Genomic DNA, 72089 nt, shown 5'->3' with positions numbered 1-72089 from the left:
ATCTTGCAGGTAATGTCTTCAGGCTCTGATGATGGACACTTGTTGCTCTCTGATGTGGCAAGATTTTCTTTTTGTTGAGTTACAAAGATGGAATTTCATGGAACATCAGGACTAGGAAACATAAGTGGGGTCAAGAAATCTAACGAGATGTAATCTTACATTCTTAGTCACAATCTCCTGACAGCCCTCGAGATTAGGATTGTGGCAGCAATGACCTTGAACAAAAACTGGTGAAATTCTATTATATCTTAACAGCCTCCTTTTTCTCTTCTTTTTTGAGAAGTTATTTAGAAATATACTTTCTGTAGACCCACTCTTAAATGTGTATTGTTCTGTCAGATAATAAGCACACAACCTCTTCAAACGACATTAAAAAGAGAGCCAAATGTAATAGATGACCATAACAGAGAATTGAAGAGGCGAACGGTCAAATGATCAGTCACAATGTAAGAGTCATTTCCTGTCTGCACTCCTTTATGAATATTTTGAAATGCAAGATGCTAATATGATCCTGAACACAAATACAGAATAAACAACCATGGGTTCATGGTTAGCACCTGAAAATGTGAATTTTGTCATCCTTTCCAAGTCACAGAGATTGATCTTGCAGAACTTTAATGTATACTTGAAGAATCTAATCCAAACTATAACTTACAGTGTACTGGCTCTTTGTCACATTATCTGAATGGGGAACCAGTAGAAGCTGATCAAGCATGGAAATCAAATGTTCAGCATGTCCACGAAAAATGTATTGAACAGTATGTTCCTGTTAACTGTCATGATATTTCTGAACAAACATGTACTTTCTATTTTCATAGCTGGATTTTTGCTATACCTGATTGTGCCTTCTGACGGCACCTTTTCTCCTAATTCCCTAGACCATCTTCCGATACATAGCTCTGTATTTTACCTTTTGACTGAAATCTCTTATTATCTATATTTATGATAAATCACATGACAGATTCATTTCTTCTCTTCCTTCCACAAGGTCGTTTAGATCAATATTTATATAAGGATATTACATTTTGACATATACACATATATGTCAGGTGAGTCATCCTGCTTTATACTTCTAACCACTACATTGTGACATTATATACACGTCAGGTGAGTCATGTCATATACTTCTAGCCACTAATCTTTCAATCTCAATTGTTATTGTGTTTATGAATTCAAATTTCGCTCTCAGCTTCTAGGGGATTAACTCCGAGGAGGGTGTGGTGGGTGCAGCAAAGCCGCACCGGTGTTTTAAAGAAAGGAATTGTTTCCAAATGTTCAATTGTGGCAACTCTTTCTATGGTTAACTATTGTACAAGAGATGGCTCAACGGAAGAGAATTTGAAATGAAGATGCGCTGTAAATTTTCTAAAACAATGGCTCAAGGAGAGAAAATTCCCATGTTCCAAAACAATGCTTATTTTTTATCTTCCATTGTTTCTTTAGGTTATTTGTCTGCACATAAAAGCTTTTGCACCCCTCAGGATTTTAGACGCGGAACATAAAACTTAGGACGTTGTGCTTCTACTAACATCATCTGTCTATTCTTACATGCCAGTTTATATACCTATTTATTATATGGTCAATGACATCCAAATCGGATCGTGAGATACAAAAGGCAACCTTTTACACCCCACATCATCACTGGCCATGGCATGGCAACGCTGCGCCCTGCTTTCTAGTAGGTCGGATATCGATAGTCAAAAGAAAACTTCAAAATACTTTCAAAATATTAATTGACGGACTCTCAAAATGAATATGAATTAATCATATACACAACTTTAAAATTTGCAGCTAATAAAAAATTATATAATACACCATCATTCATATTAATAAAAAACTAATATAATTGCCCATTTTAAAATTAATGTCGTCTACTTCTTTCATCCTCAAATATAACATATTCAAGTAATTTTAGGACCAAATAAGAAAGACAAACTTGCTCCTCACTAATTAGCTAGTTCTGTCGTTAACTTGCTTAATTTTCTAGTACTCTCTTCATCTTAAAATAATATTTTTTTTAAAAACTTTCAAACATATTAAGAACGCTGGCAAAAGGTGTATGTACCCTCATCTCTTGGATTTTATAGTTATCGTTTACATGCACCTATGATTATTAGCTTCTACATTAGGAGGTGGTGTCCTATATTTTTTGTAAGTTGTTAGTTTTTTAGACAAATTTTAAACATTGGAAAATAATTTTATTTTAAGATGGAGGGATTAAAACATAGTTTACAAAGGCATATATGCATGTCATTGATTTTGGTTACCAATTACATGTCATTTTAGGCAAGATGATGATTAAAGGTATGGATAGATGGGGTTTAAGAGGCAATCACATATGGATACAGTTGAGCAATCCAGAGTACCTTATAATTGAGGATAAATTTTGAACCTTCGATGTCTTGTGTTTTAGGACCGAAGTGGGTAGTCGCGTTTCTTCCATATTTTTTACTTCCCAAGCTGCTCTTTTTTTTCATCTCCCTTTTTATATTTCCTAAATCGCCCTTATGCCTTCAGATCATGGATGTGATCATGATTCATGACCTGTGTTTATATGGGTTAAAACAATTTTATGTGCAGCGATGATATAGAGTCCCGGTTACAACACATGTTGGTCCCGTGCAACTTACAAACATGTTTTAAACCCTCCCAGCCGTGTGGATGTGGCTCCCCTTTGGACTCGCACGTTCTGGTCACCCCAGCCAAAAACCCTCCGCCTCCAGGCAGCTGGACTCCAGCTCCAGGTACGCGGGCCGCGGGCGCACAGTAGCTCGCTCGGCAGTGAGCAGTGAGCAGTGAGCAGTGAGCAGTGAGCAGTGAGCAGTGAGCAGTGAGCAGTGAGCAGCAGTGAGCAGTGAGCAGTGAGCAGTGAGCAGTGAGCAGTGAGCACACCAGCTTCTTGCTTCCGTCCAGTCCATTTCTCGGACTCGACGAGAAGGCCAGGCCAGGCCCGGGTCGCGGTCGCGAATCGCGCTGGCTACCCCAAGCAAAACACGATATTCCCCTTGTTCTCTTCGGCGAAAGGCGCCTTACACGCGCGGCCGTGTGCCCGTGTCTGCCCGCGCGCCTCGCTCGTCCTCGTCCGTAGTCCGCCTGTCGCGCGCGCGCGCGGGTTACCTGTCAGCAACAGGCCGTCGCCGTCGCCGTCGTGCGCGGGAGGTTACGGGACACCGGACACGGCGGGATGGGAGCTGCTGCCGCGCGCGGTGCATCGGCATGTGTCGTCGGGGTCATGGGTTTGTCGAAGCCCCGGCGTCCGGACATGGGCGCATGGAATTTCGATCTGCTGACGCGCGCGGGCGGCAAGGACACGGACGACTGTGCAGGAGCCAGGATGCCGGAAAGGCGAGTGACGCGTGACTGTGGTCATCAAATGCTGTGGGGTGACGAGGTGTCCTCAGCCCCTTTACTCTGAGGAAATTGATAGCACGCCACGGCCGCAAAGAGTGCCTCATGCGTTCTGAACTGAAACATTAGGGGTGATCAATTCAAATTAGTGGATGCACATTGCAATTTTGGCTATATATATATATATATATATATATATATATATATATGGGAGAGGCTATTCAGTAGCCGGCTACAAAATAAGTTATTCTGTAGCCACCTCCATTTACTATAATTTTATATACTAATTTACCATAATGTCAATACATATTTACGATAGTTGGGTTACTATAACACATGGGGATATTTACCATAACGTTATATTAAACCACTTAGTAAGGAGTTACTATAATCTCGTAAATTAACATAGTAATTATCATAACTCAAAGTGGCTACAGAATAAGTTATTCTGTAGCCAGCTACAGGATAGTAGTTCTATATATATATATATATATATATATATATATATATATATATATATATATATATATATATATATATATATATATATATCTCAACGGGGCGTACATGTCGGCTGTCGCGTCACCGGGTGTTGATCGCATCACGACTTACCATGGAAATTTCCATTTGGTCCAAGAACCGTAGCAACTGCTACAAGCAAACAAACCGCCCATGCGTCCCGGCCGGTCGCATGCGCCGGCGAGCCAATGACGTCCGTGGCACTGCACGTTTTCACCACACCACACCAGCCACGCTCGGCTCGGCGCTTCCCCATCCCCATCCCCATCATCAGTGGACCGGTCGAGCGACCCTGCCGATCGACAGACAGACACACGAGACAAGGAAGCCGTTGCCGTCCCACGCCACCTGTAAGGCTGTAACGCTCCGATCGAGCGGCTTGCCAGCCGACGGGACGGAGACGCGCGCTGTGCCGTCGGGGTCGGGGTTTTTGTCCAAATCCGCGCGTTTGGAGGCGGGCGCCGGCAAATTCCGCGGGGAGAAAGGCGCCGCGCCCCGGCCTGAGATAGTGCAGTACGTCAGTACCAGTAGCTTGGTCGACGGCGAGAGACGAGCTCGTGATAAAAGCAGCTCAAGAATGAGAAACCTTATGTGATGTGATGATGCGCTTGTTTTCTTTTTCCTTGACTTGTACTTGGACAGGTAAGTGTCCTAACGAAAAGTGGTTTGGGGTACGGCCGAGTGTGGACCGCTGGGGCCGTGAGGAAATCTCCCTTCATCTTCTGCTAACATGGACGGCACGGCCGCCCCTAAGTCCAGTCTCAAAGTCTCGACGAAGATTTCATTAAAGTTTTATTATAGTGACACGGCTCAGGCGTCCATCCTGTGACTTTCCGTCCAAACGTGGCTCATCCTCATCCACTCGCCCACGTTGCTCACGCCGCTCTGTGTTGTGCACCCCCCGCTCACGGTCGCATGACAGATTCTGCCCGTGCCGCTCGTTGGTGCCACCCCCGCCCGAGCACACCCCCCCACCCCGCCCGTTCGCGTCTCCTGTCGCGACTGCGCCCCATCCACCTGTCGCTGGTAGAGAACAGAGCTTTACTCCCGGTGGGGAACCCCCTCTAGTCCCGGTTCCCTACCCGGGAGCAAGCATCCGGGACTAAAGGGGGTCCTTTAGTCCTGAGTCAGAAACTGGGACTAAAGGAGGACCTTTAGTCCCGGTGGGTAACACCAACCGGGACTAAAGGTGCCTCCTGACATGCCATGATGGCCGGCACCTCTAGTCCCGGTTGGTAATACGAACCGGGACTAAATGTTTTTTTTCTTTTTTCTTTTCTTTTCATTTTTTTGTTTTCTTTTCAAAATAGGTTTTCGAAGTCGTATTGTACGCTGCTAATTATACATTTATACGTGTGTATAGTATATTTCGGTTCAAGCACAATGAACGTCTTAAATCACACAATTCAAGCATATATATATATATATATATATATATATATATATATATATATATATATATATATATATATATATATATATATATATATTTACATGCATGCATGCATATGTGTATTTTACATTATATTATTTCATGTGCATATATTACAAAAAGATTGCATTACAGTTGTTGTGATATAATAAGTTTCCTCTCATCCTCTAGCTTGGCTTTCATGGCAGTGTTGGGTCGAAGTAGAACTCGTCCTTGGAATCGATGACCTGCTCATTAAAAAATTCGGCTGTAGACTCCTGAATTGCTTTGATTTGGTCTTCCCGTATGACCTTTTCCTCCAACCATCGAGTCTACAGGTTTGAATTAAAGGAAAATAAATTAATATATGTACATATATATATATATAAAGACATAGTAACACAATCAATAATAATAATTAAATGAATATATAGTGTATTTTTAACGTACTTTGAGTCTCTCTGTAGGAGTTCTTTGAGAGACCACCTTGATAAACTTGCAAACATAGTAACCACAGTAGTTGTTCCCTGTTCCTGCCTCAGACACCACTTTACGAGAAAAAGATTTGTCATCCAATCTGGTGATCCGGTGAAAGCTATATGTTTAATTAATAAAGATGATGCGATTTAGGGGACTTACTTTCAAAGGAATTACATTCAGTGGCGCTTTACATTTTCCCATGTGTTGCTTCTCAATAAAGATTTTCCAAACACTGCCCAATAAAAAATTTGCCACGTCATCAGATATAGTTAATCATCATATTTGTGTGTATATATAGTTGCTAGAGATACCGAAATTACCTCTGGATAATATCTATCATATCTTGGTAGTCTTGTTGTGGTTTTCTCATCGAGTCATAGATTATCAAGTGACTTTTCACCAGATCGATGTCTATCAATATCCAGTGATTACTGCATATGTTTATAGGATATAACGCATAACACTCATTAATTAACTAGAATCAACATATGAGCCATTAAGGATGATCGACATTATTAACACTCACTTGAAGTTGTAGGGAAAGAGTATATCCTTCTTGTGGCGTTGGTTCACTAAGAAGTTCATGAGGTTACTCTCTGACTCAGACTTCCAATTAGTCATTGGAGTAACTGGGTCTTTGAATACTATATGGGGATCAACAAAACAAATTTCATTGCAGCCTTCCTTTCTGAGCTATGTCATTGTAAATCTGCATATATATAGTACTTGTTAGGATAATTTATATGCATATACACACATATGATGAGTTTAATAATAGATCGAAAGAATTATTACTTACAGACAATAGCAGCTAATGATAACTTTATCCAGAGAGGTCAGGTGGTATAGTTGATGAAATTCTATAAAGTCAACATACATAATATCATCACCACGGAACCAATGTTCGTTTCTAATTCTGACACCAACGCAGAAATCTCCACCGGTAGACGCCTGCATGTACCACTTGTTTAGTAGGTACATTTGTGTCCCCAGATCAGATAAGGCTTGAGGGTTGTATAGACTCTGACCTAGTACAAATTTTTTCTTCCAAATATCAACCTCCAGCGCACTCTCAATGTTTCCATCACCAAACATCTGGTAAAGGTCGAGACCAGTCTCATCAATAAATTCACCAAGGTGATCCAAATCGACATCCGAAGGTATGTTTGCCTGATGCATTAATCCTAAATTCGAACCATATTCATTACCAACAACTAGTGGGGGGACTAATTGGTGCAATTGTTGTCTGAGTTGGGCAACTCCTTTCCCTACCCGCTTCTTTTTCTGTGCCACCTCAATTGACTTGGTGAGAGTGCGGTCATAGTTCGTTAACGTTGATTTGGACGGCTTACGAGATTTCTGCTGTTGTTGCTGGTAAGAAGTCACCCTTTTTCTTAGAATATCTGGAGCTATGAAGAAGTACGGTTTCTCCGGATTTCTCCTTGCTTCTTGATTCTTTTTAAGTTTGTCATAGAATCTAGACATATCTTTTTATATGCATTAGTTCCTTCTTCCTTCTCTTCAGATATTATTTTGGGAATAGCCCTTAGTTTCACAGTGGCTTTCTTTGCCGGCGGGGACTGGTTCTTTGTTTGCGGGGCTGGCCTCTTGCTAGGCTTCTTGGTAGACGGGGGCGGGGGAGGCGTTGGAGACCTCCTTGGAGGTGTTGGCAGCGGCGTTGGAGACCTCCTTGGAGGTGGCGGCTATGGTGTTGGAGACCTCCTTGGAGGCGCTATAGAATGAATGTCTTCTCTGCTTCTCCTAGAGTCTTCTCGCCATCACCTCCAGGAATGTCAAGAGGCAAATCACTAAAACCTTTTTCAGCTTTATCTACCGAGATGGTAGCATATCCTTCTTAGATTATATTCCCATGAATCCTTGGTGTCTTGGTTCGGTCGATAGGATTAACAAGACCGATAGCCACCTTGATTGTGGAATTCCTCTTCGGAATGTGTAGCTCACACGATGTACAAGGTTTAGTGACGTCTTCCATAGGGAAGCGCAATCCTGTGTCCCCTTGATTTGGTATCTCCGTGGAAGCGCAACTGCTTTTCAACTGAATAGATTGGCTAATGTTGATTCCTGGCTCTGATGCCTGCTTGCTTGCACTCACTGCTATTTACACTTGCCTTCTGATTTCCTCCTGCATTCTCGCTTCAAGGTTTTTTTCCTGCTCCTGTGCTTCACACACCACTTCCTTCAACCTTTGGAGCCGCTGTGCCTCTTCTTCCTTCTTTCTCTGGCGGCTTCTGCAGGAAGGTCTGTCCTGAGGGAATCCATGCTCCCATAAGACACTTCCTTTGCCTCTAGTTCGGCCACCATATTCAATAGTCCCAATGGCGTATGTCAGCTCATCCTTCTCTCTGTTGGGCCTGAATGCACCACTAGCAGTAGCTCTCTGAGCATAAAACAATCTTTCTGTTGCTTCTTGCAGTCTTGCGCCATAAACGCACTTCCCTGTCTCCTGGTCCAGTGTTCCCCTATGAGCAAAAAACCAATTCTTTGCACGCTCTCCCCACTCGAGTGATTCCGGTGTGATACCCTTGGCAAGAAGGTCTGCTTCTATTTTATTCCACTTTTTAATGGCAGTCGGGTAGCCACCTGATCCCAAGTTATGGTGGTATGTCTTCTGTTGGGCATTACGTTGGTTCTTTATCACCCGACTCACACCCTCTTCCGAAGTCTTGTACTGTACAAACTCATCCCAATAGGGCCTCTGCTTTGAGATCGGGCCTGGGACAGTAAAATCTGGTGCTATGTTCTTCTTGGCATACATCGTGTATAGGTGTTTCTTCCAAGTCTGAAACTGGGTGACCATCTTCTTCATTGCCCAATCCCTAACTCGCTCCTTCAATTCATCACCATCTATTATATCATCATAACTATCTGTTTGGAGCGTGAAATATACCAAGACATCTTTCCAAATTAACGTCTTGTCACGATCGGAGATAAAACTGATATGAGGAGCATTGGTCTTCTTCTTCCATTCGTGGGTACTGATCGGGAGCTGGTCCCATACAAGGTAACCACAGTGGTGCACGAATTTCATTTTATTTGACCCCCCCGGTTCGCCTATATCCACATTGAACTCCGAGATGATGAAGCGGCCCTCCTATGGCTTTTTGGGACCTCGAACATTTTTACTCTTCGTTGTAGTTGTTGATGTCGATCCAGAGGGCTACAAAACATAAACATTATTTTTAATGTCATGAGCGCACATAAGACATATGATAATATATATAGCTAATAATAAAAAATATATACTTGGCCAATATGTTGTTGCTCATTTTGTTCAAGAACTAAGTACTGACTCCCGTCATCTGCATCCTCTTGCACGTTATTTTTAGCACCATCATTGCCGGCAACTTGAGTGCCAGTGTTGATCAAATTCATCATCAACTCCTCCTCATCCATGTTTCTCGGGTCGGCCATCTAGCTTCAAAAAACAAAACCAATATATAGTACGTCAAATCTTTGCTTACATGCGTAAAATCTTCCGCCGTATAAACCCTAAACCCTAAACGAGTAGGTTTTGATGGGTGAAGGTTGATTTGTATGATAAGAAGAATCAGGAAGCGAGTAGGTTTTGGTGGCGGTCCCGCATGAAACAAAAGGGGGGCGTTGCTACGCATTAGGTTTTATTAAACGAAAAATAGCGAGCCTCGCCTGAAAGAAAGGGGGCATCGCTGCCCGTCAAGTTTTTGAGAACAATAAACGATGAGCCTCGCCTAAAAGAAAAGGGGGGCGTTGCTGCAAACCAAAGTGACAACAAAATCGCACTGCATCCTGACTCATCGAGTAAACAGCTCCAAATAATGTTTACAATGATTGGAACCCTCGAAGAGGTTCACAACAACACGCCAAATTTACAACAAATACAACAACACACGTTACATCGATAAAAAATAGACATCAAGTCGACCCTTGGCGTTGGAACTCCTAAACATCGGGAGCATCCTCTTCAAAATACACCTCGTATGCCATATCATCCACAACCACCTGCAAACCAACCTTCACCCACCAAAAATGATCGAACGAGGGCGGCGTAACCCTAAACCCTAGGGCAAACGAGGGCGGCGGTGCTCCGCCATATAAACCCTAAACCCTAGGGCGAACGAGGTCGGCGGTGCTCCGCCGTGTAAACCCTAGGGCGAACGAGGGTGGCGGTGCTCTGCCGTATACATAGAAACGTATGGTGCTTATACATAGAAACGCATGGCGCTTAAAGATGGCGCGTATACACTGGAATTTTTTTCTGTTCCTTTGGCGCTTTCTTTCTTATAATAGTTAGCGTGACAGAGAATAATGCCCGTCTGAACGCCATGTGCGACGTGCCATGAAAATTAGTTAAGTATACGTTTGGGTTTGTGATCGATACACACATTTGTTGACGTACGTACATATGCAAGTGACAACCAAAGTTTCAGTAGCTACTGTATCAAAGCATGCATGTAGGAAAAGAAAACGTGAACAACATGTACGTACGGTTACCATGATCGTGAACTTGCCTAAAACATGTGTTTCATGCATGGAGATGGAATAGGATCGGAGCAAGCACAGCGTACCTCGGGGTAGCCGGTGGTGTGGCCGCGCGTCTGGCCGGGGCGAGGGTACCGGCGGTGTGGCCGCGCGTCTAGCCGGGATGGCCGGGTAGCAGCTGGCGTCGCGAGGTCATCGGCGCGCAGGGTGGTGTGGGGACCGCGGACGCGCGCGAGGCGGTGGCGACGACCGACGTCGGGTGGGGTGGCGGCAGCGTCCTTGGTGTGGCGAGCCAAGTGGCGTGGGCGCAGGGGGAGAGGAATCAGCGAAGAACGCAAGGAAGAATATGGCACTGGTATATATATGCCATGCCCCTTTACTCCCGGTGCCATCCCCCCACCGGGAGTAAAGGTCCTTTATACCTTTACTCCCGGTTGGTAACACGCACCGGGAGTAAAGGTTACTCCCGGTTGGTAATAAGCACCGGGAGTAAAGGTTTTTTTGGCGGGCCACGAAACTGCAGGCCACCTTTACTCCCGGGTGGGCTTCCAACCCGGGAGTAAAGGTGGGCTACAGTTTCATTTCCCGTGTGTTTTAAGCAATAGTCTTATTAAATACAATAGAAATGCAATAGTTTTTGTTAAATACATAGTAAATTAAATAAAAGGCATAAAATTATTTTGTTAAAAATATGGATTTTCTTTTTCTTTATTGCACATAGGAAAAATCTATAACCTAACTTTTTTTATTTTTGTTACAATTATAAAACATAATGTAACTAATATTTATTATTTCGTTAATGCAAAAATGTAGTGTTTAATTAAAATTATTAAAACTATTGGTTTTGGACAGGAAATTTGTTTTCACATCATTTTAACGTTAATATTTTAATTTTTCATCACTCAATATCCTAATTTACCTTTTTGAGAGAGAAATCCCACCAAATCAAACATTGATTTAATTTGAAACAAGACATAATAAATATCTGAATTCACAATTATTACATAATATCTCAAACACACACTACATTAAATCACTATATCATCAAGTGGGCACAACAGTGAACTTCTTCTTTACGTATGTCCCTTGGTTATGATCGCGTCGTAACCATGGAGTGTCCTCATCATTTACCAAGATGCTAGGGTCTTTGTTCACTTTGAAGGGCAGAATTCGGTCATCCTTTTCATAATCTTCTGACATGTCCGACTTGTCCTCAATTCCCACAATGACTCTTTTCCCTAAAAGAACTATGTGGCGCTTTGGCTCTTTGGTTGAGTCATTATCGTTTTTTCCTCTTTTTGGTTTGGTAGACATATCATTGACATAGAACACCTGATTCACATCCTTGGCAAGGACGAATGGTTCGTCTTTGTACACAATATTACTAAGGTCTACTGTTGTCATTCCATACTCATTGTCTACTGTTACCCCGCCTCCGGTCACCTTGACCCATTGGCACTTGAACAATGGGATCTTCAAAGTAGGTGCATATTCTAGTTCCCATATTTCATCTATGCGTCTATAATATGTCTGCTTATTCTCATTCGGGTCTGTGGCATCTATGCGGACACCACTGTTTTGGTTGGTACTCCTTTTATCTTGGGCTACTGTGTAGAATGTGTTCCCATTTATCTCATACCATTTGTATGTGACGATATGCCATGATGGTTGCATAGCCAATAAATACAGTTGCTCATGGATGCTCTCATCACCTTGACATTTTTTTCGCAACCAACCGCCGAAAGTTTCCATATGCTTACGCGTAATCCAAGCTTTAGTCTTCCCTGGAAACTCAGATCGTAAGAGATCCTTGTGTGTCTCAATATATGGATCTACCAAAGAGGAGTTCTGTAGAACTGTGTAGTGCGCTTTATTGAAATAATCATCATCCGTACCAATATATGTTTTCCTCCCTAGTGTCCCCTTTCCGCTTAGTCTCCCCTCATGTCTCGATTCAGGAACACCAATCGAGTCAAGGTCGGGAATAAAGTCAACACAGAACTCAATGACCTCTTCTGTTCCATAGCCCTTGGCGATGCTTCCTTCTGGGCGAGCACGGTTGTGAACATATTTCTTCAGGACTTCCATGAATCTCTCTAAGGGGAACATGTTGTGTAGGAACACAGGACCGAGAATGAAAATCTCCTTGACTAGGTGAACTAGGAGGTGTGTCATGGTATCAAAGAAGGAAGGAGGGAACACCAACTCAAAGCTGACGAGACATTGAACCACATCATTCTGTAGTTTAGCTAGATCAGTTGGATCAATTGCCTTCTAAGAAATTGTATTGAGAAATGCACATAGCTTCATGATGGCTAGACGTATATTTGGAGGTAGAATTCCTCTTAATGTAACTGGAAGTAATTACGTCATGAGAACGTGACAGTTATGGGACTTTAAGTTACAGAATTTCTTCTCTGACACATTTATAATACCCTTTATATTCAAGGAGAATCCAAATGATACCTTGATGTTGTTTAAGCATTCAAACATGATTTCCTTCTCCTCTTTGCTTAGAGTGTAGCTGGCAGGACGTAAGTAATGGCGTCCATCATCTGTCTTCTCTGGATGCAGGTTGTCTCTTTCTCTCAAATAATGCAGGTCCTATCGTGCTTCAAATGTGTCCTTAGGCTTTCCATACACACCCATGAAGCCTAGCAGGTTCACACAAAGATTCTTCGTCAAGTGCATCACGTCGATCGAGCTATGAACCTCTAGGACTTGCCAATAGGGTAGGTCCCAAAATATGGACTTCTTCTTCCATATGGGTGCGTGACCATTAGCATTGTTCGGAACAGGTTGGCTACCATGTCCTTTTCCAAAGATGACTTTCACATCATTGACCATATCGAGTACATCCTCACCGGTTCGGTTGCGAGGCTTGGTCAGGTGGTCTACCTTTCCTTTAAAATGCTTGCCTTTCTTTCTTATGGGGTGATTTATAGGAAGAAATCGACGATGGCCAAGGTACACGACCTTTCGACATTTTTTCAAGAATACACCTCTAATATCACCGAAGCAGTGTGTGCATGCATTATATCCCTTGTTTGACTGTCCTGAAAGATTACTTAGAGTAGGCCAATCATTGATTGTTACGAACAACAATGCTCGTAGATCAAAGTGTTCTTGTTTGTACTCATCCCACACACGTACACCTTCTTTATTCCACAAAATGAGAAGTTCGTCAATAAGTGGTCTCAGGTACACATCGATGTCATTGCTAGGTTGCTTCGGGCCTTGGATGAGCACAGGCATCATAATGAACTTCCGCTTCATGCATAACCAAGGAGGAATGTTGTAGATACTTAGAGTAATAGGCCAAGTGCTATGACTACTGTTCTGCTCTCCAAAATGATTGATACCATCTGTACTTAAAGCAAACCTTAAGTTTTTTGCGTCATTTGCAAACTCCAGGAATTCTCTGTCGATTGCTCTCCACTGGGACCCATCAGCAGGGTGTCTCAATATATTGTCTACCTTACGGTCTTCTTTGTGCTATCGCAACAATTTTTCATGTTCTTTGTTTCTAAACAGACGTTTCAAGCGTGGTATTATAGGAGCATACCACATAACCTTGGCAGGGATTTTCTTCCGCGGACATTCACCCTCAACATCACTAGGGTCATCTCGCCTAATCTTATACCGCGATGCATGGCATACCGGGCATGCATCCAATTTCTCGTACTCTTTGCCATGGTACAGGATGCAGTCATTAGGACATGCATTTATCTTCTCGATTTCTAGCCCTATAGGACAGACAACTTGTTTTGCTTCGTAGGTAGTGGCAGGCAATTCATTGTCCTTCGGAAGCATCTTCTTTTGGATTTTTAGTAACTCTCCAAATCCCTTGTCAGATACACCATTCTTTGCCTTCCATTGCAGCAATTCTAGTATGGTTCTCAACTTTTTCTGCCCTGCATCACAAGTTGGGTACAACAATTTCTTGTGATCTTCTAGCATCCACTCGAACTTGATCTTCTCCTTTTCACTTTCACATTCTCTTTGTGCGTCACGAATGACCTGACAAAGATCATCAGCCGGATCATCTTTTGTAGCTACCTCTTCTTCAGCTTCTCCCATTGCAGTATCATTGAAGCACGCACCATCGGGAATAATATCATTGGCGTCCCATTGTTCTTCTTCACCTTCTTCCATTACAACACCAGTTTCTCTGTGCTTCGTCCAACAAATATAGTTTGGCATGAAACCCGACTTAAACAAGTGTGAATGAAGAGTCTTTGAGCAAGGATATTCCACCGTATTTTTACATATGGCACATGGGCAGCACATAAAACCGTCGCGTTTGTTTGCCTCGGCCACACGTAACAAAGAATGCACGCCGTCAATGAACTCTTGGGAGTGGCGATCAGTATTGTACATCCAATGCCGGCTCATCTGCATTACATGACATAAATACCATATTAAAACCTAGATCATAATTAATTATTTATACAACATGCGTGCCACCACAAAAGGTATAAATTTATGAAAGCATCGCTACAATGTAGACAATCCCAACTACCACTAAAAGAACTAAAGCTAAAATACATTTTAGGACCACAAGGATTTCGCGACCAATCTCAACTAAAACAGACAGATCCTCCGATTGTGCAACATCTTTGGGCTTCTTCGGCTGGATCACTGCCTCATTAGCCGCCGTATCTGCCTGTTGTGCAAGATATTTTTACACGAGTTCAACATACTCTTCCTCCCAGTAGAAGCCTGAATATCGTCCACTGTCATCCCACTGAAATTAAAACAAAAAATTAGAACTTTAATCACAACCATCATGAAAATAGGTATAAACTAACCATAATAATTAAATATGATAAAATAACTCACATTGTGATCCAGACACTTGTAGAAGATACGATCCATGTTGGGACCCTCCTTCTTCACTTGGTACTCCATCACAATCTTCGTCTCATCACGACACTTGCTGCATGGAATGAGAGGGAGGCCGGGCCTAAGTCGCTTTGGAAACCCATGAGAGGCCGAGGACCCAGAAGCAGTTGCCATCTACTCTCTATACTCATTTTTTAATACACTATAAATTTCTCATTTTATAAACAAATAAAATTAAGAAACTATAAAATTATCTATATCTCTAAACAATGAAGCAGTTGCCATCTACTCTCCATACTCATTTTTTAATACACTATAAATTTCTCATTTTATAAACAAATAAAATTAAGAAACTATACAATTATCTATATCTCTATACTCATTTTTTAATACACTATAGCTCAAAAACATGTTTTAATAAATAACCATCCGTACTAGTTGACCTTGCTTACGTGATCATCTCGGCGAGCATTTCTCCACCGGACGGCACCGTACTTGGTCAAGGAAGAGCTCCGATTCTACGAGGAAGGGAACACGGTCTTCCACGACCGTTGTCGCTCTCCCTCGTAGAATCAAAGCTCCTCCTTGATGCCCGTTACCGCTCGACAGAGAACATGCTCGCCGAGCTAAACACGGTCCACAAGTTCAACTAGTACGGATTTTCTATAATTTTCTAACTATTTTCTAAGTTTTTCATTTCATAAAAAGTTAAAATAAAAAGTACGGTGATTGACAGACTACTGCGACGATATCGGGATATGTGAATAAATAACCATCCATACTAGTTGAACTTGCTTACGTGATCGTCTCGGCGAGCATTTCTCCACCGGACGGCACCGTACTTGGTCAAGAAAGAGCTCCGATTCTAAGAGGAAGGGAACACGGTCTTCCACGACCATTGTCGCTCTCCCTCATAGAATCAAAGCTCCTCCTTGATGTCCGTTACCGCTCGATAGAGAACATGCTCACCGAGCTGAACACGGTCCGCAAGTTCAACTAGTACGGATTTTCTATAATTTTCTAACTATTTTCTAAGTTTTTTATTTCATAAAAAGTTAAAATAAAAAGTACGGTGATTGACAGACTACTGCGACGATATCGGGACATGTGAATAAATAACCATCTGTACTAGTTGAACTTGCTTACGTGATCATCTCGGCGAGCATTTCTCCACCGGACGGCACTGTACTTGGTCAAGGAAGAGCTCCGATTCTACGAGGAAGGGAACACGGTCTTCCACGACCGTTGTCGCTCTCCCTCGTAGAATCAAAGCTCCTCCTTGATGTCCGTTACCGCTCGACAGAGAACATGCTCGTCGAGCTGAACACGGTCCGTAAGTTCAACTAGTTTGGATTTTCTATAATTTTCTAACTATTTTCTAAGTTTTTCATTTCATAAAAAGTTAAAATAAAAAGTACGGTGATTGACAGACTACTGCGACGATATCGGGACATGTGAATAAATAACCATCCGTACTAGTTGAACTTGCTTACGTAATCATCTCGGCGAGCATTTCTCCACCGGACAGCACCGTACTTGGCCACAGAAGAGCTCCGATTCTACAAGGAAGGGAACACGGTCTTCCACGACCGTTGCCGCTCTCCCTCGTCGAATCAAAGCTCCTCCTTGACGTCCGTTACCGCTCGGCAGAGAACATGGTCGCCGAGATGAATACGGTCCGCAAGTTCAACTAGCTACTTTAACCTTCTTTCATGTAAATATGCAAGCTTTAAGTGATTTTGAGCTCAAATTGCTTACAAATGAAAAAAACCACAATAAAGAACCATATATATAGTGAACAAAATGAGATAAGACAATGGTGAAAAATGAGAGTATGAGGTTGGTAACCTTTGCAACTGAAGAATCGACGGAGGAATCGAAGAATGGATGGAGGAACAATGGAGGGAGGGAGGAAGCAAGAACACTAGTGCAGTGAGCTTCAAAATGTGCTGAGCTCGGGCTCGGGGAGGAAGGAGACGGCTGGGATATAAAGGGGGGACCTTTAGTCCCGGTTGGTGGCTCCAACCAGGACTAAAGGTAACTTTCCAACCCTGGACGCAGCCACGGCCCGGGAGTAGACCTTTACTTCTGGTTGGAGCCACCAACCGGGAGTAAAAGTATACCTTTAGTCCCGGTTGGTGGCTCCAACCGGGACTAAAGGTCCCTGCCACCTCTGTCTGGCGCAGTAGCCGTTGGGCAAGGACCTTTAGTCCCGGTTGGAGCCACCAACCGGGACTAAAGGTATCTATAGTCCCTGGCGCAACAAATTCCGGGACTAGAGCCCATTTTGACCGAGGATCAAAGGTCTGTTCTCTACTAGTGGTAGCCACTATCGAGGTCCATGCCGCCGATGAGCTCTGCACCGGCGATCTTCGCGCACTCTGTGGCATCGAGCTCCACGCCGGTGTCGAGCTCCACAAGTGTTTCAGACGCATGTTTTAAATGTTTCATATGTCTTTGGATGTATGTTGCAAGTGTTGTATCTAGATATTTTAAAAGTAGATCAGGTGTTGCATCTCCCTTTTCGCTTTCTGCTGTCTCTCCTTGGTGTCGCATCCTCGTCTTCTGCTGCCTTGCATCCTTCTCAGACCGTGGAGGGGGCGTAGAGAGGGCCAGCGAAGGGGGTGCGCTGGGGCCGACGGACAGGACACGGCGGGGGATTGCGGCGCGGACGCGAGCCCACGCTCTCCCCTTCCGTTACGCGAGCAGGTAGCGCTTTGGTCCCTTTTAGTTCTATATTTTACGTGGGATGCAGAGATGGTTCCGTTGGTGGACCGCAACGTTAGCCCACGGTTCGGTTGGTTGGGGACCGGGAGATGCATCCGGACGCATCAGATGTCCGGGGGCTAGTGCCCCTATTAAATAAGGTAATGTGACATAGTATAGATAAAAAAAGATAATGAAAATTTTATTACATAAAATGAGTTTTGTGGAGATAAAACATGTCTATAATATTTTTAAAGCATCATGTACTTGAAAACTAGGACATAAAACCATCATTGAGACTGGACTAAGAGTTAGAGGGCTCTACGCATCTTTTGAGTTGGTATTTTTAATGCATGAGACTTCATCTTATATAGTAGTTTTGGGTGTTCCTTTTGAGGAGTTGGTACTTATATATAGGGACAAGAACCTCTATCTCTGCATAAACTAGCAGCATGGTGCTAATGTGTGTTACCACATTAAAGAATACATATAATGGGCCTTTAGATCGTGGGTATGGACTTAGGAGGTCGAGCCCGTATAAATTCTAACAATCCCTTACCAAACCTAAAATATCCAATTCAGTAGTTTTATTAATTTTCTTCTCACAATATGATTTATATACTAGTGTTTCAACCACTATTCACCTAAATGATCATTTAGCCTATTTAAACACCATGTTAACACTAGATGATTGTACACTATTTCCATTTAATTGGACATCTATCTTGTTTAATTGACCATTGAGCTCGGATAATGACTAGAAGGTAGGTGACCAACTGTTATCAGTTAGTGTTTAGGGAAACATTGTTTTCAACGGAGAATGTTAGTTGACCTTTCGTCTAGAGCTCCAAATTACACCCATCCACAACTTGAATAATGAACTATGTCTTTGAATATAGTAAGTTTTGCGCAAACAGGTTTCATTCAAACTCGTAACTAGTACCTGGCTGCTAGTAGCCTTCCCCCATGTGGAGTATATATGTCATGCTCCCTAGTCTCTTCGCGAGTTTACTAGGGATCACCAAAGTTTCATAGACTGCTATATGTTTAATAGTCGGGCTAACATATCTGAGTCCTTTCAAGAATGCTTTGTAGCATAGCATCTTAATTAGCTAATTAAAGCCAACAGAAACACATTAAGGCATGTTGCCAACCTACCTTATAGCTTTGAGGGTATTGTATCTTCACTTAGAGGGGGGCTATAGATTACTCTACTCCATTAACCAATAACTCATTTCCCCTAGATCTTGATTCATGGAATCTCTGCTAAAAAAGGCTTGGTTACCAGCATGGTATAACTCACATGGGTTTACATGGGTTTCATACCCTTTCCCTCGATGCATTTTCTCACATTCCATAATAGTCCTTTTTGTAAAGGGTTGTACTAGGTTTTAGTATATTTGAACATAAGTCATAGCTATCATTATGGAGTTTATCGATTTTCTAACATATTTCAAACATAAGTCATAGCTATAATATCATTTATGGCAAAATTTGTGCAGTCAATCGTCCTCTGAGCTCTGAAAGGTGAAGACTGGACTGGACTCTGGAGTTCGTGGAGACTGGAGAGTGTTTCTGAAGCAAGACAGCATGCAAAAGTGCACCATCCGGCCTAACACAACACAAGACCGTTAATTTCATCCAGTGGTCGATGTAAATCTAAGGTTTCTATTTCTTAGTCCGTGGCCACTGGCCTGGTAGGCTACACCACTACAGTCTAAAGTTGGGGGTTCTGTAAGATTTCTTTCTAAAGGCGTTGGGGGTTTTTTTGTTATAAAGAGCACATGATTGACGCGTGGAACTATATATCCAATCTGTTGGCCTATAATAAAATGAAAATAATCTGATGTTATTGGGATGATATCTCTCTCAGCAGTTGTTTATAGAAGAAGAAAAATGCACGTTTAACGTGGTATATATATTCTCACAAGGATCGTAGCAATGTAAGCACTCCATCCAGAGAAACAAACAATTTGTCTGGAGTCAGGATAGTACGTGCACCAAAAGGGTCATAGACTCATAGTAGTCCCTGTCTATATCTGCAGTTCTGCACGATACAAGAGTTGGAATTTTGAATGCGGTGCCGGTTTAGATGGTAACTTGATATCCTCGGTGCAACGTCAGTAAAGATAGCTGTTGTTTATACGAATATCTTGCACATCCAACATACGTAAAATCAAACATGGTTTTGGTGGGCTGTGGGCAGATCGATCAACTACTCCTGGTCAGAAACAAGCCTAGAACAAACCCTTGGGCATCGCCGTCAGCCAGCATTTGACGGTAGAAAATTAACCAGGGAACGTATCGCGCGCTCTCACTCATCACAGATTCACAGCCTCGAGCATTTCAGAAACAAAAGCATGCACGTTTTTCTTTTTCTTCGACGGCGAGGGCGGTGGAGAGCGAGGGGAGACCAGTACAGCACGATCGTCGTCGACACGACGTCGGATGGGAGGACCGCACACACCCAGGTATGGTATGTACCGTCGCTGGCGACCCCGTTTCCTTAACAAGGACAGGGTTGGCACCTCCGCGCCTGCCTGTTCAGACTAGCTAGCGGTGGCGGTCGTCGATGCGACGCTGCTGACCACGTGCGGATCAGAAAATTACGGCACTGAGCGACGCTCGCTGAGTGTCGCCGGAATTGGTGAAAGTGGAACACTTTGGGCGCTTTCGGAACGCGATGCATGCAATGCAACCGGTCGCCGAGGAAGATTGGCGTGGAATCTCTTCAGCCAGCGCTGTCTGTTTCTTTTCCGTGCATGCAGCTTCAGCTTCAGTTCGACGCTACTGACTACGGCCACATGAACCTAGACTACTAGGAAGAACAGAATTCCAGGAATTGTTATTACACAGTGATCGAATAATAAAGGTAGGACCTCTGACGAGCAGTGTGGTGTGCATACCTTGCCTAACTTGGGAATTGATGTAATGTAAGCATGGGGCCACAAGAAAACCGAAATGAAACCAAGATGGAAAAACTGTACCCGATGTCCTGATGAGACATCACCGTGCGTGCCTGGTCTGAATTCTGAAACCGATGGCACTGGATGAGACGCAGGAAGTGGACCTTGCACCTCGTGCAGCGACCATTCTGCTCACCCCACGATTCGACATCATGATCATGATCCGTCTAGTAGGTCTTAGCGTAACCCACACGATCAACGCGTGTATTTGTTCTTTCCATAGCTCTCAACTGTTTGAAATTGAAATGGCACAGCAGCCGCAACTATCGTCAGGTGTCCCTCATGTGATGGGGATCAAACTAACAAAACAACCGCAGGTAGCTGCTAGTTCTACAGCACATTTGATAAGGAAGGAGTGTGGCCAGCAGTGTCTAAGCGTGAATGTGTTTAGAGAATTCGATCTTTGTATATACTATTATTTACTACTACAAAAACGATTTGTAGCAACATCACTTTTTTTAGGGACGGCAATATTTTTAGCGGACGGCTGGTGTTATCAGCCACCCCTACAAATAGCTCTCTTTGTAGGGGCGGCTCAATATCTAGCCGCCCTTACAAATCCGATTTGTAGGGGCGGCTCTACAAATGAACGCCGAATATTAGAAATTAAGTATTAAAATTTGAATTTTTAAAAACGACCTTGGATGGAGAAATAATCAAAATAAAAGTTGTAGATCTCGAAAAATTATGGAACTTTACTGTTTATAGCTTTTTCATTTGAATTAATTTGATGCTTCAAAATGCAGTTTAAAATTCAATTTTAAATTATTGAAGAACTTTGATTTCTCTTTTTAATCTCTAACTAAAACTTGTAACTAGTCTTTCTCCCTCGTACTAACTTCAAATTACTTGATTATTTTCCTAAAATTATCTAAAATCATGTTTTATCAATTTATTGTGTTCTTACATCTATTATTTTGTTCATCTTTTGCTGTGGCTGTGTTTTATCTATTTAAATTTTGAATTTCAAAAAATGACAACTTCGAACGTCATTTTGAAACAATTAATGATTTCACCTGAAAAATTCATGAACATAAAAGTTGTAGAACTCATCAAGATCTATAACTTTTATTTTGGTCATTTGTTCATCCAACAAAGTGGTAGTAACATTGTTCATAAAATTTACATCTCTCTCTTATAGTTTATGTAAACTATAAGAGGGATACGTAAAATTTGTGAACAATTTTAGTATCACTATGTCAGATGAACAAATGACCAAATGACCAAAATAAAAGTTGTACACTCAAAGAGTTATATAACTTTGTAGTTGACAACTTTTTTATTTGAATTCATTTTATCAAAGAAAACTACGTTTGAATTTCTCGAATTTTAAATTTAGATTTTTCAAATGAAATCGGATGGAGAAACAACCAAAATAAAAGTTATAGATCTCAAAAAGTTATACAACTTTGTAGTTGACAACTTTTTTATTTAAAATCATCTTGTCATGGAAAACTACGTTTGATTTCCAAAAAATTGAAATTTGAATTTTTTAAATGACCTCAGATAGACAAACAACAAAAACGAAAGTTGTAGATCACAAAAAGTATGAAACTTTGTAGTTGACAACTTTTTGATTTGAAATCATCTTGTCAAGGAAAACTACGTTTGAATTTCTCAAATTTAAAATTCAAATTTTGTAAATGACCTCGGATGGAGAAACTACCAAAATAAAAGTTGTAGACCTCTAAAAGTTATGAAACTTTATGGTTGATAACTTTTTTATTTGAATTCGTTTAGAGCCTCAAACAATCAATTTAAACTTGGTTTAGGATAATATGTGGGCAAAGAAAATGCAACAGTGAGGGTGAGGTGCAGTGGTTGAGGAGGGTATGCGCGAGGGTGAGATCGCTGGTTTGAATCCTAACCGACGTGAAGTCTCGAAAAATCGCACAAAAAATGCCATAGCTATGGAGCTGGAGTGTGTCTGACTAGTGGGGGCTAGTGATTTTCTACCTCTTTTTGAGAATTTTTTGAAGATCTTTGTGTTGAGGTTTTTGAGCCATCCTTGATTGATCTTTAGGTGCTACGACGGCTTAGGAATACATATAGCCACTTTCTCAGGAAGATTTCCCACGAGCACCTAAAAATCCTAATTTTGAGGTTTATTGCGAAACCCCGTTTCTAGAGAGGGTTTTTAATATTCTCGTTCAAGTTTTGAACTTTTTGATTTGATCTTTTGGGGATAACTTCTAAATGAGTTATATAAGGTGTGTGCAAAGTTTTAGAATATCTGGAGCTTGTTGAATTGATTTTGAATTTTTTTAGAAGATTCTGCTAGAAACCGCAGAAACCAGCCTAGCTGGTTTTTCATCTTACTCTGATTGAGCTCTGTTGTGTTGTGGTGGAGGTGTTCTTTCTGTTATTATAAAATCCTCTACCAAATTTCATGGCTTTTGGAGGTCGTTTGATTAGATTTTGACATTTGTTCATCCAGAGTGCTGAATTCTGAACATTAGCCCAGTTCGGTTTTCAAAACCAAAACCTAGTCAGGCCGTTGTTTGCTGTGTTTTCAATCTTGCTTGTTTTGACCTCCCTTTGCTTCCGCATGTTTCTAGCCTAGTTTCTAAGATCAGTAGATCTGCTGTAACTACACAACTTTGGCTAGTTTTGTTTGAGATGTTCGTGGATGGTACTAGGATATAAACCTCTGTGTCATTCTTGTGATGAGAGTTCGAAGACTCCCATTCACTCTCCTCTGCTCACCATTTCGATTCTTCAATAGGCACTGACAGTGGACATGTTTACAGTGTGGTTAAATTATTAATGTGCTAATATCAGCGAGTAATCCAATGGAATACCCATTAGTATTAAAAAAGTAAATATGACACATTTTGCAGACAAATGATGGGGCTTGAACCGCACCAGCAAAGAGGTACAACAAAATGAGCAGAATATTCCAAATTGAGACATACAAGATTGCCTCTGGTCTTCTATGATTACATTCATATAACGTCTCAAACAAAAAGCTCAGATTTGATAAATAAACATGAAAAAGTGGAGAAAAGTGATGCATCGAATTTTCACAAAGTTTTTAACATTAACAAAAATATCAGAGAGCAATCAAGAAATTAGTAAAACAGACACAAGACACAGACAAACAGTTTATACAACGATCCAGCTGAGTACCTTCTCAAGCACAGAGGATCATGTTCAAGACCAATACCATCACCGACCGTAAAGAAGATAAATGAGGGCCTATCAGCTATGACCTGTTGAGTCAAATTAGTATCGCTATACAACTCCAGGAGAAAAGGCAATCTCCCAAATAAAAAGGGAAGATGCAATATTCAATCTGAAGATAAATGATATAATAATTCAAGGTAGAGAACAACCTCAATTTTCAGATTCATAATCTCTTCAGGAAATACTCTATATATGATCTTCTGTGATACCAGGAGCGCAATAAACATATTCCTCCAGTGGAGGATCCACAAGGATAACATCAAACTTTGTGCCAAAAAATCTGGGGAAAGCATATGTTCCTTGAGATCACACTTGTAGTACATTGAAACTGTCTCATCTTTCCTCTGTATTAGTCCCCTCATCAGCCTAGGATAATCCTTCACTACACTTGTAAGCTCTAATTCCGGAATGAAATTCTGAGGTCGCATGCCAGTGTCCACGAAATTCTGCGAGTAATCACTCTGTTCACCCCGCAGGTCCACTCTTCCTCTGTGGCATATCCAGCCTCCAGGTAGTTTATCATGAAGCATTTCATGACTTTTGGTCTATCCATCGGATGATTTGATCAAAACCTAATACTTGTGCATCCGTAGAACCTCTATCTAATTGAATATTATGTCTTGCTTCAGCTCCCATACTGAGCAAGCCCAGGTCCAGCTACTAGAGGAGTGACAGCAACCATATTCGCATCAACACCACCTGTTCCAGCCCAAACAAGAGGCCTTGGAAAATGTGGCATGAAAAATACCAGGTCCAAGAGAACTCAGAGAGTGGACCGTGTTCGGGCCCCATTGGTTGCATTGGATCTGGTGGCAGACCGAGAGGCCCAAATGGTGGAGGCAGCATCATCTCTAGATTCATAATGATAATAACTTATATCATACTTCATAGGCCCGTGATGTCGTCACGTACCCTTGGCCCGTATTGGTGATGGGGTTACCACACTCCAGCAGTTCTCCAACACCCCGTCCCTGCAAAACTGTCATATTAAAGATAGCTATGCTTTTTTATTGCTCCAGCAGTTTTTCAATACATCTCCCCTTTTTTTGGTGGTTACCAATATTTCTCTCGTCTCCCCTCAAAGAAAGGAGGAGATACAACTCCCCCAATACCATGAGGATCACCTCAACTACCACTTTTCAGCCATATTTTTTAATACACTCCTATGGGACCCACCTTCCATAGAGGTATTGGGGAAGATATATTGGGATACTGCTGCAGCACCTCCCCCAATATTGACAAAAGATAATATTGGGCTATCTCAATATATGTATATTGAGGAAAGATTATTGGGAACTGCTGGAAATGCTCTTATCTCTTCCCTTTCCTATGTCTTCTAAGCAAGCTAATGACATAGCATAAATCATTACAAACCAAATAAAAATAGATCGAGGAAGAAGATTGACGATAGGAGCATTGAGGGATAGGGTTCAAAACAGACAGGAACAATCTCGTCCCATCCCGTCCGTTTTATACTTTTGTTATGTCCGTTTCCGTTTCCGTTTCCGTATTTGTGGGACACCCTTTTTGTATTTGAGAAAATGGAAGAGGGTGCTTTTCATTTGCGGGATCCCGTTTTAATGCAGGATGGACCCATATTCATCTCGTTTTTAATCTGTGCATGATATGTGCAACAATTACATGTACTTGTGTTATGTTAATATGCCTACTAATCATGCACATTAACATATTAACACACATGATATGAAAGTGAATGTTAGATCTATCTTCGTATATGTATATTATTGCGTGACTTGTTACATACATACTTAACAATATTATATTATGTGATTCTAATTTATTTTTCTGGCCTTCCGGCCATATTTGTCCGTATGTCCGATTTTGTTTCTGATTCTAGTTTTTGTCGAACCCAGTCCTATTTTTTTGTAAAAAATGGAAATAGAGATGTGAGAGGGGTTTTTACGCCGGTTAACCCTAGGCTTTACCACTCCCACGCAAGCCTGCAGGCGTTGTCTAGGGTATTCAGAGCTTTATCTACCCGATAATGCTCCACCTAGGGCGTCCGTCTAGACGCTCCTAGCTGGGCCTGCGGACTGGCCCAGAGGCCAGCTCGCCTCACCACGACTTACACGGTTTCTCCAAAAAAAAGAAAGAAAAGAGAGCAGACACTTATCCCCATTTCGCATCGGCCGCCCGCGGCGTTCCCCACCTAGAGGGAGACCGCCGCCGCTCGCCCGTGGAGAGGGAGACCGCTGTCGCCTCCACCATGGGGGCCGGACGCCTGGTCGGTGGCCAGGAAGACCTCGCCCTCCGACACGCCGTGGCCTAGCTTCCACACCCACGTCCACCTCTGCTCACGGCCATCGCCGGGCGCCCGTCGCCCGCCCGCCCTATCGTCAGGGCCATCACTGTTGCCACTCCAGCACCTCCGCCAGGGCGGCCTCCATCCGCTCCCTGTCCTCCTCGCTGATCTACCGCAGTTCCTCACCAGGTAGGCCGTGGTCGCGCGACGAACGTTGTGTTTCAAGTGTTTTCATGCGTTTTAGACTTTTGTTTCAAGTGTTTAATCTGGATGTAGCAAAAGTAGATCTGGATGTTGCATATGTTTTCAAGTGTTTCAGACTTTTATTTCAAGTGTTTCATCTAGATGTTGCAAAAGTAGGTCTAGATGTTGCAATGACAAAATACGCATGTTGCACGCCTATGTTTCAAGTATTTCAGACTTATGTTGCAAATGTTTCATCTAATTGTTTCAAAAGTAGGTTTTAATGTTGCACATGCTGTAAATGACTATACACGCATGTTTCAAGTGTTTCATCTGTCTTCATACGTATGTTGCAAATGTTTTATCTGAATGTTTCAAGAGTAGATTGGGGTGTTGCACATGGTGGGATGACGTCGATGGCTGGCGGACAGCGGCCTGCCGCAGGACTTCGCCTCCTACCTCGCGTGGCGCGGCGCTACTCGCCCTGCCCTCTCCTCTCCCTCCCCTCCCTTCCCTCCATCTCGCTATGGTAGTTTGAGCTCAACCATCGAGTACGTAGAGTCGCAGACGTCGGGTAGGCACAGCAAGAGGCGCAAGGCGGTCAAACAGGCACAGCAGCTTGCGCAGGAGACGGGACAGGCACGGGCGTCCGGACAGGGGCTAGGGTCCAGGCGTCCGGGCAATAGCCATGTGTATCTACCGTGCCTAACCGGCCCTAGAGGGTAGCATACACGCCGGCCTTCAGTTTTTGTTTCTGGCCTGGGGCAGGAAAACAAACCCGGCCCGTAGCAGTCCTAATCGGCCAGACTGAGGTCTCGTTCGGTTGGGTGGGGAACAATTCCAGTCTCTGGCTTCCTTCTATAATTTACGAAGCATGGAAAACGTTCCGGCTCGAAATGGACAGGAACAGTGCTAACCGAATGGGGCCTAAAGAAAATGAAGAACAAACCCGGCCGGAGCAGTCCTAATCAGCCAGACTAAAGAAAATGAAGGGTACCAGCGTGAATTGAATCTTTGCCAATCTGTTGGAAGCCAAGCAACCCACATCAACATCAGCGTCAGTGCTAATCAAGTGGTGCCCACAAAAGAAAATGCCAACCATACACCGGTTGGCTTGAGGCCTGATAGATAATCCCAAAATACCCTTCCGTTGCTTAAACAGGCAAGCAATCCACATCCATGGAGTCCACAGCAACATCCAATGGAGGAAGCCACAACCTTGTTTTTGCCTTCCCAACCAAAGCACATATCAACTGCAAATCCTGACGGGTGGGAGTGGGGGCATGTAAGAGGTACGAGAAATTCAATCAACCAAATGAAGGAAACAACATTGGATAACATACAAGGTACACTTATTTACATGACATCCAGAGTTTTTTTTTTTAGTTTTTCAGTTTTTGTTTAGTTGCAATTTCTGCAATGAGCATTGTATTGATGAGCTGACTGCACTGTTTCCAACTCAAACTAAGGATCAGGATTGCCAAGTATAGCTTCATCCCCGGAGTCATCTTCCTCCTCACTAAGCTCTTCGTCGCTGGATTTGTCTTCCGGAGTGATGCCAGCGTCCTCTGGTTTGGCATACTTTTCACAATATTCTGCAGAAACATGGGAGAGCAAGTTGGCACCTTAGTGTCAATTGGCACAAACATATTTGGCCAATGATGAACAAAGTAGTGCTCGAAGATATGCAATAGAAAGAAATTTTGCTTTATTGGTGTTTTGAAACTGGGTGCATGGTGCCATCAAACAAAAGAAACCCTGTGTTGATGGCACCAAACCACCCAATCACTAGAAGTCTGTGTCAATATACAGATAAAGGTATAACGTCAGGAATATAAAAAGATTTGACCAGGGGGAGAGATGTCCCCCTGATTTTCATCTTAAGAAGCTGGTGCCGTGACTCGAACCCGGGCTGGCTCAGCCAACCGCTTCTTTGGCGTGTTGTGCTGACCAGTTGCACCGTGAGAGTGTTGGCATAACGTCAGGAATATAAAAATCAATCACCTATTAATAACCCAATCAGTGTCAGCAGATACACAGTGCAAGTATTAACTAATTCAAGCAAGTGAACAATTACAAGTTCAGTACTTATCTTAGCAGGTGAACAGCAGTTATTATAGTGTTATGCAATTGGCAGCAATTAAATAAATCATGTGTGGTAGCCTTTTCATCAAAAACGTGTCAAGGCACGGCACGGTCGCGAAAAAAAAAGTGGTAGCCTTTTCATCAGTTAGCAAGTATAACCTTGGTTTCAGTTTCAAAATGTATCTATAGCATCTAAACAAGCAAACTGAGACTTCATCAACTGGATTAGGCAGAAAATGGGGGTAAATGATACTGGACTGGTTAGGGAAGTTATCAGAGTTTGCATCCACATATTCATCTCCCCTAGCCACTCTTTAAAAGATTAATGGAAGCTAAATCTCTACTGGGGCATATGAACCTAGATATACCAGTATCTGGGATGTCAAATAAGAAACACACGCATCCCATATCTTGATTTCCACCCATCTTGCGGAGATCCCACCACCCCACAAATTGTTTGATTTTTTATCTTCACAATCATTATCATGGCATGCCAGGATAAAGCAGAACCACTCAATTCCTGGTATCTGTAAAGGTGGTTTTTTATCTTCAGAAATCTATAATGCCAGGCCAGTTCAAACTAGAGCCAGGTTAAAGCAGATTCTCTAATTCTAGGCGCATGTATTGATGTATAAGCACATACAAGTTTTAGGAGGTTTCATCTGCAACAATGGGCCTAGCATTTTGTGATGCCTCTTACTCACTTTGGTCAAATCACTTCAATGCGAGAACAAAGAATTGAGAGGAAACATGGAAATCAGGCACAACAAGACTTGAGAGCAAAGCAATTTGACTAGGATTTAGTAGAAATGTAGAACTGGTAGAAGAGAAATAATAGGATTATATAAGTTGGAGATTTGCATTATATTAAGGGACATAATTTTAGTAGAACATTTGAAGTTGCAAGCACAGATTCTTCAGATAGTGCAATGCTTGCCCTTTTATGTTCGAGTCAAGTAACTGACTAACTGTTATTGTTTGTGCTCTTATGTTTTCTCAAACTTAGTAATTGGTAGTATCTTGTTTTAGTAGTATAACTAAGCAATGTGAGACCTTGGTAGATAATTAGGTCAGGTGCAAGTGCAACTACTAGTCATTGACTGTGTTGTAGTGTAACTTGAACATGATAGGTTGAAGAGAACTCAGTTTGCTTTTAACTAATATAAGAAAGCTAAGTTATGGGGAAAAAAGATCAGAACTTTTCTCATTGATTTGGTGCACAAAGAGCCTGGTTGAAAGAGAACATTCTAGTGTGGGTTACACTCAATAAGTAGGTAAAAGATGTGATGGAAACCACCTACTAGGTGGAAACATGGAAACCAATTCAAAAAACATATTTTCGATGTTCAAAAGATTTCGAAACTTGGCACATCCATAGTGCATACAAATATGTACTCACATGCAATAAGTATTTCACGGTTGCAATGCATATGACAGAAAAGAATGAATCTGCAGTAGAACATTATGGCCAGGCAGACTGGAGGTGATGTTTGAATAAAACAAGATTATCTTAGAACTATAGACTATGTACTGAAAATAATCAGAAGATTTTAATGACCATGGTACCTTTCACTTTCTGTTCATAAGCAGGACGATCACGCATCATCAGTGCTGCAGCCTCCCCATTTAATGGATCAGAAGGATTCGGATACAGTAAAAGCTGCGGAAGGAATACTTCAAAAACATTTACTAGATCTGCAAAAAAAGGAATGAGGAAAAAGATCGAGCTCAGATTATAGATTCCATAAGAGAAGCAAATGCTCATAGCAACAATGGAAGGGAAGCCACTATCTCTCACCAAACATTGGGCTCCATGTCTGGTTGATGACATCCAAACAGACAGAGCCAGACCTGCATTTTGCAGCCGAACAGAGCAGGTAAAAAACTGTTAGTTCCATGAGCTTGAATTAAAATTAAAATAACAAAAGTAGTTCAAGACTATAATGATCACATCTCATCGACATTCGGGTGATAAATCTTGTTGATGAAGCCGATGGAGGGGGATTTGTAAGGATATGCATCAGGCAGTTCTACCCTAACCTTCCAGACACCGCCTTGATAGATACCTACCAAATTGGGTACGAATTCATTAGGCAAAATCTGTGATAAACGATGACCGAAAAGAGAGCACGCTTCAGGTCAACTGAGCACCAATCCAGGATGAAGCTAAACAGACAAGAATATCTGAACACGATCAACAGGGGAGATTGGCGGTTTTCCTGAAACTCAACTTCCCCCACTACATCTAGATCAGAAACAACAGCGTGGATCATCAGGCCGGGAGGCAGGAGAGAGAGGAGAAACAGGGATTCGGCGCGAGGGTTACTACTTTCGGTCGGCCCCTTAAATTCGACGAAGAATTCCTGCATCCCGTCGTTCACCATCTCCACCTTGTAGTCGCTCATCATCCTGCGACGCCAAGAAACCAAGAAAGCCGGCAAGAACGGCCAGATCAAAAAAACAAGCAGAACATGTCAGGGAAAATTGGAAGACAGACCGAGGGGGTCCAGGATCCTCACAGCTTCATGAGGTCCATCTCGCGGCGCTTGCTCGGTGACGACATCTTGGAAAGCGGGCAAACGAAGAACAGCAGCAGCAGCAGAAGGGCCCTCCTCTCCTCTCCGCTCCGCTCCTCGCCTTGGGGGGTTGGGATAAGAGGGAGAAAGGGATTGCGCAGCCTGTAGCCTTTGACGGTGCGTCCGCGTTGTCGTACGTCCTCCCCCTGCACGAGATTTATTTTATTGCAGCCGCCGAGCCGAGATGAGATGGGTTGTGGAAGGCGAGAGAGCGTGCGAGACAAAGCACAGGGCATGAGGAGGAAAGGGACAAAGCGAACGAAGCAAAAGATAGATGAGGATTAGGGACGCAATCAATCACGCAAAACGCTGCCGGCAGACGCAGAGAGCACGGCGGCTAATCTCGGTCGCCCCCCTAAACACGCCTCCCTCCCCCGGTGATCCAATGGCGTCTTTTTTACCTACTATATCTAATATATAACTGGTCCTTTCGGAATTTTTGCTCTGGGAGGAGGGATTGCGCTGCGTGAGGAGGAGGCGAACTGGAGAAGTGGCGGGTGGTTTGTTAATGGAGAGGGCGGCGAGATCTGGCGCCGGGTTGGAGGGGGCCGGCGAAAACCGCCGCCCGCTTTGCTTTCAGCCTGTTCGCTTGGTCATATTTGGCTTATAAGCTATGGCTTATCAGTCAACGAACAATATTTTTCTCTCGCACTAAACCAGCCAACAGTACTTTCAGTCATGGCTTATCAGCCAAACAAGCCCAAACGAACAGAGCGTTTGGCGGCAGTGCTGGTGTGCGAGACCCGCGCCGCCCAGACGTCACCAGAAGAAAAGAAGGGGACAACACCCGCATGCGCCTCTGGTTCATATGCCGAGTCAGTATCGGGAGAAGAGGAGACACCGAAGCGAGACAACAGAAGACGATAAGGGAGATGCAACATTCGATATACTTTTGAAACATCCAGATGCAGCATTTGCAACATACATCTGAATACAGATTAAACACCTGAAACATGCATCTGAAACATTTGTAAAAAAATACTTAAAAAAACACTTGTAAAACATATGCAACATCTAGATAAGAATACTTGCAGCATATGTGTGAACACATGTGCAACATCTAAATAAACACTTGCAACATACATATACAACCATTGCAACATATACAACATCCCGATCTACTTTTGCAACATCTATATGAAATACTTGCAACATACATCTGAAACATAGACTTGCAACATGCTCTTTCAACGTAACATTTTCTTGCTGCTTGCGAATGGAGGCTCGTCGGCGCGTGGAGTTCATCGGTGTAGAGCTCGCCACTCCGGTGGAGAAGGGCACGACAGATCTAGTGGAGAAGGCCGCAGCGGGTAGGAGGCGCAGTGGTGAGGGAGGAAAGACCGGCTACCGCGCTTGGGCACGGTGGAAATGTCAGCCGGAGGAGCGGAGGCGTGATGGAAAGGGAGGCGCTATGGAGAGCGTGGTCGCCGAGGCGGCGTGGTGGAGCACGGTTGTGGAGCGTTGTCGCGGCACTGTGGTGAGGTGAGTTTTTTTAGAACAGTTGCGTGGCGAATGGATGAGTGGATAAGAGGCGGTCGTTGGGCTAGAGTCACGGCCCAGCAACGGAGCGTCCGGGCGCACGGACGTCCGCTTTTGAGAATTCCCGAATTGTAATACTTGTAAGCTATTTGGAGCGCGAAGAATTTGTTTTACAATGTGTAGAATAGAAAATTATTAATGTCAAAGCAGAATGCAAATTGTAATGATTCTTTTATACAACCAAGGTAGATTTTGTCAAATAATGGCAACAGATAGTTCTATTAAACATTGATGTTTGCCATAAAAACGTACCATTTCAGAAAAATGATTAAACCTTAAAAAACTACTTCCTCATTCTAAATTCTAAATTATTAGTTGTTTTTAATTGTTTTAGATATACTGGTTCATTGCCCGTGCTAACGCTACGGTGCAAATCAAATAACCAAAAAGGTATCAATCAAAGGCAACTGGATTCCATACCAAGCATCATATTATGAAATCAGACTCTAAATGTATTTCTAAGCATTCATATTTTCAATCTAAGGCAATACCATAAAGAAAAAAAAGTTAAAATGTAGGAACAATACATAAATCTCACCATGGGATATTCCGACTTGACATGAACAAATTATGCAAGTGTGAACAGAAAACATACATAGATTACCACTTCTTAGGGGACTAAACATAGCCCAACAAACATAGCTTATCAGGAAAGGAACAAATGAAACTATCGACTTGCAAAACTATTCCCAATGGAGTTAACAAAGTAGGAAATAAGTAATCACCTGCTTCTGGTCTGCGGTGCTAGATGACATGGATGATAACATCAGGCCAAGAATCAATAGAGGTGCAAGGAAATTCTGCAGCTGTTGCATAGCATTCTCTTGGAAATTCCTGACAAGGACATCACTCCTTCGGATGTACCATCTGATCCTCCAACCATTATGCAAGGTCCAATGACCCGAACTCAAATGCGACCATTAAATTTAAAGGTGAGCTCGTTTTTAAACGATCATTTTCATAGTTTTGAAAATAGATTACTACCTAAGGATATTATCTTGCTTAGGAACATTGGATTCATAGCGGCGACCGTTCAATGATTGATCTAAAGCAAAACTCAAACCCTAATATGGGTGGTTGCTACTGATTATAGAGTCTAAAAGCGGCATCCAAGGACCCCTATTCACGTCCCTAGGTGTCCCAACGTGTTGTAAGGCCCAACAGCTCAAAAGACGACGACACAGCACCCTGAAAGATTCTAGACATCCACTTGTTTCGATGATTCTTGTTGATTCTGAAGGAATTTTGATTTGGGATCAATTTCATTGGTTAGATTATGAAATTAGCTTTTCATTGATAGGTGGAGCATCGAAAACGGAGTCTGTATATCTGTATAAGTGCGGGGCATCCATTTTACTACAGGCTGCTCCTAGAGTCCGAGATGGACTTGAACTTGACGTGGATTGAGCCTCCAACTTAACTTGGACGTCCATGCTCCTCGTAGGATGGTGGCCAAGGAGGAGGATGTTCAAGTGCTTCCTTGGTGTGTTCTCCATATATTATGCTTGTAAGAATAGGTCGTTAACAATCACTCATGAAGTTTTCATCCATGTTGATGCCAACATTGTCTTTTGTAGGGCCCTCATCTTCTAGATTAATACCAATAATGTTGTCTTCTGGAGTAATGATAGTTGGATCCTCCCAACTCCTTTAGATTTCTTGAAGTACTTGTGTTACTCTTTAAAAAATGATTCATGGACCTTCGCTTTGATTTTATTAACTCATTAACATGTTTTCTCTTTCTCCTTTTCTCACTCCCTAAAATTTCGAGAAATAATTAGTTTGTAAAAGTAATATAACAAGACAAAATAATATAATCTTTAGACTTTCCATATAGTTAGGACATGCGGTCTATCTTGCTAGTTGCTGGCTTGCTGCCTCACAATAGCAACTTGAATAATGAGTTAATGACTAATGAGTACTACACAATTTGTTAGAAAAAATCATGAATCACGAATGCGGGATGCTGCGATGACAATTGGCGATCTACCCTTCACTTCAGCCGAGTTGATCACCATGCAGACATCTACAGATTGCAGTTTCCATTCCTTCCGTTGGTGCCTTGGTTGTTGGCCGTTGCATACTTGCATGTCGGTCGAGTTGGGGCCAGGCAGCGTCATGGCGACTCGAAAGTCAGAACTGGTGGGCAGCAGGTGATGACACAAGGTTAAGGCGTTGAGGACTCACGGTCAAAAGAAGTTCAATCGTTGCTCAGTCACTGTGCTCTGTGTCGAAGCTGAATCATTGTTGTGCTACTTGTGTGTTGCATCCTCGGGGGGAGGGGAGAGGCGGGGGCTTGTATCTAAAACCGGTAGTGAGATTGATGTTGTCTTTGGCGGTTGATGTCTAGAGATAGCTGCAAAACATGGGTCGTCGCTAGGGTGAAAATGGTCAGAGACGGTATTACAAAACGATCAATAAAGGATTTTTCTATATTTGTGAAATTATTGAATACAAAAAATGGTTGTGAAACCAGTTGAAAATAACTGATTTTTGTGTTTGGCTACATTTGAAAATGGTAAAAAATGGTATCATAATATAGAAAAAAAGAAAATGGTTGGTACATGATTTGTCCCGTTCATTTTCACCCCTTGTTATTTGTCGCTGACGGTTGGTGCCATAACCCGACAGTGGTAGCCTAGGATACTGTAGATTCTACACCCGTCGCTTAGTCACTAGCAGAACAAATCCTGCAGTACCGGCCGGTTTTGTAGTAGTGTATGGAGAGCAAAATGCACATGAACATAGATACGGCTAAAAATTTGTAATTAAGAACAAATATGGTCAGAATTTCCGGTTGGCAACAATACTTAGGTCTTGTTTGGTAAGTTCCACTACTCAGGTGAAGCCCCAAAACCAAACTAGCTTCTCTACTGGGGTGGTGCGTATTGTGAGGAGAGGGATGAAGGGATTCTTAGCTCCAACCGAACTCTTACTCGAGCCCTCATCTTATTTTGAGAGTTCAAACACATCAAAAACCTCTCCAACCGAACCCTTATTCAAGCCCCGATGGATGAGGGGCTCTCATTTCTCTCTCCTAAACCCCCAGATGTTCTCATTTCTCTCTCCTAAACCCCCAGATGTAGGAGTCCCTCATCCTCTCCCTTATCCTACTTTCTCTCTTCCATAAAGCTGACAAGTAGGATCAATAAACAGGGTCCATGACAACACAGTGTAAAAGTAGAAAAAATTTAGGAGATCGGTTGGAGTACTCTAAGGAGTAGGGGGTGAAATATGGATGAGGGACTTTCATTTGCAGGAATAGAGGGGCAAAATTTAAGGGATTGGTTGGAGTTGTTCTTACAGTAGTGTAGCTATAGTATCCATAGAGAACCAAAGCCATGCTAAATAAGGCATTATCTTCATCTGTTGCCTTGCTTCAACAAGACACTATACCATCCTTCATTGTAAACATATCGATATCAAGTTTTTCTTGATGTAATATGTGTATTTCACATCCTTGGGAGAAAGCGTGAACCAAAAAGCAATTAAACATTGCATTCATCCAAGAAAGTCATATAAAAGTGAATCTACCTTCTTCGAGGTAGCCTAAATGTCTCCATACAACGGCATTAACATTCGAGCAACAAAGCGGTAACAAACCACCAGCATGGCTATTCACATAAAAGGTAATTAGGTCCCAACAGAAGTCTACCATTACCTATCACCAATTTTGTGAGTACAGCCCCAACAATATAATATCATTTGAGTTCAACAGGAAGTAGCTGATCTGGAGCTACCGATGCACGATAGGCAATAATCACCTATCAGAAATTCAAAATCAAACAGAGCCTCCTAAGATCTCCTCCGCTTCCTGGAAGAACCAGCTGACTTGGAGCGGCTTCGCTTCCTGGAAGAACCTGAACATATTATACGCTGACGAATGTATAGGAAACCAGGCTCTATGGAATCGTCATCACTATTAGGATATTGAGCCAGGCGGTTCTGGTAGGCCCGTCGCCAGACCTAGAAAACATTGTGGTAATAGCTCACAAGGCCTTCTCTGCCTTTGTCATGCAAGACGGCAAGCAACTTGTCCCAGAACTTGTTCGTAGATGAAGGCAAGCTATCCTGGATAGTGGTGTTGAATTTCCTCTCCTCATCCTTTGTCCATGTTAGTGCTAAATCTTCCCCGATCCTATGAAACCCCATTTCAATGTATGCTGAGCCCAGCTCATGCTTCAGTTTGATCTTTTTTTCTACCACATGAAACCTGACACAATCAATGGAACCTGGGGACTCACAGTTGCAGTCATCTTGCCTCCCTTTTCCAATGGAAGCACCATTAGGATCTTCAGTACTTCCTAGAAGCAGAATAGGTTCTCCAAGAAACCTCAGTGTGCGTGGATCATCATCATAAGGCGATGAAGGCTTCCTAGTCCATTCTGGAATGTCTGCTTGGCCACAAGGACGAGGTGGAATTCCACTCTGCATGAACAAGGAGTATAATGTGTTAGTGTTATAGGCCAGCACAAATTGGCACTTACGCATGCCAGCAACAAGATTACATAAAAGATAAAGATATTTCAGGCACATATGAAAAGCAGTCTGGTAACTGCAAGGACATATGACAAGCAACGCATATGTAGGTAGTCTGTAAGCAAAATTGCAACAAAAGCTCAAGTAGCTAGACATACAACAAGGACAGTTAACTATTTATACAAGCCAACTGAAGTTCACAAGGTATAAATCTAGTATACAGTGACAATATACCAGAAGCATATGGACATGTTTGTTTCAGCTTATAATCTGATCTGCGGCTGCTCCACCGCGAGAATCAAAATAATCCCACCAATCAACCTTTGATAATCATCGATTATTTTCACCGCGCGAGACACATCCACCACAAAAATGAACTAGGACTCACGTTTCCCGTGCCGTAGGCGGGAGGCCGTGGTACCGATACCGCACCGCGCGGCCTCCCTGCCGCGGTCCCAAACATGCCCTATAATACTTGGCATAGTATAGAATAAAACAAACCAACCAGATCATTAGGCATCGCCATCCTGTTACCACAGGAAGGATTGAAGTGCCTCAAAATGGCAGAAAATAAATAAATGCACAATTCGCTAACAATAGGATCTAGAATCTAGCAAACAACCAGTAAAAGGTAATTGAAATGTACCCCCATTTCAGCTCAACCTCAATTGAAATGTGTATAGTGTGTCTAAATAACCACTTATATCATGAAAAAATCCAAATTTTAAATGCAATGTAGTGATGACACATCCCTAGACAAACAACCATGTTGTTTAGTCTAGTCTTCTCATTTGTTACCTAAAAAAGCATGTGTCAGTTGTATTTAGCAATAATAGTACACCAATATTGATGTTTTAAAAAGTGTAGAGGAAGTGTTCGCACATGAACACTACTCCTGGTGCCAATTTTGACCATGAACAAGAAGCATAGTGCTGAAGCATTTTGTTATACCACCCTGAAACCATGTAGCTGAAGGAATATTGGAACATGCTAAATGACGTTAGCAAATAATACAGAGTTAACTAATAAATTTTAAATAACAAAGTTATTTATATTTTCCTAGTGTTGAACTGAGATTTCTCGATGGCTAGGAAATCTAACAAATTGACTGTACCATCACATCACAATGTTTGCTATGGTGACCATGCAGGAGACTGTAGTACAACAACTACATTACTTGTGTTGAGGCCAAAATGCTAACAGTAAAAACCTAATTTTTGCTAGCAAACCCTAATAATTTGACTTACATGTGCAAATAAAAGGTTTGTGCAGTTCAACTAGATTCATCTCTTGAAACATATTAAAAAAAAGCAGACATGAACCTAACAGAACTAATGCAGGTTCTAACACCACATCGTATTTCTAGTACTTTTTTATTTCCATAAAATGCAACATGATTTTTGGAATGTTAACAAAGTTACCATAGTTACAATCTTGGATCCAGGGGCATTAATGGATAAACAAGTGAGCATCCCTAAACGATTAAAGAATCATGGACTTGTATTTTTCATTTCAAAAGATGCAAACACAAACTTGATATAATCCATTGTCGTCATGCACTATATCTTTGGATTCATATGTCGAGCAAATACTCTAAAGAGAAATAACTTTACATCTATGATTGCCCTTTTCTCTATTGTCACCTCTTTGAATTCTATAGTTTTTGAAAGGTTAGCGAAGTTAACAAAGTGTAAAGTTTGTAACATTAACCCTATGCATCAACATGGATGCACAAACAGGCATGCATAGACAATCAGAGGAAAATTAGATCATGGGTTTGTGCTCAACTGTTGCAAACAAACATGAGTGATGAGGGTTGGTCATTTGACAAGCCTTGTATCCTAGCATCAAAAATGGCATATGAGATTTATATTGGTTCAAGTGCCGGGAGGTACCCTAGTCCCCTTTGCGAGCTCCCCTACCCGAACAAGAGCGCTTTCTTGGTGTTACCAATGTGACCGTTATATATTATGTCTCAATATTAGTTGCCCTAATAAGAGGGTTACATAGGGTATTTGTAGACCTTGGAGGAGGCCATGTAAAGATGTTGATATCCTGGGGTTGGAAAATTTGACTGAAGGTTTAATGAGGGTAAATCTGTCTAATATAAGAGAAACAAAGTTATTAATATCATACGCTTGGTCTGGTTCACTCGTTATGTTGACGTGTCACATTGTGCGCCTTGGGATTTCTTTGTTAACTTTTTCTTCAAAGTCTAAAGGCATCCCGAAGGTTGGGATCCTATGGGTGTCTAAACACCATAAGGGTTTTGATCCTTTGGGTTTTTGAGGATCATCCCTAGAAGTTTCCGAGGTGATTAGTCTTCATGGCCCCAAGTCATCGGGTCACCAAACTTGAGTTCACATATGGTAGAGAGATATCCCTCCAACATGTTCATAATTATGATAAGTGTAAAGTGGAATAGAAACATGGTTCGCTTCAACCACAGTATGAAATTATATAACTGAATTTTTAGAAAATAAGTTATATTTATCACAACGAATTATCTAAACTCATATTCCAAATTTCACAACCTATTGTCTTTAAAATTTCAAATGGAGAGTAAAATTTGTAAAAATTGAATTGTAATTGCACAAAGCACTATAATGTTTGCGAATAATAGGTACTACATTCATGGTGTAACTATAGTACATTCAAAATATTTACCATAGTTGTACGCATATGTCTAACTCTTTTCAGCAAAAGCAAATGCATCATTCCCAAAAAAAGCAAAAGCAAATGCAGCAAAGTCACTAAGGAGATGGAATGGGGATGTTGGATATGAGATGCGACAAACAAAAAACAAGGTACAATGAGAAGTGGGTCCTAATCAAGAATGTTTGGGATGATGAATCTAGATGCCATATATAGTTGGGCCAACATGGTTCGACCTATAATAGCCCAATTGAGCCTAATTAGAACCCAAGCTACACTTTTACCTTGACCACAGCACACAACTGTTGTCTTCCCTCGTTGAATCTCTCTCTCTCTAGCTTGTCACCACTAACAACAAAATATAGTTCTATGAAGAGAAATTAAGGAGGCAACATATGACTTCAAGAGAATTAATGGAGACTTCAGCGGGCGCTGGAACCATGTGGTCTATACCATGAAAACACTTCATTAATTGTTAGAAGTGGAGAAGAAGGGGTCCGGGGTGATGCAGCTCAGCGTCTGAACCATGTGGTCTATGCCATGCTCTTGTGGTTGCAGGGGACGAAATCCCAATGGTTCAATATGTTAGTGCTTCATGATGGGAGGCCCCCGGAGGAACTAAGAGAGCCAGTGGTGATTGGATGAAGGGCGTTGGCCATGACATGAAGGGATCTGGCTGTGGTGGCTTCAAGCAGATGTGCAATGGCACGAGCATGAGAAATCGTGGACTAGGCATTGGCATGACGCTTGGCTTCTCTCCCTTAAGGCTCATTCTCCTTCAAGGATAACCCAAATGGGACAAATTGGAATCCCAAACCAAGCCCACGTGGAAAGGACATCCCGATAGCAACACAAACCTGGTCATCTCCTCCCTAATTGTTCGATTAATCATGATTAGGCAACGACTACGTACTTGGACTACTTGACTATTGGTCGACCAAATCAGGTCGGTGGACCTAATCCGAGGCTAGGGACCGATCACTTAGATTAATCATGATTAATCTTAATTAACTGGGCAACTTGTAAACACTGCTTATAAACTCCATAAATTTTGCTATATTGTACATCACATGGAAGATGATAGATGATATAAAGCTTGAGATGTTTAACAGAATGGTTCTAGAGTTTATGTAGCCAACCAGGTATTCGAAGGTCATTATGCAAATAGGATTTTGTTGCCAAGCAAAATTTCATACAAGATTCAATTAGCGATGTCGATGACTCCTTAGCATTTCATTCCAATAAATTATCAAACCTCCTCATTTTGCACAGTTTGAGGATAGTTGATGCTTGTGTCTTGTGCCACCAAAATGTTGAAGAGCCCCCATGGAGTTTCTGTAGTTCCTTGCACACGTCATTCTTCAATTACAATACGAGACTTAGCTTGCTCACCTTCATGACATCTTAATTTTTCTTTGTAGCAACCAATAGATGATTCATGCACACTACTTTGTGAACTAGTTGATTATGATAAGCCCAATATGGCTTTGGATCACTAAAGTGCAGTAGTTCTAGTGGCATAATACATTCAAACAGCCACATAATCTTAAATAGTATACTAGAAAGATGTCACTTTTACAAACTATTTACCAGCAAGGCCATTATAGGCCATAAAAGTAACTCAATCGAGCAATATGCTCGCTAAATTTGGAAAGGTAGGACTCACCTTTATACATTTATGCGCAACATAGCATGTAACATAATAGTGGCTAATATTGAAGCATCACCGATCAAGGCTTCTATAAAGAGCTTCCATTTGCAACTCAAGATATCCATTATTTATTGGTTCTACATAAACCCTTGGACAAACAATTCTATACTTTCGTTTGTAGCTGCCAAGAGAAGTCTCATATCTTTGCCACCCATCACTCATGTATCAACCTTATCCATGGTGGTGCTCGAGGAGGTAGTCATGAGAAGACTTCAATGCCCCAACATGGAATACATAATCCCTTGGCAAAGATGAGCTAAGAAACATCTAAAATGCGAGACATCACCTTGAGCAAAAACCATTACAGTAGGGCAACAATTTGTTTTAGGGTTTATAGAGATAGAAGTTACTACTTTGGCGCTAGGTGTGGAGGCACAACCATACACGCTTTCCTAAAGGTCAAGGTTTTGATGGTTATAGTAGTAGTGCGTAAATACCTAACCTCAGGGAACACATTCGGTAATGGTAGTGAGGAAGACATTGCAACCTATTAAGGGACACCGAGTGTAGTCATGTGCGGCTCATTGTGCACATACAAGCTTATATAGTACTGTAGATAATAGCCAAAAACACGTTAACTTACATTCCACGGACAAAAATAGTGAAAGTATTACAAAAATGCTCCACTATTTACAGCCACTTGAACTATTCCTTCCTTGGGTTGATCATCCCCTAGTGATTGCAATAAACTGCAAGTCCTGGTCTTAAACCAAGGAGCAAAATAGTCATGGGAAAAACGCTGCTAGTAAAGATGTCACTAATGATTGTGCAGTAGGGTATACCCAATGATTATAAAGGAGACAAGTGCGGTGGGTATTTTCCATCTTGCCTTGGAATGTTAGACAACCATTTACAAGGTCCTAGCCTTAGCAGTTACGACTCGAAATAGTGAAATCCCCACAACAATGTTGTATTGTCTTATGGGTACCCTTTATGGCATAGGGGAGATTTGATTAGCAAGTAGATGCAACTGTCAAGGGAGACCACCCATAGCTAAGACTCAGGGGTGGATGCACCAACAAACATGTTGTCATTGGCTCATTGCACAGGGTGCCCAACTCTATGTCATCTCAGATAGTATGGTATAGAGGTACACGAAAAGACCAGAACAATGTGTTAATATGACACCTCATTTCTGGAATGACAAGAGAGGAAATGCAATACATTTCCAATGGTCGTCGTAGCCTTTACTTAGCAAAGAAACAATGGCCCATAAGATTGCTCGTCCACTATTGAATATTGATGTTGCAAAATCATTGACATATATATTATATGATGGTCAAGGAGCAATTTGAGGCCTTAGTGGTCAATATAGACGACGCCAAAGGGCTATAATCGAACAGATGCTATACTGGAAAGGAAAATATAACGACTAAATGCTATATATAGTTGAATGAAAGGAAAATCTAATGAGCAAATGCTATAATAACCAAACAAACAGAAAGAAACTGAGTCGTGTAATGAACACAAGCACAGATCAATCAGGGCCTGTTTGGAACGCAGGAATCACACAGGAATTTCACAGGAATCAGTTCAATTTCACAGGAAAAATACAGGAATGGAGAAAAAATCCCGCATTCCAAACAGACCCTCAAGTAGTATAAATGATGCATTCAAAATGAAGGTAGGGAAGCAATAAATTATTACCCGCGGCGAGGCAGCAGACCACCTGCTGTATTCTTTTTTATTTGCAAACTTCTTGCTCCGAAACAGAAGCGCTGTGGAGCGGTAGCTAAGGGAACTCCCCTCCATGACCTCCGGTTCAGCGGGGCTGCTCGCCACAAGGTGAACCCAGTAGAGCATCCCCGGGAGCGACATCTGGCTCCTGAGCTCAACAGCAGTCGATAAGTGGTCTGGAGGAGGATTCATTCCGATGATGCCCAGTTGACCTGCGCTCGTCGCCACACCGCGCACCCAGTTGAGCATCTCCACGAGCTCCTCACGAGCGAGGCAATCTTTGTCTGCGAACATCTGGCGCCGGAGTTCAACCACTGCCTGTTTGTGGCCACCAGGATTCTTCCTTGCTTGTTTACCTGGGTTCTTTGCCACGAGATGAACCCAGTCAAGCATCCCAACGAGCGCGTTTCTCTTCCGCTTCAGGTGCGCCGATCCAGCGCTGGTGGTGGTGAGGCGCTTGGTCGGCGACAGGAACCTGTCCTTCTTGGAGCCCAAGAGCAGGTCGGCATTGCCGCTGCTCACCACCATCTTGTTCTCTAAGTGTTTATCGCAGCTCTGCTCCAGGAGCGCAAGGTACTTACCGTACAAAAGCTTGGCGGCCGTGTCGGCGGTGGGGTCAAGGCCGACCGCCTCGGCAACGGCCGCCCAGGACGCGACGGCGGAGAACCCGCCGCGAGCGCGCACGGCGAGGAACAGGCTGACAAGCTCTACCTTCTGGCCATCTCCGAGCGGCGGCGGTGGGATCGGGAGCCAGGAGGCAACCGCGGGGTCCCCCAGCCCGGCGAGGAAGGCCGTGAGGACGCCGTCGAACAGAGCGGACGCTCCCTCGTCCGTGAGCCCGGCCTCCGGGATCTCAAACCCGGCGAGAAGGCCGCGAGCACGGAGCTCGCGAACGACGCCGAGCACAGCGATCAACGCATCGGATGGGATGGGGACAGGCAGCGCTGCCGCCGCTGGCGAGGTGGAGAAGCCCTGGGCGGGCTCGTGGCCGGGGCTTGGGCCCGAGGCGTTTGATTTGAATGCAGCCGCGGAGGAATTGGACTTCAAGGGAGGTGGTGGGGCAGGACTTCCGGCCATTTTTGCGTGGTGTGTGGGAATAGGAGAATTGCTTTGTGTTGGTTCTTAAAATTAATGGTGAGAGGAATTTTCATATATATATATGCACAAACCCTAGATTTGTTTTAAAAGAGAGGAAGGTGGAAGGGAGAGGAAGAAAAAGGAGATGGTGTGGGTAGAGGATTAGGTGGCGATGTGTCGTCTTATGTGAGCCAAGTTGATCCCGTGTCGTCTTATGTGAGCCAAGTGAATCCTATGTTATGAGATGTATCGCATCAAGCAACAACAAATAATGAGCCGGCATATTTAACTTTTTATTAGTTAGAATAAAAAGTTGTTACACCCTCCCTTACAAATTTTAAGATATTTTGGCTTTTTTTTTGTTATGTCGTAGCTTTTGCTATACACTTTGTCTACAAACATAGTAAAGTCAATGTATTTAGAAAAGTCAAATCATCTTATAATTTAGAATCGAGAAATACATCTTGTATAGAAACTCATAAAATTCTTAAAAATACAGCTATATAAATTTAATGGTGGAAGAAATTTTCATCTATGTACACAACCCTAGATTTGTTTTAAAAAGAGAGGAAGGTGGAAAGGAGAGGAAGAAAAGAAGATGGTGGGTAGAGGATTACGTGGATCAATATGTCGTCTTATGTGAGCCGCGTACATCACATATATAATAGATACGATGTTGGCTGTATGAGCAGTATAGCATCAAGCAACAACACATGATGAGCTATCATATTTAATTTTTATTATACTTAGAATAAAAAAATATTGCATCATTTATAGAAACTAATAAAAGACAACTATATAAATTTCTAACCATTACTACAGATATAGGTATATATTAATTAACTACGTAAAATATAGATGTAGTAGGTATCATCATAGATTATCTTATACTACATGCCACATAGTAGTAAAACGAGTATTACATAATAAGTGATGGGATTAGATGTCACATAGTAGTAAAAAAGATATTATACAATAAGTGATGGATCTTAGTGTAAAAAAAACTAGACCCGTGTAGGTATGATAGCTCCCAAGCATCCTGTTTAAGATAGAAGGCACCATATACGAGGCGTTGAGTCAGACTCCTTACCAGCTACTTCCCACGATAGCATCCTAACCATCGAGCTGTCAGCTCGTTCGCATGGCAACGGTGTAAAAGTATTAGGCCTCGTTTAGATCGTAAAAAAAAAGTGAACCTGATGAACAGTACCACTTTCGTCTTATTTGGTAAATATTGTTCAATCGTGGACCAACTAGGCTCAAAAGATTCATCTCGTGATTTCCAACTAAACTGTGTAATTAGTTATTTTTTTTATCTATATTTAATACTCCATGTAAGCGGCTAAAAATTGATGTGATGGAGAGAGAGTGAAAAAATTTGGAATTTAGAATGCATCTAAACGAGGCCTTAGTATTGTAGTTTTGATAGAAGAATGGGAAAAATACGACGTTTTACCCATACTACACAAAAGAGGGTCGCATCCATGTGGTGTGCTATATATCTAATCTAAACTACAAAGATACATAGATTTTTTTAGACATGAAAGAATTTTTGTTGGCAGTATACTTTTGATCTCAGGCCATCCACGAACTTATAGATCATCTGCGCCTTCGTAACATCGATTGTTAAACTTAACCAGGTTTGAAACCACGCCATCTATTCCTTATGCCGCCCATCCGGCGTGCCCACCTTGACTTTGTCAGGTTTAGAGAGATCAATAAGGGAAGTTCCAATGCTAAAAAAAAAATTCTATACCTATTAATTTATTTAGACACTACGCATAAAAACTATGTTCCCAATGAATAGTTTCTATAGAACAATTTTTTGGTCAATTACATGTCTTCTCTATCCATCTACCTATCACATCTCTTCATGTCTTGGTTCTTGTATAGACATGGTGTCACGGGTTCGGAACTGCGGCAAGCATCGGGGTTGTTCGTCGGAGGTCGGTGTCTGGGTCTCCGAAGGCTCCGACACTCAAAACACGGAAGGGACATAGATCGGATTATCCTGGTTCAGGCTTCTGAGCCCTACGTCCAACAGTATGGTGTTCTTCATTTTAGAAATGTCCAATCAAGGGATTACAACAAAGGAATCGAGAGAGACTAGTAGGGGATTGCACGGTGCTATCCTAGGGTTCTTGGTTTTCAAGTATGTTTGAGCGATCAAGGACCTGATCCCCTTCTAATGAGCCCATGCTCCCCCTTATGTCCTGGGGAGGGCATGGTTACAAGTCAGTTTCGGTTCTGGCATAAAGCTTCTACGCCGCGTGCTCGGCGTCGTCTGGTGTTCCTTTGTCGTGTAGGAGGAGGCCAACAACGGCACAACCACTCCCTGACGTTATTGCCATAGCCTGGCGCTTGACCACCAAGGGCTAACTATCGCTGTGCAGCCTCCCCCGGGTGAGCCTTCTCGAGGCATCCTTGGAGCGCAAGGAGCCTCCCCTGCCCAGAGGGGCTGACAAGTGGGCATGGAGCCCTCTGCCCTTGGATCTTGGGGAGCTCCTTGTCTTGATGCGTCACGCCCGTACATTGCGTGGCCCTGCAGAGGGAGTGGCCGACAGCGCCTCGTGGCCGTTTGAATGAGCAGATGGCGCTACGTATCTACGCCGGCCTATCAAGTTGGTGTAACGACCTAGGTTTTGAGATAACCAAAAATCACAACTTAAATTTTTTTTCTAAAACAAACCCATGCATGGTGAGTGCGCATACTAGGGAACCATCCTTGTAGTTGCACAAGTAGAACCCAAGATAGCATGTTTGAGCATTTGCATTTTAAACAACTTGTGAGTTGCATCTTCTTGATTTTATGTGGTGAAATAAAATCAATTAAACTTTTGATGAAAACTTGGTGTGTGTGTGGGCCCAAAACCCTTGGCTTGACCCTAAGGCCCTAGATTGACCTGGTGGTCCCACCTAGGGCGATATACATGTATGTGCATGCATGTATATGATTATAAGTCAAGAAATTAGAAATAGAATTGAAAAAGGAATTAGAAATAGAAAGGGAAAAGAGGATAATCCGGCGGCCCATCTAGACAGGCCGGCATCACCTGCGGCCTAGCCTAGCCAGTACGGCCGCTCTGCCCAGCCCACCAACGCGGCCTAGCAGCGCCGTGGCCTAGCCGAGCGCGACGCCGCCCACGCCCCTTTTTCCCTCTTAACGTGAGGCCGACAAGCCGGCCCCATGGGACCCACTTGTCATCCCCCTCAACGAGCCCCTCCTCTGCTTTCCCCCCACGTAGAGCAGAGCACCTCGCCGGCAAGCATCCAAAGCCGCGCCTTCACATCCCCACCGTTCGCCCTCGAGTCGCTGGCCGCCCGTGCATGGATGTATGCCACGTCCATAATCCGCAGCCTTCGGACCTGCCCCAACTCACGCCCGCGTTGCGGTGACGTCTGCCACCGTGGCCCCGCACCATGACGCCACCCCATCCTTACCCTGACTGTCCATCGCTCAATTTGGGAGTGCCAGCGCCCACACAAACTCCCCGCGTACCCCAAAACCCTAGCCTGAGTGCACTGATCACCATACACATACCCACTCCATCTCCTTCTGCCATCCACCGCCATCGCCATAGCCGTGTGTGGCTATATAAGCCACCACAATGCCCTAGCGCCTCTCCCATACCCCGTCGCCACTCCGTGGCACCCCTAACCACCCACGCCCGATCCCCGGAAGGAGGAGGAGGAGGAAGGAGAGGAGCCGAGGCCTTCGGAGTACCGCCCGTGGCCGTCGGAGTCGAGGATGACGCCCGCTCGTCTTCGTCGCCGTCACGATTCTGCCTGCACTGCCTCGACTCGCCACAGCCACAACTCACCACTGCACCGCCAGCCTTTCTTCACCGCCACCATAGTGAGCCTACTGTTCCGCCATGCTCACCGTAGCATGCCCGCCGTGGCCACCACTACGTGGTTTCCCCACCTGGGAAGCCCAAGACGGTACCTTTGGGCCATCACACGCACACACGCACACACGCATCCATGCACAAGCCACCGCATGGCATCTCCGAGCCGCTAGAGCTCGAGAACGCCAGTGCACCACGCTGCACTAGAGCGCGCTCGCCATGGCCAGAGCTTGGCCATGACAAGGGGTGTTCCGCTCGACCCTGGATGGTATAGGTTCACATGACCCCTCGATGAGCTTTGCCTCGTCAAGGAACACGTCTTATGCTAGCTAGTTGGGAAAGAGGAGCCTCGAGAGCCGCCGGTCACGCCCTCCTCGCTGGGCCACCGCGTCCCCATGGCGTCACCGTGCCATAGATTTTCCCATTGATTTCGGTCACCTCCTTGAGCGAGGAAAGGCCGATGAGCTTCATCGCTTCACCGAGAGTCTAGCCACCTAGATGGTTGGCTCGATGGCCTGTCCTAGCCCTAGCTCACCGGAGCCAAGAGCCCGCTGGAGCTCCGCTATGCCGTGGCCGCCGAGCAAGCTCCACCGTGTGAGATGGTCACCAGCGCCGCCCTTTGTGATCTGCCGTGACCCCAATCGTGTGGAAAGGAACCCCCTTTTGGCTCCCGTTGTGTGTGTTGTAGCGCCGCCATCGCTGTAGCCGGCCAAGCGAGCCAAAAGGCCTTGCCTTTGTGCCCCAACTGCGTTTGCCTAGTCGCAAGGAAACCCTAGGTGGCCATAGAAGCTCCGCCGAGCCCCGTCGCGCCGTGCTTCACTATCGGCGAGCCGCCGCAGCGAGAAGCACAGCACCCCGTCCCCCTTGGCCGCCGTTCCATGAACCTGTTCCACTGTGAGCCAGTGACAAGAGAGGAGAGGATGGGGGTGTTGGCGGTGCTTAACTCACAATTCTACTGCCAACTTTCATATAAAATATGCACAAATAAACAACAAACTTAGACATAGGGCTTTATAACTAACAATTTCCATAAGTTTTGGTGTTTGACCAATTGCAGGAGGACACATCGGAATAACACAAGAAATGTACCTAAAGTGGAGAAGAAATACAACAAAATAAACACCAGTGACTAAAGCTATCTTAAACACATATGCATTTACCATTGACCAAGTTCCACATGTAATTAAAGATCATTACTTTGCAGGAGAGAAAACACAAGTACATGGAAAATACACCAAGAAGGCGCTTTTCCGACGAAGTGTAAAGTAGACATGCGCAAAGAATAAATGGAAAGGCCCATCAACTCAAGTTATCTGAGCGAAAGACCACCCAAGGAGCAGCCCACATCCACTCAGTAGTCCACCACACGAAGGCGGTGGCGAGAGGGTTCGGTCAAGGGTCGGCCGCCCCCTGGGGTCGGCTGCCCCCCACCTGGCACCGCTTGTCCACGTCTTCGAAAGGTGATGGCATGGAGGCATGTAGAGGCAGTACATGCTGGGATTTCCTAAAAATAGCTACGACAAACCAGCGTTCCCTTGCTCCACCGCCTCAACGCATGGAGGCATGCAAAGCACATTAGTGGCCTCCGTTCCTCCTCTCTACCTATAAAAGGAGGCCACCCCCTCCTCATTAGACACACCACAAGGAAGAAGAGCACTCCTCACTTGAGTTAGGGCTACACTCCAAAGGGGTTTAAGCCCTAGTAGCTAGCTAGAGTTGTAAGGGAGAGATGTGAGAGAGAGCTTGGGGAAGCGCCAGACTTGGTGTCTTCTCGACGAGCATCTTTACTTCAATGGGTTCTCCCGCTAAGTGAGTGTTCGTGATTCTTATGGTAGGTCGGGTATATGGTGGTTTGGGGGAATTGAGCCTATGGTCTACACGTGCCGGAGTCCAGGAGGGTCTTGCAGCGGCGTCGTGTGGACCGTGGCGGTGTCGTGGAGCCGAAGAAGCTTTGGGCGTCTTCCTACTACTCTGTTTTGACACACGTTGAGTGTCAGGCTGTGTCAACTTGGACCGGCCTCCCCTAGGTGCGCCTTCTAGAGGCTTCTTGGTGGCGAAGGAGGCCGGCTTGAGGGGCTAACGCGCGGGCCCGGGAGCCCCCGAGCCCCTGGAGTCCGCGGAGGAGTTTGTCTTCTTGTGTCACGCCCCGTGCGTGACCATGTCAGGGGAGCGATTAGTAGAGCCGCGCCCAAGGGACAGCGCCAGGGAGCCCTGAGCCATGATGGCTCGGGGCGTTCTTTCTCGAGGCCGAGCCTTGGCTAGTGCCGGAGGCCAAAAGGGAGCCAAGGATCGAGTCCAGGCTTCCGTCGATCGGGAGCCTGGGGCTCGGGCGAACCCCCGAACCCCGAGCAGAGGCGGCGGACGTGCTCAAGCTCAGCCTCATTCCTTTGCCTAAGGATGCGCACGAGCGTACCCGATGGGTATAGCCCCCGAGCCCCTTGGCGATCCTGGAGGGGTCGGTCGGGGGTCTCGGTCGGAAACCTTTAATCCCGAGGCTTAACATATCCATATGTTAGGATCTCGTCAATACTATCCTCTATCCTCCAACTGTAGTGAAGAACTAGGAGACACTCAGTCTCTCTACACCTACCCTCTAATCCTTGATGAAGCCTTTGCTTTGTTAGACCAGATGCAAATGAGCTTAGGGTTAAGGTTTGGCTTATCACTAGCCATCCCTCATATCCGCAAGGTACATCAAAGCCTGTATGAGACTTGTACTTCGACAAGTGCCAAACTCATGATGCAATGAGCTAATTCCAAGAAGATACGCCCGAATTACTTTTACAACACATTTACATGTTTACCAATGTTCTGGATCAACATCCCACAAATAGATGTTTTACCTGCACCGTGCTATTTACAGTTCTCATGCGATGCAGCTGCGGAGACTGACCACACGTGGTTCCCAAATCCCTCTTCTATGATTGTTCATATGTTATTACGCTCCGGACTGTAACAGATAACCATGTACCTACACAAACAGACCTGCACATCCATACTATTTAAATGAATCCACCACATCCCCTCTCTGCCAAAATGAGTCAAAGCCATACCCAACTCAGGCAGTTCTTGCATGGAACCATCAAACATAAACATCCAACTAGCTACCAGGAGCAAGAAGTGGAGACAATATTGCACTCTGATCACTCCAGTTCCTTACCTTGGTTTCTCTTGGCTCTGATCTTGGCAAAGAGTCTTGCCTCGTTAACTCATAGTTTGACTCTGGACTGAGGTTCCTTGTGCTGACATGCATTGAGCACAGGAAGAAAAACGAAGAAGTATAAATGGTTATGTGCCATATGCTGCAAGAGGGGGTAATTCTGTCAATTAGTAGTGATATAAATAACAATAAGCTAGAAAATATAGCAGTGAAACAGACAGCTATAAACAAATATAGTGATAAAGTCAGAGCCACCGCAAGCTTTCCAACTTGATGTCATGTGTAGTGAGGGAAAGTAATGATTCCACACCTGTGCCAAATCCAATAGTTGCTATTCGATTCCAGCTTCCAGCTGATAGCCGCAAAAGACAATGTCATGAAACCCAAAAGTAAAAATATCCAACAGAAGCGTTTGTTCAACATCTCCAGAGTATTCTGGAACAAAGTTCTGAAGTTTGGCCAACTACACAAAAGAATAACAAGATGACAACTGAGTCATCCCACTCTAGGAAATGCTTGACATTCTGAGTTGTTAGTTATGTGTTCACCATAAGCCTAAGCACAAAAGGCGATAGAATATGCTCCAAAAACAAAAATATACGCATGTGAGGAATTTCCATTTAAAGACTAAACTAAAACACTATACACAGAGTAGGTGCTATTTCATAACACCATATGTCCAATACAAGCAAGTTACCTTTGAGGCATATTAAGGTTAATTCGTGAGGACCAGCATATAAACCTTCGTGCTGTAGAGAACTCCAATAGCCACCCCATAAGCAGGCCAAGAGAACCAATGGCAATAATGATTCCAATATTTGCAGATCTGAGACGATAACTCAATCAGACACCTTAAGTTCACTTAGGCCTTGTTTGGATGTTGTCGAATTCACCTCAATCCACATGTGTTGGAGTGGATTGGGGTGGAAGATGCGAATCTGACTACATCCAAACAAGGCCTTAGTATTTAAAAAAAAAATGTAACCTGCGATCTGTGTACCTTGTCGCACCAGTTGCAGCTAAAAGAGCCGTGAGGATAAACACAGCAGTATGCATTGCTCTCTTTGAAGCTTCATCAATTGTAGCCATATATATGAACGTACCCACGACAGCCATGAAGGAAAGCCAGAAGTCCAAAAACTGGACTCAGATACAATATAATGGAATAGAAGAAATGTGAATAATTAGAAAGTCAAGCAAATGAGATTTTGACACAATCAACAGAATTGGTAAAACAAATGTATTTGGTCAACCTTGATTTGGATAGACATGACCAGTAGTGATGAATACCAGTACCGTGCCCAACAATTTTTACACTAGCATTCAACAAGTGGGTGCTAAGTAGCTTACCTGCAATACACGAAAAGATAGAATGCACCAGGTGCCAACATCACATGAATGGTATAATGCACTGGAAATTCCACTAGATGTGTAAAGAATCCATTCTGCAAATGCCTTGGTGGCAACGGGAAAAAAGTTAGCATCTGGTCAAACAAAGCTCATGCATTCTATAATAAATTAAATTAAAATGTTTAGCTTCCTTATGGAGTCCATTTTCTTTCATCAGTCCATAACAGAAGTTTGAAGATGAGATGAAAGCCAACTGATGGGTACAAGACAGCCTTCTTTCATCTGACAGTGACAGTTCCTAAGAATTTCACTACCAACTAGAAACACTACTTAATTTTGTGTAATCAATTTAAGACCCCAAGGCCCATGGATTTGCAATATACACTGATGATTCCAATAGGCACAATGGTTTGAAACTAAGCATGTTTAAACACGTATACGTGAATGAATTATAAAAGTAGTTTTGCCTCATTGGCATGCCGCATGCCTTCCACATAACAATATGGAGAGGGACCACATCCACTCAACACCATGTGCCCACATGAAAACAATGACAGGAGACACAAAAATGTTTTTAGGCTACAGTTGACCCACTTCTACAAACTTGGGGACCTGAATATCTAGTTTTAAAGTTTATGGAGATACACAAACCACCATGCATTGTAGATAGTAGCCACCTATGATGCAGACTCAAGAAAAAATACTGGTGGTAACTGAAAGTCAAACAGGTCATGTCAGGCCACAATAACAGTAGATGAAAAACATACCTTTTGTCGGAGGGCCCAGAAGGAAGGTAAAATAGCTGCAGCATTTGATGCGATTAGAAAAACAGACTGCCAAATGTGCCCTACATATAGATGTGACCATTTTAGACTATAATTTTACTACATGGTTGCAAAAGCATGCATCACAACTAGCAACTGGTTCAGAACTGTTTTTTTGAAAGATACTGGCTCAGAACTGTTATTGCACAAAGAAGGAACTACATTCTCATTGAAAATATCTGCAACCTAAAAACACAGAATTTGGACATGAGATTCCAACTACATTTGACAAAACTTTGGTGTGCCCTGGTTTATTTCTTTCATTTAACATCCTTTAAGTACATGTGTGTGGCACAGTTTGACTCGTCTTGGTTTGCACTGCTGCGAAAGGGTACGTAACCTAGTGGGCGCAGCACCTCAGGTCCTAGGTTCAAGTCCTCGTGGGAGAGAATTTAAACAGGCCTAGGTTATGAAACACCCCTTCTTCTTAGTGCAATGCCGTGGGGACAGTCTTTCTCCCGCAGGTAAGGTTTTCTTTTTAGCTGCATTGTTGAATCACTTTAATAATTGAAAAATTACTTGCCAACAAATAACAATGCAGTCTGAAAAATCAGTTTTTTAGTTCTCAATAGTTCATCAACTGTGAAAATCTGGTGGACCTTGGAACTATAAAAGTCCCAAGTCAGGCACAAACTTAGATTCATACCTTACAGAAAGGCATTTCAGTAGCGTTACACTGTGATTCTTTGCTTAAGTAAACAACAAGGTTAAGCAACTGAAGGGAGGCCGAGCTTTCAAGTAGAGCGACAGTAGCTGGAGGACGCTGAGAGTGAGTAATGAATCTCAATAAGCTAGCCAATGGTTGAGACACAACATGACCTCAGGGGTTTGGAATTTTTTTTAATTTATCCCTAGTCAGCCAGCACAAGAGGTGAAGCTGCTCTTCTGTGTTGTGTGCTATGACTTGGGCCCCTAGTTTGCTGGTAGTCGCAATTTTTGAAAGCTACATGCTTCTTCTGCATGCCAATCTAACTAAAGAAAACTTCACAAGAAACCGTTACATTAAAAATGTCTTAAAGTAGAAAATCTTAATATTTTCCATATTAGAAAGTATCCCCACCATTCCAAATTAAGTTGTTTTGGCTTTCCTAGGTACAAAGATATTGACATAGCGTATAGGAGTATCTAGGTACATAGAAAAACTTATGTACATAAAAAAGCCAAAATGACTTATAATTTGAAATAGATGGAGTATATATTAAAAGTTTAACATTTGTAACGTCCAAAAGCTATTTAATTGGGGAAGACATTAATACACATTGTCCTATAATAAGATTTTTAAAACGAGACATGAAAGTAATTACCATTAGGGGAAACTAGCTCATCGCTGCAATCAAACCCACCATGATCACGATCACATGTGCAGAAGCTGAAAGGAATGAAAAGGTTATCACACGAGCTACAAGATATACCTTTTGTCTAGCCTTATCTTGAAAGTCAAGTATTAAAGAGTAAAAGTGCTAAAAAATAGGAAAATTTTCACAACAGAACATCTTTAGAAGCCACCTGTAGAAAGTCAACCCACTTTCATCAACTGAGGAATGGCATACACCTTTCTGATTGCAGTTTCTATGGCATCCCTGAAGAGATACAGACATGTATGTCTGAGAATTTGCTGTATCACTTGGATGCTTCACCCCAAAGCACCAAGTTCCCTCTTTAGCATAAAAAATTGATAGATCCATGTCTGAATTCGTGGAAGTCTGTAATGAAAAAAAATACTGAACCATTACTGGTGCTTGTCCTACTGGCATAATAATCCCAAGTATCATTAGATGGTAAGCCACAATATTTCGAGTACAACTCGTAGTTCAATTCTTTATCTGACTTCAGCTGGACATGGATAAGTGCACCGGCTGAACCTTGAGGAATATCCAAAAAGAAATATGTCCATGCAAACTGCTCATGGGACGAGTTACTTAAAAATTGTTCCAAGTAGAAGTGGCTATCTTCCAGTGATGCTCTTTCATCAGTAGGAACATAATATGACTCAAAAGGGATAGAAGGACTTCTCTTAGGAACCCTCTGCGTGTAGGAAGAAATATTTGATCAGCAAAGATGTATTGACAGGGAAAGAAAACATATAGTCACAAAGCATTCACAACATCAGTCTTAAATGAACATTCGTCTAATGTTAGTAGCTGTTGTGTATGTTTCAACAAAGAAAAGGGAAACTGAAAACCGCATTTTTCGCTATAGTTATAGCTGGATGATTTATTCACATTTTTGGCACATTGAAAAATCTTGTTTCTGGTGGGAAACTTGTTTCATCCACTAAAGGGAAAACACCGCATGACTCAAGTTCAGGTGTTTTGCACACAACAGTTAAAGAGACTGGGTACATTCTCTACTTTTCCTAAACAACTTACTAATTTGTACAAACTGTTCAGAGCATCAAACTTGATACAATACAGGGCCAAAGGTCCTAAGGTCAAAACTTGAGCAAAATTTTAAGAAACTAGAACTGAAGTCCCACTTTCAGTCCACATGATAGACTCACTCGAGGAAGCCTAGACGTGAGTGGTGGTTTTGCCCCAACTTCCAAAAAAGTTAAGCATTTGAGTGTACTAATTAGTGCATGAAACTCAGCAGAAACATAGTTAACTGGCAGTTCATTGTATCTTTAATGGAGTACTTAAGTTGGATGGATCAAACTACTAGTCAGTAAGCACAATATAGCAGTATAATAGACTTACCTGGAGCCCATATGCCTCCCAAGAGCAATTGGTTCCAGTTTTTCCATTCAAGCATCCAGTCAATTGCCACTTCAATGAGAAACATGTTGTTGTGTCTACAGCAGGCGGTGATGCTGTAACATTCATCTGTGTTTTGTTGACAGGCTCAATTGCAATATACCAACGCCCAATATTTGGCGACTTCACAACCAAAGGATCATGGCTGATATCACCTGAATAGTCATGCAGATCTCTTTGAGGAAAGGCATTATACCGCAGGTAGCAAATCAAGGATGGCCCTAGAGCTCCAAAATTTGTAGCTGTAATTTCAAACTGCAATGCTAGGTTGACTACATCCAAGAAGTAGAACTTCATGTCGCCTTGTCTGATGCATAATGAGTCATTAGAAATGGAACAACTGATCGAGTTTTCCATTCTCACCAAGGCCATGACGTTAGATGCAACTTCTTGTTCTATTAAATGGTTTGGCTGTGATAAGATATTAATACGCCTATTGTGCTCTCTAGTATACAAACTGTTCCTCCTCTCAACATTCAGATCTAGAAGATTTCTTGAGTTATTATCTATTGAAGGTTGAGAACAACCAATCATGTCAACTGTCTGGTTGCAGTATGGTCCCCAAAATGCTGAAGTGGGGCATCCTCTTACAGTAATGCGAGTGCTCACCACGCGTGCTTTTCCTCGGCTAATCTGCAAAAGTATAACCACCACAAATTCATATATCGATCAATGCATAAAGGCCAGAAAAGATAAACATGCAGTAGAGACCAAGATTTCTATAGCCATGTCCTGATCAAAACATACTATCTTTGATTGCGTGCGAGCAGGACCAAGGCCATGAAAGTACCCAATGTACCACACCCCGGGAGATATCTACAGAAAACAATCAAAGGTCGGCATCTCAGAAGTTTATAGAATTTCTTAAGGGGCTTTCAGTGTATCAGAAGATAACAAATTTCTTCCACTTAATGAACAGATTAGGATCATAAATTTCTTCCACACTTAATTAGCGAGAAGGTAATAAATTTCTTCAATCTGGTATTACTAAGGTTTTTTGAGATAATGGAAAAAGTATCCAGCTTCATTTTCTAAAGAGAGAAATCAGACCAAATTATTACAAGTTAACCACTACAACGACCAAACCAAGTTTATAAACAAATCCGACTCATAATTCAATTCTTGAAATAAAATATGGGACATGTTTAAAACAGAAAAAAATTGCATTGATACAGTGATTACAGAGCATCCATAGTAACTTGCATGAAAACCATTGCCAGTGAAGTAAGGGCAAAAGTCCAAAGATATTGTTTTTTCAGCTACTTGGTGTAAAACAGGATCATAATTTCTTGCCACAAAACAGAGGATAAAAAATGATTGATTACAGGAATTAGCAGTATTATATGTATAACTAGGTCCAGTAAGTAATTAACGAAGAGTCAGTTTCAGTTATCTAATTGATTACTACTGTATCTAGGAGGTGACTACTCTGGACAATGTCAATACTAATCCCAAATTATTTGACTTGAGAAAAGCAAAGCAAAGCAACACAATTACAGAAGCAGTATTAATATTCATAATATAATACTAAAATGTAATCAAATTACTGAAAATATGATCATCCAAATGTTAGCGTAGCTATTATAACTCAACATAAAGATGTACTGCTACAAATAAGGATTACCACATACTCCCTCTGTTCCAAATTATAGTTCACTTTGGTTTTGCCCTACCCTAAGTCAAACTTCTTTAGCTTTGACCAAGTTTGTAGAAAAATGCACTAACATCTAGAACATCAAATTAGTTTCATTAAGTGTCCATCAAATATCTTTTGATTGGCCATTTGTTTGACCTCATTGGTGTTAATATATTTTTCTGAAACTTGGTCAAAGTTAGAGAAGTTCAACTTATGACAAAGGCAAAGTGAACTCTTATAAAAAAAAGGCAAAGTGAACTATATAATTTAAACATGGGAGTATTACTCAACAGATCTCATATGGTAGATTTTTTTTATAGAAAATTACAGTATAAGGACAGTTTACCTGGTCATTTGTTAGCACTACCGTTGTGTTTTTCTGAAATGGTATGCATTGCACCAGATTTGGCTGATTAATTATATTGCTGTTGCCAAAAGGTCCAGCTGGGAGAGAGTTTGATACTGCAATGAAGAACCTTCCTGTCAAAATTAGTTGAATGATTCAGAAAGCTACTTACGCATTTAAGAATAGATTTTAAGAAAAAGATCAACAAAAAAGCTAACAGATGGATGCCCCTAAATCAACATCTTCTTTCTGCACGAAATATACTATTCATTGGAACCAAACAACTGGAAAGGTAAAGCACTGTCACTTGATGGGAAGTTTCTAGCTCACAGAAATAAATATCTTGCTCAACGCCAGCAGGAAATAACACAGATACTAGATGGCTATACAGTTCGAAGCCCTCAGGTTGGATGTGAAATAGCACAGAGTGCTGATCATCAAATTTACTCCACAATATTACATTACAATCTGAAGTAATTGGCTTTCAGGATGAACAAGCTTAAAGATCCCGTAGTTTTGGATTAGCAAACATGTGCAGTGATGATCTTTCTTATTTTATCACTCATTGTTTGCAAGAAAATTTTACTAGAACCATGAAAATATATTACAACACCAATCATGATAGGATTAAGAATAATGTTAATAGGGTATAAATCAGTCATTCAATTTAGAAGAGAACAGTTGCAAACTACATATAGCAACCTAAACAAATTTGCTGTACAATTAAGCAGGTGCAAGAAACAGTTTAAATAGGAAATGGAAACAACCATCACACTAGGAAATGTGGCACTCACATAAATTGTCCAGATAAGAATCAGATATATCAGGAATAGGAGGGTTGGAATTCATCAAACAGATAATAGCAAGCTCGCTTCTTGGAATGCCTTTCAGGTGCTCCCTGTGCTGCATTATTCAAAGAAATATTCCACAAACTATACATAAGAAAATTGTGAGGTATATGATACAATGTAGTAAGATTTAAGTCAAATGGGGGATGCCACACCAAAAAAAAAGCAAGAAATTTCAAAGGAAAGAAAACTTCCGCTCACTGTTATGCATCACAACACAAGTTACACCAGTGTTTCATATCCCTCCGACCCCCATTATATATACAAGGCACTGAGCTCATAGCTGTCCATAAAATGTGAAAGGAAAAATGCCAACATACAAGCTGTTTACCCATCATTGATTTGGGACACCACAATTCCTCCCCTCCAATTTAGACACTGGAATGTGAACTGATAAGCAGTCACGCATGATCTAACGGCAGTTTAGGCACTAATCAGTGCTTGATACCAAGCATGACCCAGGTACTACCACAAAGAGTAGGAAGTACCAACAAACCCACTTAACAAACCTGATAGCAGCAAAAATAACTCTTACTTGATAATTCAATAATGCTCGGCCGGGGTGACAGAATCTTTCACTTACAAGGTCTATGTCAGCAGTGAAATCCATGGTGACAGAAGAGAACGACGGCGGGAACTCAACTGCCGGTACAGGAAGTAGAGTATTAAATTAAGGTCGATCCAGAAAAAGGAATGAACAAAATAGAATTTCCACGGATGAGACAAATCAGTATTCTGGTGAGCCTGTTCGCTTGGCTTGGTCGTAAACGATAGTAAATTTACAGTCGTAACAGTGTTTTTCTCTCGCACCGGCCAGAAAATAATCAACTCCTACAGCTGCGGGAAAGTAGCATCTGAAAGGCCAAAACTAAGCAGAACCTACCAAACTGCTAATAAGCAAAAAGAATTCCGCGACACGTGCGTCGCGTTTTCCGTTAAATTCCGGAACACCTAATTTCATCACCACGATTCCTATCCTATCAAAAAAAAAAAAACGAAATAAAAATCGCGCAAAACCTCCGGAAACAAAAGGTAGAAAATTTTGCCGCACCAGGAGAACGTAAGAAAGAGCCGAAACCCAGATCACAGAGCACTGAAACTATCTCACCGTGCAGGTAAGTCCAGTCGTAAGGCTTGAGCGAGAGGCGGCCCTCCCCGTAGCTGGCCACCACCACCGCCTCCCCCTGCGCGGCGCATCCGCGGGGGGCCGGCGCCCACCCCGCGCCCATCGCCAACGCCAGCACCAGCACCAGCACCGCCGCCTGCCGCCGCGCCGCGGCCATCAGAGTCCAACGACGACGCACCCGCGAAATCCGCGAAGCTCTGACTAAACCCACACGCACTGCACCAACACACCTGTTTCTTCAGGTACGGCGCGGCGCTTTCCCGGCACGGCGCTAATCTAATCTTGGCTGCTTTTCTCTTTGCCATTTTTTTCCGCCTTATTTAATTGCCGGGAAAAAGACCGGAAAAGACGAAAAGCGACAGGTTGAGCGTACACTGCTGGTCCCGTACGGCGTAGACCTGTAGGGGTTCTGGCATTCCCCAGATGGATGTTCTTGGATTTTAGTATTATTTTGTATTGGAATTGGATGTGCAGGTACTAGATTACGATTCGTTCGAGAGAAAAAAAAAGATCATCTTCAACGCGGTCTCCTTTTTTCTAATAGGGAGTAGTAAGGCTGGTTAGAGCATTTCCAAGTCCCAGAATTCCCTAAATCTTTTTCTAATCCTAAGTTTTTAAGTTTTTAGAAAGATCTATAAAAAATCAATCTCCAACAACTCTTAATACAATCTCCTAGTATTTTAGGAGTTCGAAAAAATCCCCCTCATCAACGTAACTTTACGCGCCGCAGCCTCGCGCGTATCCTTCGATCTCCTCTTTCCATCGCCTATCTGCTGCCGCACGAGGACCATCCAACTCCTACCAGTCAGTTTGCCCATGGTTGCCCGCCGCAACCCCGTCGTGCCTAGGCACACGGTGCGCGTCGACGGCTGCCCCGTCCAGACGACGGTGACCACACGCCCGGCCGTGGCGTGCCACTGGCTGTACACCACCCTGTGGCGCCAGCGCCGCCGCCTCCACCCCGCTGGCGGTCTCATCGTGGGCCTAGGCGTGCAGTGGACGCCTCCCTCCCGCTGCCTCCCTGCCGGCGTCGAGCCACGGCCGGGCACGCTGCAGCTCTGCTGCGGCAACCGCTGCCTCCTCTTCCAGCTCACACGCGTCGGAAGCCTCCGATTGCCGGAAGCTGCGGGCGCACCACGCCCTGGAGGTGGAGTCGACGCTGGAGCTCTGCGGCGCCAGTGACGGCACGGGCAGAGTGCCCTGTAGTTTTCCGTGATGGAAAAGAAAAAAGCCGCAACATAATTCACGTGGCTCCAAATTTGATTTTTTAGATGCCATTTATTAGAAACTCTTGGAGATGATCTTCTTTTTTTTCTCTCTAAATCTTTTTAGGAGTTGCCAAACTATAAGTTTTTAGGAGAAAAAATAGAGAACTCTTGGAGATGCTCTTAGTTCCTGCCTAAAGTTTATTTTCTATCTCATAGGATGTTTGACACCTGCATAAAGTATTAAATATAGACTAAAAATAACTAATTACACAGATTGCGACTAATTTACGAGATAAATTTTTTAAGCCTAATTAGTCCATGATTTGACAATGTGGTGCTACAGTAAACATGTTCTAATGTCGGATTAATTAGACTTAATAAATTTGTCTCGCGGACTAGCGAGAACTTCTGTAATTTATTTTATTATTACTATCCGAACACCTCTATATGACACCAGACGTGACACCCCTAAACTTTAGCCCTAAATTTAAACAAGGCCTAATACGAACATCTACTCTCTCCGTCTACGAAAAAAACACAATTCTAGCTTTGAACCTGTACATGAGCGTGTCCAGGTTCAAAGCTAGAATTGTGTTTTTTTCTAGACGAAGGGAGTAGTAATAATAAGGCTGCCTGCTCCTGATGTGATCAGAGAACTGATGTTGATTGATTGATTATTCAGCTGGTTCATTTATTGGTTTCAGTTAGGGCTTATCAGCCAGCCAACAGTGTTTTCCTCTCACAACAAATCAGCACCAGCCGGGCTTATTAGCCCAGAAACCAACCAGCGAATAGGCCGATTATTTATTAGTACTATTATTTATATACATGAGTCAGTGGCGTCCAGGAACGATGGTGGAGAAATGTTTGGATATACTCCCTCGGTCCCAAAAAAATTCTTGTTTCCGAGGAGTCAAGTGATTTCAACTTTAACCAAAATTATACAAAAAATATTAACATTTATAATACAAAATAAGTATCAACAGATTAATGACAGAATATATTTTCATAATAAATCTTGTTGGAGACATAAATGTTAATACTAATCACTGTAAACTTGGTCAAACTTTAGTCATCTTGATCGACACGAATCTCATAGTTGCGTTCTTTTTTGGACGTAGGTAGTAGTGGATAACGCTGCCACACAATCTTTCTGTTAATCATAATACACCCAGCAATTGCTCGTTGTTGGACCTGTTTGATACCGGCTACTAAAAATTAGCACTATGTTTGGATACTAATTAGAAGGACCAAACATAAACTATTTCAAAACTAATTGCATAAACGGTGACTAATTGGTGAGATGAATCTATTAACCCTAATTAGCTTATATGGTGCTAAGTAAATATAGTCTAATCATGGACTATTCATAGATTTGTCTCACTAATTAGTCACCGCTTATGCAATTAGTTTTGAATTAGTTCACATTTGGTTCTTCTAATTAGCATTCAAACATACGGAGTTATTATATGGATTTTATAATGATTGTGAATGCTTTTTTGTTTACCCAAAAATGCAAAAGATAATGCCAGTACAAGTGAAAACCCTAGTTTGGTTTTGGATAATTGATAAAACCTAAGTGTACTAATCCTTGCCATTAAGTGTTGTGATTGAGATAGGGTGGTACACACCAAGTGGTGGAGCTAGATGATGGTCATGGTGATGGAGGTGACCAAACTGGTTGGTCAAGTGCTCCGACTTGGAAAATAAGAAAGAGAAACAAAAACCAAGTGATGATCAAGGCAAATGTATCAAATAAGTTTTTGTTTTGACACTCAAGACACCATAGAGGGTGTGCGTGTATTTAGGATCGATAGTCGTACTATAAAGAGGGAAAATCTTTGGCTAAGCGGTTATTGAGTGCCACTAGGTGAAGTGATTCATGCATATGCATTTAGGGACCTAGTATGCTAACAATCCACCCTTGAAAAATGCTTGGAAGAATGCTAATACACTTGCACAAGTGGTGAGACACTTTGGTGTTGACGCATAGAAGCAAGGGTGAAGTGAAATGGAAGAGAAGGGGTCACTCACACGTGACCGGATGTTGGTCTTGGCTTGATCGGACGCGTCCGGTGCTTGACCCTAGGTGGCACGTCTCTGGTCGTTGGATAGGACGTTGGTGGCGAAGGAGGACCGAACGCCCTGGGAACACTGTTCCCGTGTTAGGTCAGTGAGCTGTGGCGCGCGCAGTGCTGAGCGAGAGAGGACCGATCGCTGGGCACGTCAGGTCATCGCTGGGCGCATCTGGTCATGAAAAATTCTCCCTATGTAGTTTCTGGACTCGACCGGACACGCTGTGTTCATGAGTCCGGTCATTTCTTCGTCAAGTTCGGTCACAACGTAACTACGCGAGTGATCAGCTAGTGACCATTGGAGATGAACGGGTGAGGTTCAAAGGGGCAACACGTGAACGACATCAGCCGACCGAACACTAGGTGCATCCGATCAGTGAGTCCGGTCGTGCCTGCGACTGCCAACGGCTCTTTGTGCCTTAGGGGTTCTATAAATAGACTTGGGGCGCCTTGGGCTCACCCTCTTGCACATTTTCATCAGTGATACATCCTTGTGAGCCTAAGCAAATATCTACACTCATCTCCATCATTGATTCATCATCAAATGAGACTAGAAGTGATTCCTAGTGCATTTGCTTGAGTGATTGCATCTAGTGGCACTTGGAGATCGTTGTGGCTGTGGATTTCTTGTTATCTTGGTGGTTGCCGCCACCTAGATGGCTTGGAGCAACGAAGGAGCATTGGCACGAGGTGATGATTGTTCGTGGCCATCTCCCGGTGATTTGTGAGTGGTCTTGTGCCTTCCCCGATGGTGAGCCAAAAGGTAACTCTATTGAATTGCCCGTATCATTGAATTGCCTCACTTGTGGATAGGTTCTTGCGGTGTCCTAGCAAGGACTTGGCATGGTGCCAATTAGCTCGTGAACCACCAAGTATTGGTCTACACAACGGGGGCTAGCGTGCCAGCAAGCATGTGAACCTTGGGAGAAAAATCGTGTGTCTCATTGTCTCCATTGGTATTCTCCCGGTGTTCATTAGTATTCATATTGATTGATTGATCATCTCGCCTACCACATGCGGTATACATATCTCTACCTCTTGTATTTACATTTCTAGATATACCTGAGGTAGTTAAATTGCTAGTGTAGCTTAGTTGGTAATCTAGTTGTAATTAGCTAGCTCACTAGTTAGAGAAGTAGAGACATAGCCTTGTGTGTGCATAGTAATCATAACAACTAGAATTGTTGGTATAGATGGCTTGCAACCCTTGTAGAGCTAGAGCAAAATTGCATTTTACCATTTTGGTTACTAACCATTTGCTTTAGTAAATTTGTAGAGAATTTTCCAAGGCTATTCACCCCCCTCTTGCTATTTAGGACCTTTCAAGTGGTATCGGAGCCGTGGTCACCGTTTAATCAAGGATTCACAACCTTCGATGTCAAAAGATGGCTCAAATAGTATTCAACCATGTTGGGGGAAACCACCGTACTTTGATGGCATATGCTTTGATTATTGGAAGAGAAAAATGAAGATGTATTTGGGTTCAATCAATGATCAAGTACGGGAAGTGACCGAGAATGATTTTGTGATTCTTGATCCCACCAACCTAACCAACAATGACAAAGCAAATAATAAATGCAACACTATGGCTCTCAACACCCTATACAATGCAATTGATTCAAAGGTGTTTGAGCAAATCAAAGATTGTGAGAGAGCAAGTGAAGCATGGAAGAGATTGGAGAAAACATATGAGGGCACACCAGCGGTCAAGAGTGCAAAGCTATACATCCTCAAGGACAAGTTAACAAGTTTTAAGATGAAAGATGATGAGAGCATTCCGGAGATGTTCCATAGATTGCAAGTAATTATCAATGATCTCAAGGCTTTGGGTGAGAAAGTGCAAGATGATGATTTCTTCCACTGGTTCTTGATGTGTTTACCTCCTAGATTTGAGACCTTGAGATTGATCATCATAAGAGGAGGATTAAAGGATATAACCCCTAACCAAGTACTAGGTGACATCATGACACAAGAGACATACCGTATGGAAAGGGAGCGGGTTGACCAAGAGGAGAAAAAGGATGGTGATAAGAAGAAGAAAAGTGTGGCATTCAAGGCTAGCACCTCATCCAAGAGCAAGGACAAAGCTAAGAAAGAAGAATCTAGTGATCATGAAGATGCTAGTGACATTGATGATGAAGCCATGGATCTCTTTGTGCCCATGTTTGGCAAGTTCATGAAGAAGAAGGGCTATGGTACAAGAAAGAAAAGGAACAACTATAAGAACAAAGATCAAGTGAGAAGATGCTTTAGATGCAAGAGCAAGGATCACATCTTGGTGGATTGTCCATACAATAGTGACAATGAAGAGAATGAGAAGAAGAAAGAGAAGAAGGAAAACAAAGAAAAGAAGGAGAAGAAGATGTCCTTTAAGAAGAAGAAGAAGGGTGGCTCCTATGTGGTGACTTGGGATAGTGATGCTTCTTCGGATAGTGATGACTCGAGTGATGATGAGAATACATCCAAGAAGAAGGCACATGCAAGTATCGCCATCAACAACAAGCCTTCTCTCTTTGACACTCCATCATGCTTCATGGCTAAGTCCACTAAGGTACAATCCAATGATGAGTGTGATAGTGAGAGCGATGATGATGAAGAGTACTCAAAGGAGGTCCTCATGGACATGATGGAACAAGCTCATGAGTGTCTTGATCTAAATAGGAAGGAGTGCAAAGACTTACGTAAGAAATGTAAATCTCTTGAGCAAGCCTTTGATGAGTTTAATGCTACTCATGAGAGGCTAAAGGAAGCCTATGAAAAGCTTGGCAAAGCTCACTCTAAGCTTGAAAAGGCTCACTCCTCTCTCCTAGAGCAAGACAAGAATGAGGTTGTTGTATCATGTGACGTAGGCTTGGCTTGTGATATTCTTGATGAATCTTTCTACAAGCCTATTGTTATTGCTCCCACTAACCCTTTTTGTAGCACTTCCACTTCTACCTCATCAACTAGTGATGGTTTCACTTGTGATGCCTCACTAATGGTTGAGAATGAGACCCTCAAGAAGGAGGTCAATGAGCTCACTCGCGCCTTAGGCAAAGCCTATGGTGGTGAGGACCGCTTGCTTATGTGCTTGGGTAGCCAAAGAGCATATCTCTATAAAAGAGGGATTGGGCTATAGCCCCAAGAAAGGCAAGGCAGCATTTACTCCTCACAAGACTAGTTTTGTAAAGAACAATGGTCTGTTTTGCATTAGTTGCAAGCAAGTTGGTCACAAAGAACATGATTGCAAAAACAAGAACAAGAATGCTAATGTATCCTTAATTAAGTTTGGTTCTTATTATTTGCTTACTAAGTGTGCTAATGGTGTGAAGGCTAAGTTTGTTGATACATCTATGTTGGGCCTAAAGAAGAAGGCCATTTGGGTACCTAAGAGCTTAGTGACTAACCTTCAAGGACCCATGCAAGTTTGGGTACCTAAAAAGAATTGATCTTCTTTTGTTGGTCAATTATAAAGCTGGAGGAAGGTATTAGGTGCTTGATAGTGGATGCACACAACACATGACTGGTGATGCAAGAATGTTAAATTCAATCAACACAAATGATAGCAATGGTTATGATAGTATCATATTTGGTGACAATGGCAAAGGCAAGGTCAAAGGGCTTGGTAAGATTGCAATATCCAATGACTTGAGTATTTTCAATGTGCTACTAGTAGAGAGCTTGAACTTCAACTTATTGCCGGTAGCTCAATTGTGTGATCTTGGTTTCAAGTGCATATTTGGTGTGGATGATGTAGAGATCATAAGTGTAGATGGCTCTAACTTGATCTTCAAAGGCTTTAGATATGAGAATCTATACTTAGTTGATTTCAATGCTTGTGAAACTCAATTGTCAACATGTGTTGGTATTTCTTAGCGTAATCACCAAGTGTGGAGGTTTTAAGTCCATCCTCGGCAACGGCGCCACAAATGCCTGTTGGTATTTCTTAGCACCATCACTAAGATTGAGTAAACCTTAGTAACGCCACCAAGAAACACCAACTACGATAGTTCTTAACAATCACAGAAAATATCCACAAGGGCACAGATCTATCATTGTAGCATTTCACCCAGAAGTATTCAGAGTATCGTTATTTATATTGTCCTAAAGGAGGGCAAGGTATAAGAGTCGAGCATGAGCATGAACAAGATTACATACTTGCATTAGTAAACCAATAGTTTATGACAGGGGAAAAATGGTATTTCAAGGATAGTGGACACACATCTGAGCTAACCTCAAGGATAAAAGGAAAACAAAGAATAAAAGAATACTCCTAAGTGGAGTCGACATGGTCAAATATAGCTGTGCAAAGAACAGTTAATAATCATACAAGTTTTATGGTTAGAGTTAGAACTAAGTGTGAGATGGACGGAGAGATCTCCGAGCACTGGTCTGCCAGCAAGCGCGAGAGACTTTAGAACTCCTACACAGTACCCAAACGTGGGGGATTACAAGGGACAAACAGGGTTGTCACCACCTGCCGCCTACCCCTCAACTGGGGCATCGTCATATCCGAAGGTTCCTATGCACCCGAGCACCATGCCCATATACAAAGAAACTACCCATATCCCCCTAGGACTCCGACCCTATGGATTGACAAGCATAGGACATGGGCAAACCCGAAGGAAGAACGAACCGCTACCTCAACCTAGCTCTATTTCTACTCATACAAATCATATGAATGGTTAAGCATAAAGTTGAACATGTTAAGATCATAACACACAAACTATATGCTAGTTCATATATCATGATTATACAAGACAACTATACTCTAGTTCATATGCACTACTATATTGAAGATATGAGGGCATGACTGTGGAAGAACTCTTTTTAGTATTCATACCTATATTCCTCTCTTCTTACAAGGAGCCAAGCCCTCCTTGATAGCTTTGCTAGCTCACAAAAGACTACTAAAGTAAAAATACAAGAAGTGGTAGTGAGGTGTGTAGCTCCAAATGTTGGTGTGTGTGTGAGAGGTGAGCACTATCCCTACTTATACATGCTTGAGGTCGGTTTTGGCATAGATAAAATAGGAAACCACTAGAAACCGCCTATGCATGCTGCCATGCAACCGTCGGAGCAACATGGGCCTGAGAGGTGGCACCAGGGGTGCGGGCGCACCCTGGCTAGCCCCACTGGCCACCGCCTTTCTCTGGTGGGCTGCTAGCTAGGCCTGGGTTGCTCCCCTGGTGGTGCTCGGCCCAGTTTTGGCATGTAAGTGGACTTTTATATTTATTTCATTTATGCATTTCTGCATTACGCTTTCTGCTTTGCACCTTTTGTTTTGTTTTCCACTTGTATTCGAATATGAGTCCTGCAAAACATATTTCTTCCAATACAAGTGGAACTAGGTTAATGTAAATGCATGTGTTAAAAATTTGTTTATTTCTCCTATTTTGGATAGTAATTGGCGGACGGATTTGATCGATAGTGACCACCACCAAATCCCCCAAGCTTAACCTTTGCTCCTCCCGAGCAAATAGCTAAGTACTTGGTTGTTGATCAGGAGTTGCTACTATGCCGAATATATTTCATAAGTGTCGTGCCTATAACAAAGTATTCTTCCACAATCCAAATATGTTGGTATTTTTATTCACCCTTTACCTTGATTCTTGTGGAGCGTATAGCTTTTTCAAGTTCTTGGGCGGTTTCAAGATAGAATGGTTATAACAGAATCACCAATCATACATTCTTTGATCAACCATCTATCTGGAGGTTTATGAATTTTGCAAAATAAAATATAAGTTCCTCAATTGATTCTCTCAATCGCTCAATGTGCATGAAACCTCACCAAGTCATTTGATATTTTGCCTTCTTTTTCATATCCTACCCCTAATGGCTTTTGAGTGTAGTTTTTGGTAGGTATGAAATTGAGGCATACTTGCATCACATATTTTGCTAAGTCAAAAACCGAACCTCAAGGAGATGCAAGTCATATACTTTGATCAAGACGTGCATGTGTGTTGAATTTTTATAAAGTCCTGATTCTAAATATTTTTTATACTCCTTTGAATCATGCATCTCTCTCTTTTGGTTGAATGCCTTTTATTTGAAAGTATGGGCTATCTTTATTATTTTTTTCTTTCTTTTTCTTTTCTTCATGCTCTTTGGCATGCTTTTTTTCTCTCATGCCTTTTGGCATGGATATTTTTCTTTTTCTCTATTTTTTGGCATAGCCCATACTATTCTTTTTTTTTGGCATATGAAGTTTTTGAGAGAGAGACACATGATAAAGTGAATGGAGTAATTATTTGGTGGACGGAAAGACATGTTTTTGCGTAACTTTTCAGTGTAAGAGTCATCAGTTTATTTGTCGATGTACGTGTGTCTTGATCATGGGTGCATGACGAGAATCTCAACAAGGGTCACAATAACTTGACAAAGCTAAATGCCCAGACAAGTATCATATGACTAAGGTTTTGAATTTGAATATTGTTATATGGCCTTGGTAGGTATTCATAATCATTGAGTAACTTTTGAATTTTAACATTTTTAAAAATGAAAACTCCGGATATCTAGTCTCACCTAGAACAAAATCATAGCAAATTTTATTTGTACCATACTATAACTCACAACAACTTAGAAAAGGAGCATGTATTTGCAACCCACAAGTTTTCAAGTATTTAGAATGAGACATTTTTAGTCAACAAACTTAAATATTGAGGAATACTAAGTTACAGCCTAGGCACAGATGAATTATAGACAGAGCAACCATTTATCATTTCAACTTAGGAGAAACTAAACATTCCTTAAACACATATGAGAGTGGAATCAATATTTTTGGTATTTTTATCATATTTCATTTTTTGGTATTTTTAATTTTTTGATTTTTTAAATGCTAATAATTAAATAATTGTGAAAATAAAAAATAAAAAAGATACAAGGTACCTCTGTGGGGGTCCTCCCCCAAGCTAGCTTGTGGCCTATGGTCCGAGATTGCTTGCTGTTGACTCCGAGGTAGCTTTATTACATTTATTGCATATGATTTTATTTATACTTTTTATACTTTTTTTATGCCGCCCATGTCTATACTTAGTTGTTTTGGTTCAATGATCAAACTAGACATAAAGTTTAATTTGAACAAGGTAGACTAATCAACCTAAGCATCATGCTTAATTTGAAAAGTCTATGAAAGTATGATTGATCACTAACCATATTCCAAACCACAACATACTTGTATAGAGCATGGAAGGGTAACAAAAGGATTTAAACCTAGTATTTATATTTTATTCTAGCATAGTGATAGTTTTATTATCTAGTAAATTATAAAGGGTAACTATGGATTTATCTTCGGCGAGGGCTCATCGTTTAAAATCCAATGAGCAGGACTCTTCTCCTTTCACTTTTTGCTTGACGAAGGTACGTCCGTGCCTAGAGAAGTAGGTTGTACCTTTTTCATCTACCATACCTGCTTAACACTTTTTCGTGTTTGTTTCTTGGGCTGTTTGTTTTTTGTATATTTATGCATGTCAAATCCATTGAATGGACATCTCATTGTTTGTCCTTGAATGTGAAAGCTAACATGCCCTGCTCCCACATGTAAAACTGTATTTGTAGTGTTAAGAAATGGTCTTCCTAGAAGGAGGGGAACTTCCTTGTTGTGGCCCATGTCTAGAACGACGAAGTCCATAGGGATGTATGTGTCTCGAATTTTCACCAAGATATCCTTGGCTAATCCCTCCAGTTTTTGTGAAAATTGATCTGCCATCTGCAGTCGGAAGTGTGCAATGGACAAAGGTCCACCCAAAATTTTATCATATATTACCTTGGACATGACGTTGATGCTTGCTCCAAGGTCGCAGAAGGCATTGTGGAAGACATGCGGGCCAATTGAGCTTGTGATTATCGAGCGCCTAGGATCTTCTTTTTTGGCGATGAAGGGTAGATCTTTGAGGTAATCATGATTTTCCCGACATAGAGGCTTACTGAACCTCGTTGAGACTATTTTAATAGATTCGAGAGGGGTTTCGGGTTGCCCCGGAATCTTTCTCGAATTAGAAACAGGTAGAGCGGTAGCAATTTGAGCTATTTGAGTTTCAATCATTTTATTAAAGCTCAATTAATTTTTGATAGATGAAGATAAATTTTCAAGTTTTGAATTTATATTTTCAATCATTTTATCATTAAACATTAACTTTTTAGTGATATTTTCGTTAATTTTAGCTTGACCTAAAACTAGGTCTTTCAAGGAAGTTTGATTCGAATTGAAGTTTGAATTGAAATTTGAATTACCTCCTTATGGGCGGGACTGGTTGTTCCACCCGTTATTGTTACCTTGTCAGAACCCATTGTTGATGTACGATGCTTCTTCGCGGGTCTCGGGGCAGTCATTCCCCAAATGTCTGACTTTTCCACAAACTTCACACGTCATGTGTGAGTCCATGGCCTAGACGGTGCTCTTGATTGCTTCTTTATCAGCGGCACATTCATTCAGTCTTTTCAATAACAAATCCATTTTTGTGGCAAGCATATCCACCTTCTTCATGGTATGCATGCCTTTTTGTTGTTTTTGTTCCTCTCCACAGCTTTGATTGGCCACCATCTTTTCGATGAGAGTCATGGCTCCATCGATGGTCAGGGAAAGGAACGCTCCTCCAGCAGCGATATCTACGTGCCCCTTCAACATAGGTGTAAGCCCCCCGTAGAAGTTATGAAGCACGAGCCAGTTTTCCATCCTGTGGTGTGGGCATGCCTGGATATAGTCCTACAGCCTCTCCCATGCCTCGGGGATGGAATCCAATGAAGTCTTCC

At 42.5% G+C, this 72089-nt stretch overlaps 3 protein-coding genes and 2 pseudogenes across 4 annotated transcripts; 1 reads left to right on the top strand and 4 right to left on the bottom strand.

The window, feature by feature from the left end:
• Positions 1-27702: 27702 nt before the first annotated feature.
• On the bottom strand, positions 27703-31415 carry LOC136536649 (ubiquitin-conjugating enzyme E2 4-like). 2 transcript variants are annotated; one of them, XM_066528873.1, is made up of 6 exons: positions 30991-31415; positions 30798-30880; positions 30423-30537; positions 30270-30322; positions 30038-30166; positions 27703-27981 (listed from the first exon to the last, which is right to left on the bottom strand). In XM_066528873.1, the coding sequence occupies exons 1-6, from the start codon at positions 31281-31283 to the stop codon at positions 27851-27853; spliced, it is 804 nt and encodes a 267-aa protein (XP_066384970.1). In that variant the 5' UTR covers positions 31284-31415; the 3' UTR covers positions 27703-27850. The 2 variants fall into 2 exon arrangements, with proteins under 2 accessions (XP_066384970.1, XP_066384974.1); XM_066528877.1 differs by having other exon boundaries at positions 30801-30880; positions 30991-31409.
• Positions 31416-36381: 4966 nt separating this feature from the next.
• On the bottom strand, positions 36382-37591 carry LOC136459254 (AT-rich interactive domain-containing protein 2-like; annotated as a pseudogene).
• Positions 37592-42970: 5379 nt separating this feature from the next.
• On the bottom strand, positions 42971-44185 carry LOC136459242 (AT-rich interactive domain-containing protein 2-like). The gene has a single exon (XM_066459122.1). It carries the CDS (start codon positions 44183-44185, stop codon positions 42971-42973), a length of 1215 nt encoding a protein of 404 aa, XP_066315219.1.
• Positions 44186-50760: 6575 nt separating this feature from the next.
• On the bottom strand, positions 50761-60355 carry LOC136536641 (uncharacterized; annotated as a pseudogene).
• A 4589-nt stretch (positions 60356-64944) lies between these two features.
• Positions 64945-66308, top strand: LOC136459231 (uncharacterized). The gene is made up of 2 exons (XM_066459113.1): positions 64945-66186; positions 66282-66308. Exons 1-2 carry the CDS (start codon positions 64945-64947, stop codon positions 66306-66308), a joined length of 1269 nt encoding a protein of 422 aa, XP_066315210.1.
• Positions 66309-72089: the final 5781 nt, after the last annotated feature.

The sequence above is a fragment of the Miscanthus floridulus genome, chromosome 1 (assembly GCF_019320115.1).
Source record: "Miscanthus floridulus cultivar M001 chromosome 1, ASM1932011v1, whole genome shotgun sequence".
NCBI lineage: Eukaryota > Viridiplantae > Streptophyta > Magnoliopsida > Poales > Poaceae > Miscanthus > Miscanthus floridulus.
This window is presented reverse-complemented; position numbering and strand designations above follow the sequence as displayed.

Coding starts and splice junctions, on each gene's coding strand:
- LOC136536649 (XM_066528873.1), bottom strand. CDS start 31,283: ATGCCCTGTGCTTTGTCTCGCACGCTCTCTCGCCTTCCACAACCCATC. Junction 30,538..30,797: donor TAAGGGGCCGACCGAAAGTA/GTAACCCTCGCG, acceptor CCAATTTGGTAG/GTATCTATCAAGGCGGTGTC. Junction 30,167..30,269: donor GACATGGAGCCCAATGTTTG/GTGAGAGATAGT, acceptor CTTTTTTTGCAG/ATCTAGTAAATGTTTTTGAA.
- LOC136459242 (XM_066459122.1), bottom strand. CDS start 44,185: ATGGCCGGAAGTCCTGCCCCACCACCTCCCTTGAAGTCCAATTCCTCC.
- LOC136459231 (XM_066459113.1), top strand. CDS start 64,945: ATGGCTCTCAACACCCTATACAATGCAATTGATTCAAAGGTGTTTGAG. Junction 66,187..66,281: donor TAGAGCAAGACAAGAATGAG/GTTGTTGTATCA, acceptor CCCTTTTTGTAG/CACTTCCACTTCTACCTCAT.